Source organism: Lissotriton helveticus, chromosome 3_1, assembly GCF_964261635.1.
Source record: "Lissotriton helveticus chromosome 3_1, aLisHel1.1, whole genome shotgun sequence".
NCBI lineage: Eukaryota > Metazoa > Chordata > Amphibia > Caudata > Salamandridae > Lissotriton > Lissotriton helveticus.
Window position 1 is genome coordinate 884,430,562 of NC_136061.1, and position 72,089 is coordinate 884,502,650.

Below are 72,089 nucleotides of genomic sequence, written 5' to 3' on the forward strand. Positions count from 1 at the left end.
GAATCGTTTTTCAATTGACGGAAAGCTGTATTTGTGACAACCAGAACCCACAAATCACTCTCCCATGTGGAACACTGATAGGTGTGAACTGTTCGCACGGCAGAGGGCACTCTGAGCCTAGAAATCGTACAAGAATTTGAGCATTGATGTTTTGAAACGTTTTGTGACTTTTATCGAGTCACAGAGATAATAAGTTATGCAATTTTGTGTTCTACTGTTTGTCAATTAAATGAGGTGCTTTAAAAGGTGCAGTGTGTAAACACAGCGTGAACTTAAGCTTTAAAACCCATCTGCCTTATGCAGAATAAAAGTGATCGAAGAAGTCTGTCCATTTAAACCTGTCTTTTGTAACACTGACTGAGACCTGCCAACTCACACTGTGCCAATGTGTGTCACAAGATAAGGGCTCCCGCCACATGGTCACCCGGAGATGAGCCAGTATCACACGGTGGTAGGTAGGACAGTTGAAATACACTGCACGCAGTTGGGTTTTGTCTCATGTTTGAAGGCTCTGAGTAGCCGATGTCCTTTAAGAGGTGTGAAAACAACCCAGGACATAAGCGCCCACCAACCTCAGCAAACTATATTTTCTTTTCTTTTCTTTTTTTGGCAGGTGGGGTTGGTTGTTGGAGCCACCAGAGTGCTCTTAGGTAGTTCTTTGCATAAGGCCCTGTCCCTTTCAAGACACCGACCCTTTCCTCACATGGTTACATTTTTATATGTTGGCAAGCCTGTTGTAGAAAGGAAAATGTCAATAAAACTTGAAAACTCAATTAATGACATAGAACAACATTTTGAAATACTGAAATGTTAGTGCTGTATTTCATAAGACTTTTTTTAGGTATTTCAAACAGCAGTCCAATCTATTTTGAATCCAGATGTTTTAAAATATCAGAAATAGCTATGTATTAATGGTAATGTCACAAGAGGAGCTGCGTAATTTGTCTTTAGGTACAAAATGCGCGGATCAATTTACCTTTCATGCGACATTATTGACCACTCTGTTGTTGCACAATTTGGTCAATTCTAACACATAATTTGGGCTCCCGCTGCTGTATAATTCCAGTGGCTCTGGATACACGAGGAGAAACTCATGTACCCTTTCTGTACTTAGGAACAATGTATTCAGGTCAGGGATTTCAGCTGAATAATATAATAGCATGTGTAGAGTGCAACAGCTACCTCAAGCAGAGGTGTCTTGGCGAAACATACAGAACTTAATAGTATGGACATGAAATAAGGGGTGAACAGATGGAAATGAGATGGAATCTCTGAAACAAACACTAAAATGTGTGTTATTTGAAGGCATAGGGGTCTATCAACAAATGTACATTTGGCAATAAACTTAAGTTTACAACTGGATTTATCTCTGTTATGCTCGCCAGAAATTCACAAAGGGATTCCTGGCTGGTCTAGCCCATTTACTTGTGCAGGGATGTCCTCTATCAGTGCGGAGATGCCCATACCAGTAAATCCCAATCAACAGATGTGGTTAGTCTTAGAAGTTTGTGAAAGGCTACAAAATATTATGTTTGTTTGCATTCACAAACTTCTCATTTTCCCCTTTCCAGACTGGAAAGAGCGGGAGATCTGTTCTTGTCAAGTGCTGGCATAAATAAATTTCCAGGTTGGAAAGGGATATGGCTTATCTCTAAATTTGGTGGGTGTATCAGGGATTCTTGAAGGAGAAACAGCTTTCCAGTGGATATTTTTTTTTTTTAAACTGTGAATTTCCACAGAGGATTTCCCAGTGCAGAATACACCATGGAGAATACAAACAAAAGGGACTAGAAGCCCAAAGAGAAATTACATGGTTTTCCGTGGAATCCATATAGAATCCCGCACCAGGTGCTACTTTCCATGCAAACTCCAATCGGGATTTGTGAATTACGGGAAGTATTAAAACCACACTCAAACATAGAAATAAAAATCTGAGTGCAATTTTACTTCTCTCTTTGAGAATAGTCCTCAAAATCTTACATTTTTTCATGAATGCGGCTGCATTGCCCCTATTTAAGAGAAACTGCAAAAGCACCTATTAGGTGGACTAACCTTCCGCTCAAGAGCTCAGTCCTTAGGATCGCTTTCATTTCGGCTTCTTGTCTCTTTTGTGTCTCCTACCTCATATTAAATCACCTATAGGGTCTTAAACATAATAAACGTTCTGTCTACCTCCATAAATCAGGAGGGCCTGCATACATTTAAAATGTTCTCTTTCTGTATTTACCATGCAGAATTATCCAAGACTGCTGTTGATCTTCCACCCCTCTGTACTGACGTAATGGTGTACCCCTGTTCTGTGCATTATTCTATCTCCTGTGAAGTGTTATATGGAAATAATCTCTGTATCGCATGATGTTTGCACGTTACGTGTGATTCATAGCACACACTCAATGAATACAAGGTAAAAAATAAAAAAAAGATTGCCTCATAAGCACCGTGGTATACAGCCAAGCAGAGGTGCACCTTGTAAGTGCAATAGCTGACTGTCTCCTGCTCTCCCCGTGTTTTGGTGCATCTCACTTGCAGGTGCCCTCTTTCGCTTGCCTGATAACTCTGTAGTTAAACCCCACTAATATTCGAACAATGAGATCCCATTAATCCTACAGAATTAATGAAGGCAAAGACCCCCTGCTGAACACCTTGCATGCGGCTCAGTGACATTGAACCTGCTTCAGGGAGGGGCTCGTCAGATAATGACTCCGAAAGGTGGCTCTCGTAGTCAGTGTGATAGATGGCCACTATCGGGTTTTGTCAAAAATAGCCCCGCACGCAACACAAGAATTTATCATCATGGACACCTTGCAGGTGGCCACTGATTGTGTGACATTGTGTGAGGCGAAGCGGTAGCAGTCGTAGAAGAGTTAGGAGCTGGACAGCATGAGTTAATGCAATGAACATTACTTTTTGTACCACCTCACGCAGTGCGCAAATACAAGAGGATATACGGCCGAGCCCCTGCTTCAGTTCAGCCAGTGCTTAATGGTAAACACTGTCAATTTCAGCTTTTTGTACGAGCTTTCAGAAAGTGATCCCTGTACTGCTCTCTAGGTTGGCAGCACATTATTGTCAAAAGTATTTTGCAGATCATTTTCAAAATTAATATCTTTTCTTTAAACATTTCCTGACGTGTCTCCGTTTTGATACGTTTTCAGTTTTGCTCCATAACATCAGAATGGAGCATAGTTGAATTATGAAAAATTTAGCAATTTAGAATTCTCTATTACTGGGTTGCATTATTCGCAAATACGCCTGCTTTCAATAACGCACCTTCAATGTGAGTCCTGAGGGCATGCCGTTTATGTGTGAAGCTGCCCACCATGTCTACTGGTGTTAAAAGTCAGAAACTCTTCTATTTCTAAACAAAGACGAGTGTATTGCTGCCTCTTCTACACAACTTCCCAGGCAACCGGCAAGTTTTTAATTTTACTCCAAGTAGGGCTCCTTTAGATCTTTGCCCTTTGGAGCGCTTTAAAAGTTTGCACCAATGAGTTGGGAAATAGTAAGACCTGTTATTTTTCACCATTGTGAAACTGCAAGACCAGAATCAAGTCTCTGGCAAAAGCTGCTATATAAAATAAAAACATTGGCAAAGCTCATATGTGTGGAGGTGACTGCCAGCCTTTTGACTTTTTCAATGTGTGTTGGTTGTTTCTTAGCTTTTGTAAACATTTATTCTAGTGGGAGTTATCAGACCCTCTCCAATATAAAATAGCTAACATTAAAATATTAATTTGGGTGAAAATAGCACACATTGCTAAAGTATTCACTGGCACTAAAGGTAACTACTTTGTGAGCAGATGCGCTCCTTATGCAAGGACAGAATGCAATCACTCCAAGTGAAATTAGCCAATGGCTGAAGTGGGCTGCACCACTGCCCCACTGCCCCATGCTGTATGCTGTAGGGAGGGTAAGAAAATGTGAATGACACAACAACAGATTAATGGATGAATAGGGCTGACTGAAAGCCCCTATCAGTATTTCACAAATATAACTTTAGTAAAATTAAAAGGTCTCGCCTAATGCCTGATAAAATGTAAAATTATTAATATTGTTACAATAATCATAATAATTAATGTGATTGGTAAAAGCAGTTGCAGTTGTAGCAGTCAAATACATTACATAACCATCTAGCCTGATTATAATTAGTAACGTTTGATTGTTTGTCCCTGGTCTCAGCTCAAGCGGGGTGGAAGATTGGATTTGTCTATCTGGATAAGAGGAGATAGATGACAACAATCAGATGTTGGATAGGTAGAGGCGTTCTTGTTCATGAATCTGAATGATTTTTTCAGGAATACCAATGAATTGTACTTGAAACATTAAAACTCAATGTATGTTCTGTATTGTATAGGAACTTTAGATGAAACATTTCATTTTCATTGAAATAAAAAAAAAGACTTGCCAGTCACATAACATGCTCAGACGAAATCACATATGTAAACAGAAAATTATGTTAAAGGACCAACAGGGAAAAGGACTGCAAATGTTAATCTTGAAATTACTTTAGAGTGATTTTAGCATTAAACACGAGGTTACGAAGCACAGTTTCTGGAATATACATGAAATAAAATCAATCTTTTATACGCCCTTCGCTTTAACCTAACTGCTGTGGCTGCTATTTACAAGGATCCAAGACCCACGCCTCGCGGTACCCGCTTCGCGGGTCCCGCCTCGCTTTGACTTTTTGACTCTCTGGCTCCAGTGGTTCCTGTGGGGTGTGCGTTTGGCTGCAGGGCTGCGAGCGTGGAACCGGGACTCGCTTTCCCAGGAGTCCCGGTGTTCCAGTGGCCGAGTCACCTGGCCCCGCTCTCCCTGACCGCCCCGCCCCACCTCCACCCATTCATAAGGGCCAGGACTTCGCTGCTTCGTGGGACGCCCTTCGCTTTAACCTAACTGCTGTGGCTGCTATTTACAAGGATCCAAGACCCACGCCCCGCGGTACCCGCTTCGCGGGTCCCGCCTCGCTTTGACTTTTTGACTCTCTGGCTCCAGTGGTTCCTGTGGGGTGTGCGTTTGGCTACAGGGCTGCGAGCGTGGAACCGGGACTCGCTTTCCCAGGAGTCCCGGTGTTCCAGTGGCCGAGTCACCTGGCCCCGCTCTCCCTGACCGCCCCGCCCCACCTCCACCCATTCATAAGGGCCAGGACTTCGCTGCTTCGTGGGACGCCCTTCGCATTAACCTAACTGCTGTGGCTGCTATTTACAAGGATCCAAGACCCACGCTTCGCGGTACCCGCTTCGCGGGTCCCGCCTCGCTTTGACTTTTTGACTCTCTGGCTCCAGTGGTTCCTGTGGGGTGTGCGTTTGGCTGCAGGGCTGCGAGCGTGGAACCGGGACTCGCTTTCCCAGGAGTCCCGGTGTTCCAGTGGCCGAGTCACCTGGCCCCGCTCACCCTGACCGCCCTGCCCCACCTCCACCCATTCATAAGGGCCAGGACTTCGCTGCTTCGTGGGACGCCCTTCGCTTTAACCTAACTGCTGTGGCTGCTATTTACAAGGATCCAAGACCCACGCCTCCCGGTACCCGCTTCGCGGGTCCCGCCTCGCTTTGACTTTTTGACTCTCTGGCTCCAGTGGTTCCTGTGGGGTGTGCGTTTTGGCTGCAGGGCTGCGAGCGTGGAACCGGGACTCGCTTTCCCAGGAGTCCCGGTGTTCCAGTGGCCGAGTCACCTGGCCCGCTCTCCCTGACCGCCCCGCCCCACCTCCACCCATTCATAAGGGCCAGGACTTCGCTGCTTCGTGGGACGCCCTTCGCTTTAACCTAACTGCTGTGGCTGCTATTTACAAGGATCCAAGACCCACGCCTCGCGGTACCCGCTTCGCGGGTCCCGCCTCGCTTTGATTTTTTGACTCTCTGGCTCCAGTGGTTCCTGTGGGGTGTGCGTTTGGCTGCAGGGCTGCGAGCGTGGAACCGGGACTCGCTTTCCCAGGAGTCCCGGTGTTCCAGTGGCCGAGTCACCTGGCCCCGCTCTCCCTGACCGCCCCGCCCCACCTCCACCCATTCATAAGGGCCAGGACTTCGCTGCTTCGTGGGACGCCCTTCGCTTTAACCTAACTGCTGTGGCTGCTATTTACAAGGATCCAAGACCCACACCTCGCGGTACCCGCTTCGCGGGTCCCGCCTCGCTTTGACTTTTTGACTCTCTGGCTCCAGTGGTTCCTGTGGGGTGTGCGTTTGGCTGCAGGGCTGCGAGCGTGGAACCGGGACTCGCTTTCTCAGGAGTCCCGGTGTTCCAGTGGCCGAGTCACCTGGCCCCGCTCTCCCTGACCGCCCCGCCCCACCTCCACCCATTCATAAGGGCCAGGACTTCGCTGCTTCGTGGGACGCCCTTCGCTTTAACCTAACTGCTGTGGCTGCTATTTACAAGGATCCAAGACCCACGCCTCGTGGTACCCGCTTCGCGGGTCCCGCCTCGCTTTGACTTTTTGACTCTCTGGCTCCAGTGGTTCCTGTGGGGTGTGCGTTTGGCTGCAGGGCTGCGAGCGTGGAACCGGGACTCGCTTTCCCAGGAGTCCCGGTGTTCCAGTGGCCGAGTCACCTGGCCCCGCTCTCCCTGACCGCCCCGCCCCACCTCCACCCATTCATAAGGGCCAGGACTTCGCTGCTTCGTGGGACGCCCTTCACTTTAACCTAACTGCTGTGGCTGCTATTTGCAAGGATCCAAGACCCACGCCTCGCGGTACCCGCTTCGCGGGTCCCGCCTCGCTTTGACTTTTTGACTCTCTGGCTCCAGTGGTTCCTGTGGGGTGTGCGTTTGGCTGCAGGGCTGCGAGCGTGGAACCGGGACTCGCTTTCCCAGGAGTCCCGGTGTTCCAGTGGCCGAGTCACCTGGCCCCGCTCTCCCTGACCGCCCCGCCCCACCTCCACCCTCACGTTCTTACGGCCCTTAGCTTATAAGTTCTAGAGACCTACGCTGCGCAGGAGCGCGCGGGAGCGCCCGGGGCTAAGCCCGGGCACAGGGCGGGCCCTCTGTGGCCCTCAGAGGCCGGAGGAGCCGGGCCTGGGCCATACCCCTGCCCGACTCCCCTAAATCCACTGACTATTGGGCGAACGGACGATTGGACACCTGAAACTGTAACTGTAAGCTCATAGACTCCGGTAATCACTCATTATCATTTACAAGGGTGTATTCTGATTTGCTTCTTATCTTTGTGAGTGTTTAATTGATCAAGGGCAGGCTAACTCAATATATTGTCAACTTATTTCACTGTATATTTAGTGTGTAGTAGCAAGGTCTGTTATGAATTGCAGAGAGACTAGAAGCATGGCTGCAGGGGGGACAAAAAAGTTGACTGGAACTTTGGACGATTTTATTGTTCGTACCAATGCCTTAATTGACGAAGGGATTGTTTTAATGGATAGAAGGGTCTCACAAGAACTAGCTTGGGCCAGGAGATCTTCTTTAGGTCTCATCGCCGAGGCACGCACACCTAGCTCCGTGACTCACCTAAACAGCCCTGTCAGACCAGACAACGTTGGGGATCATGATTCACCTAGCTCTCAACAGGGCCAACAGGGCCAACAGGGTTTAGAGGCGACCCCCAACTCCATTTTGTTAACAGACGGTGGTATAGCCAGTGATGTCCCGGATAATCCACCTATGATCACCGACATAAGTCTTAGAGGGCTGAAAGAGGATGCCATCCCTAAACAAAAAATTAAACCTATCCCCCTTAAGGGCAGAAAAGCGAAAACCCCTCACAACCGTGTCACAACCAAGTCAGACACCGTGAATAAGGATATGGTAGAATGTGTTAATGATAAAGAGGGGCCTCATCCTATAAATGCTGGTTTACCATTGAACCTCCCGGAAGATACAATCCTAGACAGTAGTTTGGAGGAAATCTTGGAACTGAGTGGTGATAAAATTAATCTAGCTGAAATCATCCATGATGACAGGGGGACAAGTTCGACGGATATAAATAAGATCTTTGAAATATTAAAAGTTCTCCTGGAACCTATAGAGGCTAGACTATGCTGTTTAGAAACAGTGTTGAAAAACATCCATAAGGACATAAGTGCCCCTAGCCTCAGTTTGAATAATAAGGTTTCCCAGGGGGCAACTAAATTAAACAAGTTAACTTTGACTGAAAAAAGTATTGTACTGCCAAAAAACACTGTATCAAAGAACCCTAGCAACACTACAATTCAAGGCTGTACAACAGTCAAAAACCCTGACCCTAAACTATCACAGAACCCTGCTAAGCACATGATATCCCCCCATGTTAAACCCAACGATCCTACACCTGTGATACCAAATCGGGACCTGGCCCCAAAAGACAAGGTAGAGGTACGAAGAAATATCCATCTCCCTCCGGATGCCTGTCCCTATGTAGTGATTTTGACGGGGGTGACAGAAATTCCATCCACCGATGTAGAATCCTTCCAGACACTAAAAAATAAAGTGTGTCACTGGTTATCAAATAATCACCCCCTACCCCCAAATATTTCAAGTAACATCTTAATGGTAGAGAGAGCTCCATGGGTGGGGGGAATAGAAAAAATCTACAAGGAGATTGTGTTGTGGTAACCTTTGAGAATTCACAGGTGGTATATTGTGGTATATTTGTAGAGGAACCTCTCGCTATCAAGCGAGTAGAGTCACTGCTAGGCCTCTCTCGTATTTCTACGTGCCTGTGAATCAAGTGGACACCAGATGGAGCTGGTTAAGGGGTTCACATGAACACAAAACCAGACGGAGGTATAATCCCCCATGGGAGACACAACCCTTTGGATGGGATGAGGGTGGAGCTGACAGTTGGAACCTGGTTAAGAGAAGAAGAGGTAGACCAATTCAGGGTGGGTGTGACCCAGGGTTAGAAAATGGCTTCCCAAACCATTACCGCCAGACTGTAAATGGGTACGAAAATCATTTGAACATCCCTTTGGTTAATCGGTATGAGTGTCTGACAAACCTGGATTGGGTTGACTGACATAAACAGTGCATACCGTCAAGTTTGAGCCAAATCACTCCCACTATCCCCTCAGAAAAAGAAAATAGTACCCAGGAGGTGCTGGGGTTAAACATAGATCAAATTGCACTAAATGAGCAGGGTGATTGTGGAGGGGCCTCACTGCACGTGATACTGGATAAAGTAGTGGGAACGGGAGAAATAATTGTGATAACATGGAATATTGCTGGTCTCAAAAATAAAGTGGATGACCCTTTTTGGAGGGACGTTTTAGGCAATATGGATATAATAGCCATACAGGAAACATGGGACACACAAAACACACTTTCTGTTGATGGCTTCACCACTTTTTTTCTACCGGCAGTCAGGTCTAAGCGGGGACGTGCAAGAGGGGGTTTGGCCACTTTGATATCTGCTAAAATCCCGGGCATATATACGCAAATAGTCACGGACTGCCCCTATTGCCTCGCGGTCCAAATCACCCATAGGGGTTCTCATAATGTGCTGATTGTGAATTTTTATAATTCTTTCGATAGGGATCATCCTGTTAGTAACCTGATGATGTTAAACTCTTTTTTGTTTAAATTTAATGAGTCATCAGAGTCTGAGTGTACCATCATATTAATGGGGGATATTTAACATTCATGGTTGTCAGGACAAATGTCCCCCTAACAATTTATTTGGTCCGCCGGATGAGGAAAATATTCACTTTGAGCACACAGATCAGGGCTTCTTTTTGGAAACTTTGTTGGCAGAAAACGGGCTGATGCTACCCAAGGGTAGTGATGAGGAAATTCCCACATTTACAGGACATGGTAGTGGGTCTGTAATCAATTATATTTCCTTAAGCAGTAGTTGTGGCCGCTACATTAGTAGTTACTCAGTTGTGCGGTCCCATTTTAGCGACCACAATCCAGTTGTACTAAGGGTCAAAAATGTTATTGTTGCTATGGAAAGTAGCCCTAATTTGGTGAATAAATGTGATATACGGCTGACAGATCAAGCACGCAGAATCAAGTGGTGTAAGATAATCCCAGAGGAGTTCCTTTGCAATCTCTATCATAGTAGCCGGGAGGACCTAAGGCTCTGTTTGGATGACCAGGCGGGGGACAGTGTAGTAGTGGAGGCATATAGAAGGGTCTGTCTCGACATTGTCTCCAACTTGACCTGTAAGGGCAGAGGAAAAGTACAAGCGAAGGAAGGCTGGTTTGATAAGAATTGTTCTGTGGCTAATCATAAACTGAAAATGGCCCTGAAAACAAAACCAGTAGACAGATCATTGGTGGCTACCCTCAGGAAAGAATACAAGACAGTAGTTGAAAAAAGGCGGCGTGAGATTAGAGAGGACGCTTGGGCTGAGTTGACATCAATTGATGTGCTGAAGAGCAGCGCCAAATTTTGGGCCGTGGTGAACCAACCCTATTTTTTTGATTCTAGTAATAATGAACTGGATTGTGGAATTCAAGAAGACAAATGGCACCTGCATTTTAAGTCTGTTTATGAACAGGAGTTTCCGGGGGCTAAGAGCTTGACCACCTTTTCTGGTATGCCCTATATTTTAAGTGTAGAAGAGAGTGAGGTGGCTGAGGCCATTGGCAAAATGACTAGCAATAAGGCCTCTGGGCCGGATGGAGTACCTTCTGACCTTTTTAAAGCTAATATCTCTTTATGGTCCAAAATTTTAGCAAACGTTTTTAACAGAATTTCAAAAACAGGAATTCCAGAGACATGGTCTCAGTCGGTGATTGTCCCCATCTATAAGAAAGGGGACAGGGGTGACCCTGGCAATTACCGTCCCATATCTCTTATAGACTCAGCAGTAAAGGTTCTAGGGAGAGTGGTCCTATATAAACTTACTGTTTGGTTAGAGGAGACTAAGACCCTCTCCCCCTTACAGTACGGTTTTAGAAAAGGGCGTAGCACCATCGATCAAAGTTTGAATTTACAACTGCTTATTGGGAAGTACACAATAGCGAAGCAAGGAGCCCTGTATATTGCCTTCATGGATCTGTCCTCGGCATTTGACCGAGTGAACAGATCCAAGTTGTGGGCTCAGCTTCTTAGCATTGGAATAGACCCCAACATTGTGTACTTCTTAGCTGACCTCCACAGGGACCTTACAGCCACGGTGCGTTATGACAGAAAAGGAAATAGCACTGGCAAAATTAGCATCTCTAATGGTGTAAGGCAGGGATGCATTCTTGCTACCCTGCTGTTTACACTTTATATAAATGAGTTGGGTGGAGTTTTGGGTGCAGCCTGTAAAGATATTCCGAGGACGGGGAAATACCTATTGCCCGCATTATTATATGCGGACGATGCCGCTCTCTTAGCCAGAACCGCAGTGGGTCTCCAAAGCTTGTTGAATTCTTTTTTTGATTTTATGATAAATCTTGATTTGAGTGTCAACTATGGCAAATCCCATGTTATGGTGGTGGCCCAAAAAGGGAAGGCCATGAAAAATGTAATGTCATTGCATTGTAATGGACACAAGCTGACAAGAGTCGCCAGATTTCCCTATCTGGGGGTTGTCTTTGACGACCGCTCTACATGGCACCCTCAAATATTGGAAAAAACAAAGGTTCTGGCGCGCTCTATTTCAGCGGTGCTGGCCTTTTCACGTAAACTAGGGGTCAAACCGCTGGAGGCCGTCCTAAAGGTATATGCTGCTAAATGTATTTCCATCGTTATGTATGGCGCTGATCTGTGGGGCATTAGGCCAGTTAAAACGCTACAGGTGATAGAGGATAATTTCCTCAAAACGATTCTTTCCGTACCAAGATCCACGGCCAGCTTCATAGTCCATCAGGAATGTGGAGTGGATTATTTGGAGGATCGAATCGCTATGGCCCCCCTACTAAAATGGATATCAGTTTGGCTTAATTTGGAAATTGAAGTGAATCATGAAATATTAAAAGATTGCCTTATGCTAGATCATTGGGACAAGATCCCTTGGCTGAAATATGTACAGCAAACATGTGTAAAGCTGGGTCGGCCTGAATTGTTTAGTAAACCATCTAACTTGGTGAAAGCAGACCTGAAGTGGGTTAAAAACAATTTCTTGTTGAACCGAGGGATGGACAGAGAAGGCCGGGAGCTGTCGAAGCCTTCCGTCAGGTCCCACCAATTGATTGTTTCCTCTGGTCATGACTTGGAACTTTATTTAAAGGTTGTTAACAACTCAAACCATAGATATCTGTTAACCAAGTTCTGACTGGACAAAATCCATTTGTTAATTTCTGGCCGCCCTGGCTGGACTAAGCAACGTGATCTAGACGTATGCAAATGCGATGGCTATTCGATCATGGACACTGCTCACTTCCTGTTTTTTTGTGAACACTTTAAAGATATCAGGAAAAAGTTCATAATACCCTTGTTAAAGGGGAAAGGGTTCAGGCAAGTCAAACCAGCTCTATTGTATCTCCAACTACTAGTAGATATATGGGAAATTTACAATGTAGCAACTTTTTTAACCATAGCGGTAAGACTCAGCAAAAAGATAAATTGGTTCTAGATGAGTTACTGTATATATTGACCACCATGACTTGAATCAAGCTTTTTTAAACTTAGATTTTCTTATGTTGTTCTTTTTAAATGTAAAGACAATGTTCATTGTTGTTTTTAAATTATGGCATCATGCATTCCATATTTTATTGGGTACTCCCTCCTTTTTTATATTGTATTTTTATGTCTTTATGTTGCATGGTGACCAATGGACCGTTTTAGTGTGTTCTTGTACTTTTATGGTTTTTGCTACTGAACCGAATAAAGTATTTCTTGAACTTGAACTATATCACCTGTATGAAAATAAAAAACAGTTTTTTAATTTGAAACATACATGCCCTTGTTCTCTGTCTATCTTTCTGGCACACATATACATGCATTTACCCCCAAAAATTCAAATTAAATGGGAAGCAAGGTTGACGGGGTATTTGTAGTTGGGAAAGAGTATTTGTTGAAGCAGAAAATCACTTGGCTTCAAAAGGACATTAAGAAATGTGATAAGGAGACAGTCTACAAATAATTATGGAAGGATGATGTGGGTGGGGGAGAATCCTCATCTGATGAAAGCAACTCATCAGATAGACGGAACTTCTCATTGAGTAGTAATTCCAGTACAGGTAGCCAGGGAAGTGATGGCACTTGTCATGGTCAATAGCCAAGCCCCCTCATGGGTTATGGTATGATCCCATAACAAGGTCCCCAAATGGGCTGTCATCCCTACCAGATGTACCCCCAAGGACCCCTTCACACTATATCCCAGCCCTATTACCTTCCTTTTTTAGGCAGAGGCTGGGGTAGAGGGAGAAGAAAAAGAAGAGGCATCTAACACAAACATGTACAGTGGTAAGAACCACCAAATGAAGACTCTCGGCAGAGGAGGTGTCAAACAAGCAGCAGGCAAAATTGATAGTTAATCTATCTGATAGACCCCTGTCTGAAATAGAGACAAGTGTCCTTCAGAAAGGCCTGAGATTTGTCCAGACCACCAAAGAGGAAGAATTCCACACTACTCCTGAACTACACCTGTTCTTTCGGAAGACCTGTTTGCAAGCTTTGTTTCATGACACAGCACGGATTGAAAGCACAAACTCAGGTCTACATAATCCATATACCTTTACTCCCTCAGAAGGGATGGTCCCCCAGAGGTTCTTAGTTTTGAGCAGATGGTCCTGAGAGATGTGGAAAGGTGTCCTCAAAAATGCACCTTTAACAATATGTCAAAGTTGCAAGCTAATGCCATGCGGAGCATGGGCAACAACACCACAATCATAATTAAACCTGCCGACAAAAGAGGTGCAACAGTGATCATGAACACTGACGACTATGTGACGGAAAGCCAGCGACAACTGGCTAACCATAACTACTATACCCCCATCACACAGGACCAGAACAAAAGACTAAGGACCCAATTATGATGGTGGGTGGATTGTCCCTGCTGGGCCAGCGGTAGTCACCGCCGGCCCAGCGAGGGCGATCTGCCCGCCATCCATACAGCAAAGACCCCCGCCATATTATGATGGCTGGGGGGTCCGCGGCGGATGGAAAGACCGTCCTCCGCTTTCCTCACGGTCGACAAGTCGACCGGGCGGAAAAAGGTTCAATATGGTGGCGGTGTCTGTTAGACACTGCCAGCCATATTACAATGGGGTCTTAAACATGCCTTTCCGTGGCGACATTGCTGCCATGGAAAGGCATGCAGGGTTTTCTTGCGGGGGCCCGTTGCGGACCCCCAGGGACTCTGGGGAGTGGGGGGGGGGCACATGGGGGGTACCTGTGGTACCCCTCTGCATTTCAATGTACAACGTGGCAGGCACCGGGCGGTGCCTGTCACGTCGTGCATTGAAAGGCACAACTTGCCTTTGTGGCATTGCGGCGGGCGGTGCTTTCAGCACCACCCGCCGCAATGTTACAAATGTGCGATGCGCCTGGCAGTGTGGGGGGCGCATCCTAATTGTAGGTGCGCGACTGCCGCAAGCATTGCGGGTGGTCCCGGTTCCCTGTCCGCCCCCCATACTAATGACCCCCTAAGTATCCAGATAACTGCACTGGTTACCTGGGCAAAGGCACATGGTTGGATAAGCAAGAAGGAATCAGAGTTCTTGATCAATGAGAACCTCAGGATTACCTACTTCTACACCCTTCCCAAAATCCACAAGGGTACCCACCCTCCACTGGGCAGACAGATAGTGTCAGGCATAGGGTCCTTTCTGGAGCCTTTGTCACAATTTTGTGACAATTTCCTACAGCCCCTGGTGACTAAGAATCCTTCTTTTTTTAAAGATACCACCGATGTATTGGACTTACTAGGAGCCATCAATGGTGATACTCAACATGATCTTCTTGTGACCTTAGATGTTTGAGGCACTGTATACCAATATACCCCAAGATGCCACCTTGGAGGTTATAGAGAATTTACTCCTATCAGAGGAATGTTTTTTATTATTGAATGTGCCACCCTTGCACTAAAAGAGAGCTTCTTCCAATTCCAGGACCAACGGTACCATCAAACACAAAGGTCTTCAATGGGCAGTACTTTTGCCCAGAGTCAAGCCTGTTTCTACATGGTCAACTTTGAACAACGCCACATCCTAGGGGACAACAACCCTTTATCAACATCTATATCTGGGGTTGACTAATTGACTCTCTGAATCAAAAGGGGGAAGGAAGAGCAAGATATTTACTGAGGTCCCACAGCCTAGCTCCTCCCAGGAAACAGTTCATTTGTTATCAAATTCAGGTTAGTTCCTCCTCTACCAAGTGGTCACAGAGAGTTGAACCAGATGACAATAGTATGTGTCGCATGGAGATCTGAATATCAGATCTTGGTGCCCTCATACACCTGTTAGGGTGTCATACTTCATAATTGGGTGCTACTCGTCTGGCCGGTGCTGCAATGCCTGCGGGCTTCTTTATTGGAGATCTTTTGATCTGGAGATGCCGTGTAGATGAATGCAAGTGAGGGAATTAAATGGAAGTAGTGAGTGAGTGGTGACTAAAAAAAGGCTCTGGTAACCTAAACTCTTTTTTTATTGGGAAAGGGTACCGGGACTAAATAGAAACAGTGGAGCTATCATTTGGTCTTCAGGTACCAGGATAGCTACTAGTTAGACGCAGTCACTAGTTTGGTGTGGTCATCATGTTTCATGCCTTCAGAGCTGCATAGTCGGACAGCACTTTGCCAGGACAAAGAGAAAATTAGTTTGTGCTCCTATCTGACGTTAAAGGTCTCCTTTCTAATAAAGGATGGCCTCTTAGTGTTTACTGGTGTCCCATAGATGGGTGCCAGCCAACGATTACACCTCAAAAGAGGCAGAGTAATGTTCCTTAGGTGGAAAGGAGAGTCCCGGATACAAAGAGGAATACTTATTGTCTGATCCGGACACTGCCAGCTAACCTACCCACCTCCATCCGACCTGGAAGCAGGTCGGATGGAGGCAGGTAGGTTAGACAGCAGTGGTTATCGCTGTTTAGGTGAACAGCCCAAGTATGTATTGACGGGTATTGTAACTTGCATCCCCCTGCCGTTAAGTGATTTTTTGAGATGATACTGTTTTTAACGTTTTCACATCCCTTTTTTCCTTTTCCTAGGTCTTCCCCCAGAAGGTATACTATATATCTATGTGATTTATGTAGGGTAAGGTATTATTTACACACACTAATCTACCATCCCTTAATAAGTAGACAAGGAATATTGGTCCTGATGAAATGCCATGATCCTTTGGACAGTAATAAGCATGAAACATGTTGACCCATTGATTTTTCCATATACACTAATTTGAGCTGGAGTGACCATTATATCCACCTCTCGCCCAACTCACGTTTTTAACCATAATAAAGAAACTCAGGGAATAAATAACCTTTGGACTCCTTTAGTTATTTTTATTATGCATTCCTTCTCCAGTCTACTCTACTCACATTTAGCCACACACCACACCTCACTCTTCTCATCAGCAAAAAGAAAAGAACTCCAGCAAAGAGCCCCTCTGTGGGGCCTGGTGGGCATTGCAGCGCTGTCCCAAAGAATAGATGCCCGATGATGAAGCATTATACCTTTTGGGGTGTGTAAGGGCCCTTGCTTCTAAAAGGAGTACTCCCCAAAAGTGACCTCCTTGTGCACCTAAATTTTCACAGAGGAACTGCATACTTCTTGACTTATAAGTGCATTATAGGGGCACATATGCTGGACCTAATATATCCCCAGTCACTCAGTCTTTGTTTGTATATGTAGTTGCTACTGCACAAAACCTAGAAAGACTTTTTTCCACACATTTCCACCCTTCCTACCTCATTGTTGTCTGCCACCGGGTCTGGTACTACCATGTCAATAATCCCGACCTTATCGGAGGAAGAGTTCACTAGATTAAGCGGAAAAATTAAAACTGGTTCCCCCTCTGACCCCTTGAGGCCAACGCAATTCAAGGAATCCCTTTCCATCTTTAGGGGTCCGCTTTGTAAAATTATCAACTCCTCCTTTTCTACTGGAACAGTTCCGGCCTTATGGAAACAGGCATGGGTCTCGCCCATTCTAAAAAAAGTTACACTTGACCCAACCAAACCTGAGAATTTCAGACCCATATCCCTTCTTCCTTGGGTGGCCAAAATTGCAGAGGCACATGTTAGTAACGTACTGACTCAGTTTGTGAACTCTAATGACGTCTTGGATCCCTCACAGAATGGGTTCCGCCTAGGTCATAGTACGGAAACGGCCCTGCTGGCCATGACTGAACATCTGCGGTCTATCATGGATACCGGTCAAAGTACGGCTCTGTTTTTGCTTGATCTCAGTGCCGCCTTTGACACGGTTTCTAATGGCATCCTACTTTGAAGGCTAGAAGAAGTGGGGATAACGGGGTCTGCTCTAGAATGGTTTTGTTCTTTTTTGACTAAAAGATCTTTCCGTGTGTCTGCCCCCCTTTCCTTTCTAAAGTCCATTCTATCAATCAGGGGGTCCCCCAGGGCTTGGCACTGAGCCCTTCTCTTTTTAATCTTTATGTTCAGCCTTTGGCTGTGGTCGCTAAGCAATGGGGCCTTACTATGGTCTCCTACGCTGACGACACACAACTTGTTATCACCCTGGCTGAATGATCTTCTCCGACTGCCTCTAGATTCAGAGAAGGGATGACTGAAGTAGCTGAATGGATGGCCACCAATTGCCTGCAACTAAATGCTAGCAAAACTGAGATTCTGTTAGTTGGAAACAATGCTAGTCTCTGGAATGAGGATTGGTGGCCCACTGCCTTGGGTGATATTCCTAAGCCCAAGGAAGTGGTTAAAAACCTTGGGGTCCTGATGGACTCATCCCTCTCTTTTCAAGACCATACAAGGCAAGTTGCCGCCACCTGCTTTGGCCTTCTGCGGGGCCTTCGGCCCATTCTGAAGTTCTTTGATCCTTCTATACGACAACTGATTGTTCAGGCGACTATTTTATCTCGCTTGGACTATGCAAGCTCCCTCCTCTTGGGGGCAAATAAGGCGGAAATACTCAGGATGCAGCGTGTGCAAAATGCTGCTGCCAGAGCCCTGGTGGGTCTTCCACGCTTTTGCTCTGCCACCAGTACTATCCATAGGTTGCACTGGCTTCCTGTGGAAAAGCGGATTCAGGTTAAGACTCTGTGTCTTTCTTTTAAGATACTGAAATCTGCTAGTCCTGATCTTTTGCGCAATCTGCTCACCTGCTATGTCCCCTCCCGCCAGCTTCGCTCGGCCGGGCAACTTCCGGCGGTTGTGCCTAGAGTTAGGCTCTCCCGTGCTGGCGGACGTTCCTTCCACCACCTTGCCCCGAGGCTATTTAATTCTTTGCCTGAGCAAATCAGTGGCATTGACTGCTTGTCTGCTTTTAGGAAAGCTATCAAAACGTTTCTTTTTCCTCTAGTGTAGCTTCTTATAGGTTCTACGGCCACTTTTTAGTCTGTTATGTAGTCTGTGCCCTCACACGGCCAGCGCCGGGACGCCCCTTCGCTGGGGCAGCTGCGCGCTTTATAAAACTCATTAATATAACATAACATAACATAACTTGACTACAGGCTTTGTTAAACTAGAGCACTTAAGACTGAGCTGCTACTTGGCACAAATACAGCAAACCTACTTCCATTCTGTGGTGAAAACTGGGATTAAATAACTCCTTTCCAGTTGAACCAGTATTGTATGTCTATGCTTTGTTGAAGGGTTACAAATCATGGGGGTGATGTGTTTTATTGTACCAAAAACTGGATCCTATATGTCTTACTTCTTCATGACCTTTGTGAGTACTGTTTAATAAATAGGGTGTTTGTGTTCTGCTGTACTCTGCACTGGATTTTGTGTTTCTTTCAGTACCATGACACCTTTACCGATTTGTGTCTGTTAAACTGTAGCCGACACTTGGAATTATGTGTTCTAATGTACTTTGAACTTGGTCTTGTGTTTTTACAGTGTACCTGTGCTGAGTCTTACCTGTTCTGCCATACTCTTCACTTAGTCCTATATGTTCTACTGTACCCTACATTTGGTCCTATGTGTTCTACCATACACAACACTAAGTATTATGTATTGTACCATACACCAGTCTATGTATTGTTCTCTTGTACTAGGTATTGTGTGTTCTATCATACCCTTCACTGGTTCCAATATTTTCTCTGTGTTAGATCTATTAGCCTTAGGTTGGTTTTCCCCTAAACATTTCGCCTTACTCCTCTATTTTTGCTGATCTGATTTTTGTTGGCCTTAGGACTCGGCACACTTTACCACTTCTAACCAGTGCTAAAGTGCATCTGCTCACTCCATAAAACATGGTAAAATTGGCGTGCATCTAATTGGCACATGTAATTTACTTGTAAATCCCTAGTAAAGGGTTACTAAATGTACACAGGGCCTGTAAACTAAGGGCTAGATGTAGGTGGGCTAATACCGGTCGGCAACAACCGAAAATCGGTAAATTTCCCATTACCGACCAGTATTTAGCCCTTTGCGATGTAGGAGGCTGTATTTAAGGATTCGGTAATTTACCGATTTGTTATTTTAGGAATCGGTAAAATACCGATTCCTTAATTTAAGGAATCGGTAAATTACCCATTGCTCTGCATTAGCTCAAAATAAGTCAAGCGGTAAACCATCTTGGCCCGGGGCCTTCGCTGGAACGATCTTATTTATTGCAGCCACCACCTCATTTTTCCCTATGGGGTCAAAAGGGACCAGGGGGATCGGAGTAGATATCACAAAGCAGCTTGAGGACCCGCATCTCTGTGCCCTCATCTCCCGCATAGAGTCTCTTAAAATGATCAAACCACTCCCCATCGGTAATATGATTAGGAATTTGGTCCGGGTCAATCCCATTGGATCTTCTTACCAGACCCCAAAAAAGCTCACCATTCTTAGAATGACTCGCGATCTTTAGGTCAGTCCAATGTGATTCCTCCCATGCCATTTTAGCCTCTATGATAACTCGCCTATACTCTAGTCTGGCCAAACGTACCTCAACAGTATTATGGGTTTTAATGGCAAGTATCAATGAGGTCTTTTTCCTCCTGCATTCCTTGTTAAACCACTTCTCTACTCGCTTACAGATAGTAGAGCGCTTATTAAGAGATGGCGCCTCCAGAAAGAGAGAGCCCATCTGATCAATTGTGTCAACATAAATTGACTCCTCCACCGGGGACCCAACCTCGTTCATACAGACTACAGAAAGCTTAATAGTCTGATCACTTAAAATCTCCCCTAGAGCTCTTGTTTTCTGTTCATATGAATTTTGGCCATTTAAGAAACCTTTTGCAGTTAGATGGTATAATTGCCTTTGTTAACCACTTGGATGCTAAGGGGTGTGCGAGTAGGTCCATTGAGTTTCCATTGAAATCAATGGAAACTCCATGACGAGTTACCCTTGTCATTAGCACTGAAGGGGTTAACATCCTAGGTCCAGTGCTGGAATAATGCTCCTTTTTTGCCACAATTCCATCATGGAAAGGGATAGAGGGTTATGATCACTATCAATAGATGGTATAATAATCATATCACTTACATATTTCCATAACCTCTTGTCAACCAATATATAATCAATTCAAGTGGGACACGAGACCCTATTATATGTGTTTGCACCCAAGACATCCGAGGGCGTACGCCCATTAACGGCTCTAAGCCCAAATTCAAGTGTTAGGGCATTTAGTTGGATGGCCACCGGCGACCATTTCTTAATTGGCGATATCGACAAGGATGGTATGCCCCATCTAGCATCCTCATCATGTGTTCCCAAGATATCATCAGTAGCCAAAGGTTTGAATGTACAATTTAGGTCACCAGCGATCAAAATAAAAGAGTCAGTAGGGCAGGAAAGAAGCACATCAGACAGAATGGAAATAGTTGAAGATTTTACCCCCCCCTTGTGTGCCTCTGGCATAAATGTTAAAAAGTTCTAAGGTATTGTCACCCTTTGTGCCCTTAAGAGTTAATCTCATCAGGTCTGGTGTTGGACAAGAGTGGTGAGTAATTTTACAATTGAGGGCGATCTTAACCCAAACCGTAAGCCCTCCAGATGGACGTCCATGTCCAGAAGAAATAGCTGGTATATGGAAGCTAGAATAGCCAGACTTATATAGTGGCTCTAAGCTCCATGTTTCCTGGAATATACATAAATCATAATCGTCAATAAAAGTATTCCAGTCCGGTAGAGATAGCTTATTACGTAAACCCGCTATATTCCATGAAACGATTTTAAGATTCCCAATGGGACCACTACAAGAGGTCAAGCCAACTGGGGATATGGCGGGACCCCGTCCTTTCTATTTGTTACCCCCCAGGGTTGCCGGGACAGCATTTGGCAGTTCGGGACATACACACTGGGCTACTCCACAAGGGCTAGTAATACTGCTGCTTGGTGGGGCAAAGGTGTCTGTGGATACTCCCCCATGAGCCTGTAGTCAGTCAACGGCCTCCAGTCCGCTGAACCGATTTTGGATAGGAATTTGACTCAGGACGGGTATGGACTCAAGCCAACCCCCATGGGTCATTCCCCTCCCACTTCGCTGTACTTGTGTCCACCCATCTGCTACAGTTGGAAAATAGTGGGGCGGATAGAAGTAGGACAATGGGAGAGATCGTATGGAAACTCCTGGACTGTGGTGTTTCCAGTTACAGATATAATCCACAGTCCTGGGGTCCCTAAAGTTAACAAGTACACAGTCCCCCCTAATATCCTTAGCCAAGTGTCCCACCCAAGACACCCTCCGTACCATGAGTATTTTACTGGAAATGTGCATGGGTAATGATCTATATTTATTTAACCAGTCAGCAACTTTGTTCCATAAGGCCATAAATGATTCTTGGCCGGGCTTACTCAATACAGGAACCCCTGTTAGAACTACCAGGTATGGACTTACTTCCGGGGGCAGATCGATGATAATTTCCCCCCCCCGGGGACCTGAGCTATAGGATCCCCGTCTCCCTCTTTCGGCTGAACTGGTTTGCACTGACTTGGTTTCTTAGCTGCTGCTACTATTGGTATCTTAGTTGGAGGAGCAGCTGGGACCGGTGAAACTATAGTCGCAGCTAACAAGGCTATATGATCTAATAAGAATAATAATAATAAAGGGGTCTTATCGTGCGCAGACTTAGCCCAGTGGGCATCAAGGCGCCTAATTACAGTATCAGCTCATAACAAAGACCTTACGGTTCAGCCAGAGTAGGCCCTTGAAAAGCACCACGTTTTTAATGCCTTTTTGAACAACACTAAAGAGGGTAGAGTCTTAATCTCCATAGGCAAGATGTTCCAGAGCTGGGGGGCGGCGACAGAAAAGGCCCTGGCTCCCCATCTGGTGAGCTTGAAACGAGGGACAATAAGCTGGAATAGTCCCGAAGAGCGAAGACACCTTGTAGGATGGTAACGAGTAAGCAGGGAGCTAATAGCGCCTTTAGGTCCATCCTCGAGAGCTCTATAGGTCAGACACAGAATTTTAAAATAAATTCTGTGCTGAATAGGCAGCCAATGAAGGTCTCTCCTCGAAGTAGTAGCAGAAGAAGGTCTAGAAAGGTCTAGGACAAAACGTGCAGCAGCATTCTGCACGATTTGCAGCCGATGTATAAGGCCCTTGTTGGACTCCATGTAGAGAGAGTTGCAATAATCCAACCTGGAACCAACAAGGGCGACTGCAATCTGCTTACGTGCTTGGAGAGACAAATAGCTGCGAATTCTATTGAGCGTCCTGATCACACCCCAACAGGTTGCAACAGTCCGATTCACCTGAAGAGACATCGAGAGTGAAGTATCAAACACCACACCCAGATTTCTGGCAGATTGAGAGGGAGTGGGGCAGGTGCCAAGAGAGGAAGGCCACCACTCATTCGACCAGACATCTTGGTCCTTCCCAAAGACCAAGACCTCAGTCTTGTCGCCATTTAGTTTCAGGGAGTTGATAACCATCCAGTCTGCAACATGTTGCATACAGGACCTGAAGCTAGAGGCAGATGTTATGATCTGTAGCAACGTTCCCTCCCCGGGGACCATTTGATGGTACAGTAACCCTAGGTATAGCTTCCTTTTTTAGGGAGTCAACAATTTCCAGTGATGCAAGCTCAATCTTGTTGAGCTGCTGTTCGATCTTGGTTAATCTATCTTCTACTGGGCGAAGAAGGAGTCTAATTAAATCACCCATTTTAACCAAAAGGGGGTCCTTCATCATCACCTTTCCCTCTGCACTGTTACCCTCAACCTGGGGTACCGCTCTCATGAGTGTTGGATCTTCTACAGGTACGACTAGGATTTCCGGAGTATTCGCGACAACCTGCTCCCTTGCAGTGGTTGTTACTCCAGTATTTTTGGACGACTTCCCTTTCTTACCACCATTATCATTAGCCCGCCCTTGTTTATACTTAGGAATCGCCCCTTAATTGCCTAGTAATGGGCTCCTTAACGGGACTAACCACTGAGGGTAACTTGTGGGGTGTCAACACTAATGAATCAGAGACCATAGACTGCTCCCCTATGGTAAAATGGTCCAGGTCACGGGCTGCCAAATGGGTATTCGGGGACTCAGGGATCACGGAGGCACCATTGCCGCTAATTTGTCCATGTTGTTCGGGTGTCCGTGCATTAGCGATATACCCCATAGATGACCTTCTGGCAATTGCTAAGTCTTGTGAGACCCGCCTCTCCATCAACGTGATCCCCTTATCTATTACAGAGTTAGCTCTGATGATGAAATTGTCCAGAGTTCCGGTAAGGTTTCCATTGACCGCCTTACTCCTGCCCTCCTTCAAGGCCATAATAGTACAGGTAAAGCAATAAAGCAGTAAAAGTACTTACAAATTGAATCCCAAATATGGAGATGAAAGGGGGAGGCCGGGTCCGGTCTCCCCCGGGCTACAACGGGCTTAAACGGGCCCGCCCTTGGCCCGGGCTTCACCCGGCTCGTCCCGCGCGCGTCCCGCGAAGCGGTACTCTGCGCCGATTTTATGTGCCTCCTGGCGCTGGCGCGTCTTCACTGGTGCCGGGAATTGTGGTCCCGGCGCGGATTGTGGCGTGGCCTGACTCTGGCCGGTGGCGGCATTTGATTCCTGGCGGCGGCGTTCCCAGGTAAGGTTTTGGCTATTTGTATATAGCTGCATCCAAAATTAGGTGGTAGAGTGAGTGAAAAATGATGGCTTGGGATGCGGCCCAAGCGATTGAAAGTGGCTGAGATTAATTCAAGCATTCCAATTTTCACCTTGTTGTTTTTGCTTTTGATGCCCTAAGGGTGCCGGGTAAGCCCAGACATGGGTCCTTAGTCCCCAGTGCCACTGGAACAAAGCTATACTTGGCTGAAGAGTCGATAACAATAGCAAAACAGGTTCTGGGTTACTTGTGTTCCTGTTCAGGGAGGACCTCGCCTGGCAATTCGGGTTGGACTGTTCCCATGAGGAGCAGGGTCAAAACTGATTTGGATTGGGATGCGGCCCGAGCGATTGCCAGTGGCTGAGATTAATTCAAGCATTCCATCAAGCACCTTGTTGTTTTTGTAATTGATGCCCTAAGTGCCCTGGGTATGCCCAGACACTGGCTCACTGTGCCACCGGATCCAAGCTATTCCCGGTTGAAGAGCCCATAAGGGGGGGGGAAACACATCCTGGGTTACTTGTGTTCCGGTTTAGGGAGGACCTGGCATGGTAGTTTGGCTGGACTGTTCCCGAGAGAAACAGCGTCAAGACTGACATGCATATGACTGGGACAAAACTGAAGTAGCATGGTGGGTGAAAAACGATGGATTGACTGAGCAATTGCCAGTGGCTAAGATTAATTCAAGCATTCCATCGAGCACCTGTTGTTTTTTTATTTGATTCCCTAAGTGCATCGGGTATGCCCAGACTTGGGTCCCAGGTTCACTGTGCCACCGGAACCAAGTTATACCCAGTTCAAGAGCCCATGAGAAGGGCGAAACACATCCTGGGTTGCTTGTGCTTCTGTTGAGGGAGGACCTAGCCTGGCTGTTTGGCTGGACTGTTCCCACGAGGAACATGGTCAAGATGATATGCATATGACTGGTTCCTAACTGAGGTAGCATGGTGGAGGAAAAATGATGGATTGGGATGCAAACCTGAGCTATTGTCAGTGGCTGAGATTAATTTCAGCATTCCATCCATCACCTTTTTGTTTTGCATTAGTGGCCCTGCAGCGCTGATTGTGCCAAGCACTTAAGTATCCCTTTAAACATATCTCGGGCCAGAAATTGCCTGAAATGTATATTACCATTTCACCATCTTTTGCCAGGTCTTATCCATCCTTTTTTAATACATATGTCACCCGTAGGCTAGGCCCTAAACAGCCCATAGGGCAGGGTACAGGGTGCAGTGTATTTAAAAGGCTCGACATGTATGTTTAACCTTTGCATGTGCTGGTAGTGAAAAACTCTTAAATTCATTTTTCACTAATGCAAGGCCTACTTCTCTCATAGGATAACATTGGGTTACCTTATTGCATTTAATAAGTGCTAACTTCCAATTGGAAGCAAATAGGAATGTCACATTTGGTGTCTACAGAATTGTAATTTAAAGCCCAATATAATGGTAAAGTTAGATTTTAAGTGACAATTCTGAAATTTCTTTTAGAAAGTTGCCATTTTCTTGTTAGCAGGATGGGCTATCTCTGATTTTAGATCATAATTCTGAAAATGCCACTTTTAGAAAGTTGTATTCACAAACCGAGCTCTATTCTTGCGCTCTTTTGGGGCGATCCACAATTACTGTTCGCACGCACTTTCTATTTAAGTCTGCAAGCATGGTTTCACATTAAGGGAAGGAGTGCATTCTCATCATGCCTTTTATACTCAGACTTTTAGAAAGTTGCTATTTTCTTGTTAGCAGGATTGCTATATCTGACTTGAGGTGGAGGAGCTGTCACCTACCACACTTGCACATAATATGTGATTTGAGACAAGTCTTTTGTGATTTCAGACAAGCTTGGGCAAGCCTCAGGGACAGAAAAGGCTCCGCCCACCTTGAACCCAATGCCTGAACTCTGCTGTGAGTCTTGCCCCCCAAGTGGTACAACCCCAGTCCTGGACCCTTTGAAGTTTGCCTGAAAGTTCTCTGCCAGACCAGCTGTTGTCCTGTGGGCAAAAATGGTGCAGTGCGACGAATCTCTTTGCAGCTCTGCTTCGGAACCTCTGCTGTGCAACCCATCCCAGACGCAGGACCTTACATTGCAGCCCCACAGCTTCTTTTATACTGCCAATGCTCAACGATTCTTTAACGCAGGACTTTGCATCACAAGCCCCCTGTCGAAGGCATCATCGACGATAACACAGGACTCCACATTGCAGTCCTGCAGCTTCTTCTAAATCGCTGATGCGCGATGCATCTTCAACGCAGGAGTTTGCATCACAAGTTTCGACAACGGCATCCTCGATTACGCAGGACTCTGCATCGCAGCTCCGCAGCTCCTTGGAACCGCTGTGTACCGTACCCTTGGAGGTATGTATTCATCCGTACCTAACACTGGATCTTATGTATTCTTCCGTACCTAGCACTGAGTCTTGTATGTGCTTACTTTCCCTACGCTAAGTGTTATGTGTTCCCGCAAACCGTACACTGGGTATTATTGTTCTCACGCCCCAGCTCCAACTTTCATGATTTACACCCAAGGGAGACTGGAATTATGCAACAGGGGATGACTGAATAGTGCCGAACAGTTTGCTAAATTATATGGTAAGAAAAGGAAAATCATACGATTTAATGAGTTACCTTTGTGGCAATATTAGGTCACTATTTTGTCATTTTTCCTCATGTTAACATTGTCGGAGCAATGATTTAACTTCATTAGAATTAGTTTAACATCTCAATACAGCATTCAGTAATTTGAAAGATGGCCAGTTAACCTTTGCAAAGGGCCTGCCACTGTGTGGCTGCATATTTAATACATTTTAATTCGTCTGCACTATAAATAAAACAGTTTTGTTAAAATCCGCAAAATTATACAGTTGATGTTTGATTATGTGCCAAATACAGCAAGCAAAAAACGCCGCAGCCGCATGTCCACATAATCCCAGTGGCCCTGGTTATACCATTCTGCCCCAGGTCTTTGGCGTTCTGTTGTACCTTACGCCGAGACTATTTCATCGCCTTACGTTACGTGCCCTCATATTGAAATCTTTACACGTAAAGAGAAAAACCTGCATCGCAGAGTTCTTGGGCTTTTCGTAGGTACACGTACCTGATATTCACTTGCAAGGAACAGCGTGCTTCCCAGACGGCCGAAGCGATTAGTCATGTAGAAAATTCAAGATTAGAACATCAGTAGCCTGAACAGACTTCATATCGCAAGTTTAGATGCTGCTGCTTGGTTGTGTCCGGGAGTCCCTGCCCCAGGCCAGGCATGGCTGCTACCTGTGACATTATCGGACACGTGCAGCTTGCGTTCCAGTCTTTGAGGCTGTTTTACGTCGAGATTTAGATACCGACAAGACTGTTCGAGAAAAATGTGACAATAGAAGATACGCAGCGTGCTCCGCTCTGCATCTTTCAGTTGTGAAAGTGTTTGTAATTGAAGGCAGTGTCGCCCTTTGGTCTCTCTAATCCTATTTTGGGGGGCTTGCTACGGAGAGGAAAATGCACATCACGACAACAGAGTAAATCCTGGCACAGCACACAGCGGTGCATCAAAGTGTAATGCATCCTGTTCACTTCAATGGAACCAGAAGTATGTGGTAAATGCTATTCTGATTTCAGCGTCGACTCAATAGGGAGGCGCAGCTCCAGGTAAAAAGGTATTCTGAGGTATACAAAAAAGCGATGGATGAAATGGTTGATTTAATCTCAGCCACTGGTAATTACACGGGCTGCTTCCCAATCCATCGGAAAACGTATGCTGAGTCCAGCGTGTAATCTGTAAAAAACTGAAAATAATTAAAATAACTGCAACTGTCTGAAGTTTTTCTTAGTTGCTTGTGGTTGGTGCTAATGCATGCTGGAGGGATATGGGAGAGTGGCTAGAAAATGAGGATTACTGCTTCTTAATTGGCAGAGGACTTAGAGGACCAAGGAGGGGTTAAGGCAGGGGTTTAGGAAGGGATATGCAGCCACCCTCAAAGGAGTAAACCCATTGCTATTCACAAACTACACTTCTAAAGTTACTACAGCTAAAAATAACCCAAAACAGTAGTAAATGTACTCCAGGTCAGACATGGAGTAAGTCGTACACAACACATGGGCAACCACTGGTACTACAACATCATCCTATAGAAAATAATGGAGGTAGGGACTTTAGAAGTCATCCTATAAGAAATAGTGACTTCTTAACACTATATATAAATATTTTTAAATGTCAAAAAGTAATACATATATATATATATATATATATATATTCCAGCCAAACAAAAGTCGCTTGGGATCCCTGCCGCTTCCAGTGGCGGGCCTCGGATGGGATAGCGAGTCCCAATATCTCCAACCAAAAACTCTCCTCAGTAAGAAAAGAAATCCGGGCCACTTCAAAGTTGCAAAGCGTGTTTTTATTTCAAAGGCTTTTCTTGACGCGTTTCGCAGGTAAACCTGCTTTCTCACAAGAACGAGTGAACTGCATTACGTGCATAATATACATTATCACATGGTATTCACGTCATACCAATAGGAATAAACAACAGACTTTGCTGATGAGTTCGTGGGCTGAGTTCATAATTGGCAATATAAATCATTATTAAAGAACGCAAATATAATCGGTACATTAGTCAGTACATTTCATTTCAAAAGCTAGGCAATGTAGCGTGAAGTAGACATAAAGACACTTTAGAGGAGAGATACTCAATGTTCTCCGTGCCTCCCGAGTGTGTGTCAGGGAAGGAAAACAATAAAGCATTCAAAGTAGAAAAAAGGGGGGGAGAGAGAGAGAGTGCAAGCTGACCCGTGTGAGACGCTCGGCTCATTCTAACATATGTTTTGCTGTCAGCCGAACATCCCAAAATTGAGGAGACAAACAAATGTAAAAGCACATTACATCTATCATGCCCATGTGGGCCCAATAGCAATGTTGCTAGTAATTTCAAAATTGTTCGTACCCAACGGGTATAATATTGTCTGTATAGCCCCAGTGGGCAAATGACAAGACGCACTACAGCTCGCTAAAACGCCACCCATAGCGGTAGACGGCATATTCCAATGCCAAAACCTAAATGTTCTAGGATGGTTGAAAGCTGTCATACTTCATATTAAGCGTGCCTTTTATACTCAAACAGTTCTTTCAAATATGCAATCTTTCAATCAGTGCCGAACAGATTCCCACAGTGTGTCATCCCAAGTTTCTGTAAACATAAAAGAAAAGAAAAATATAGTGACTGAGATTACAGTTGTGATAAAACATTTGTACAACAGTTTCTTAAAACAGAGTTGAAAAGACAGCATGACTGCGGCAAAACAGTGTCAAGACACACAAAAATTCTACTAGCCTAGGTGTACGGCTAACTCTTCATGTAAATTATGACCACTTGGTTGTGTGGTTCTGTACTTTATTATGAGTCTTGATTCTAATCTCCTCATTTCTTTGGTTCTGTCACCTCCTCTCTCCCTGATGGGAACAGTCTCCAAAACACAAAAGGAAAGCAGATGGGCATTGGTCTTATGGTGTGTACCAAAGTGCCTTGCTATTGGGTATTGTTTATCACCATTGGTGATTGCCCGCATGTGTTCCAGAACTCTCTTTTTGGCCGGATGTTTGGTGCTTCCAATGTAAAAGTGCTGGCATGGACATTTCAGTGCATATATCGCGTAGTCTGGCAGACACGTGACATGTTTGAGGATCTTAAATTTGTCAGTATTTTTTGATAATTGGACTTCTTTCTAATTTTTACTATTGCGGCAGGCTTTGCATCTCCTGCAAACATAGAACCCTTGAATCGGATTCCTTTGAATGATACTGTTGTATTTCTATCTAGGACCCTAATTCGATATTCTCGATTTATGCCCTTATGTGGTTATAATAAATAATATCCCTATAAAGGCATAAGAATCATATCCATATTTAGTCATAGCCCATGCAGTCCAAATTAAGCAAGGGTACTTCCCCAGACTCCTAGAGAGTACAACGTGTTCTTTAAACAAAGCAAACCTCCAGCAACCTGGGAAATCCCCATGCTTCTGTTTTGATTTGTCCTAGAACTCCTGCGAGCACTGAAAGAACGGCCAGTTCTTAGTGACATCTTTATTGACGTCTTATGTCCAACCTTACGTCAAACCCGGCACCTTTCAGGTATAAATATACCAACGTTGCCTTAAGCAAACACACGGTGGTTTGGAGCAGAGCGGCTATCTACTTGCCCGAGAGCCCAGCTGATGCGAGAGCCCACGGACGCCGCCCCTCCCTTTTGACGCACTGAGAAAGACGCTGTCTTTTTCTCCAGTCGAGAAAATCCAGCTCCGGTGTTTCCAGCCGCCCTTGCGGGTTGCTGGGATATCGAGTCCTGAGAAAGAGATACCAGACCTCCTGCTTTCTATTACCCAGGTACGGAGCTGACTAAACCCTTAAAGAGAATTATTGATTCAGATTATTGGCAAAAACCAACTTAACTTAAACTACTACTTACTTACTCCTTCCCACGTATTAGGCTTAGGTCAGGTACACCGGGGTAGGCGTATTTAGAAGCACCAGTTGAGTACGTTAGTCAATGTATTTATGCATGTATATATTTTATCCATTTTAGAGTATCATATGGCTAAGAAACCATATCAATGCTTTTACAGTATTATTTCATAATACTCCTTTTACTGTATGCACTTTACTTTATGATAAGTATTGCAATTATGGCAATTCATTTCTCTTGCATGAGAAAGAAGACTGCTCAATAACTAACACCTTTTATTGAAAACTCCCGTCTCTCTATTTCTCTGCACTCTGGTGAAACTAAGTATGCACGATTGACTGAGTGAAATAGCTGTCTATTGTTTTCGCATGACTCTAGAGATACACTCTTATTCTGAGGGAGCAAAGTTGACATGTTTTATGGTTGTCAGAAGCTAATCCATTCTTGTCTATCCAGGGAAGTTAAACTCCTCCTTGTTTACTCGAGAAAGTTTCTAGTGACCTCTGAGCTACTAGCTGGCAAAACTAATTAAGTCTAATATAGTCAGTAGAGACCTAGATGACCTCAGTCCTACGTCTACACTGCTGTTTATATTACTCCAATGCGCAGAGCCTATTGGGAATATAGGAACTACACTACAATACTCTCTGGTATAAGTGTAGTACAGAGTAAATCCTTAAGGGATTTTCGTCTCCTAAAGGTAATTTGGGGATGCTCAGCGAGCCCTGGCGCCAGATCTCTATCCAATTTTAGCACATTCCAGAATTTCCCCAGTGCTTTTCTAACATCTTTGGATTGAGAGTGAAAATCTGTAATGAATCTACTAGTCATACTGGATCCTGACTCGCAATTTTTCTCTTTACTTTTGAGCAGGCTATTTCTTTCCCTGTTGTTGACTATATGTAAAGCTTTGGAGATGCACTTATCGGTATAGCCTTTCTGTCTGAAGCGTTCCGACATGGTAAGTACTTCCTTGCAGTAATCATCATCTTTTGAACAATTCCATTTGGCCCTGAGAAATTCGCCAATCGGAATAAAATTGATAAGGTTAAAAGGATGACAACAGTGGGCATGTGGCAGGCTATTGCCTGCCGTATTCTTCCTTTACAAAATGGTAATAGCTGTCTTCATTCCTGACTTTCAGATCCAGAAAATCAATCTCAATTTTGCTGTCATGGCTAGTAAAGGAGAGATTGAAGTCATTATTGTTAAGAATCTGAACAAACTCAGATGCTTCCTCTTGGCTCCCATTCCATATAACAAAAATATCGTCTATGTAGCGAAGCCATTTCACTACTTTACTCTGAAATATTGGGGACTGGTAGACCACCTGTTCCTCCCACCAGCCTAGGTAAAGACCAGCAAAGCTGGGGGCAAAACAAGTGCCCATCGCAGTCCCGAGAAGTTGATGGTAGGTGTTACCGTTAAAGAGAAAGTAGTTTTTAGTTAAACACAAAAATGCCATATCAAGTAGCATTTCGGTGTGAAGTAAATAAGAGATGGAACGTGCATTTAAAAAATGCCTACAGGCCTCAATCCCTTGTTGGTGGGGGATGCACATGTACAAACTATTCACGTCAAGATCATAAGGAGCCATTCAGGATTCCAGGTTACATCACTGATTTTATGTAGAAAATCACCTGAATCTCTTAGATAAGAGGGCAGTTCCTGCACCAAGTGCTGCAAGAAGAAATCCACGTATCTGGATGTATTCTCCCAGCAACTGCCCCTCGAGGAGACAATAGGTCTCCCTGGGGGTTCTGTCATACTCTTGTGTACCTTGGGCAGTAGGTAGAAGGCAGGTATCTTGGGATATCTGTTGTTAAGAAAATTAAATTCCTCCCTGCTGATAAGACCCCTTTCCTTCCAGTCATTGAGTTGTTCAAAATATAGCCTAGTACTGGTGTTGTAACTTACTCTATTACTTTTTTCATATTTGGTGCTGTCACCCTATTGTGAAAGTCCTTCGTTGATATACATATTGCGGGGTAACACAACCATGTTCCCCCCTTTATCAGCTTTTTTTATGACTATACTTCTGTCACTGTTGAGACTCTTAATGGCCTTAAATTGTACATTCGTAAGATTACATTTAACATATTCCTTCTTTTTGGATAATTTGTCAAACTCTTTAATCATAGCCCTCTCGAAAATATCAATAGGTTCATTGACAATCTGTGGCAAAAAGACAGATTTTGGCCTAAAGCCACTGCAATAGTTAAGCTCAACTCTCAAATCATCGTTGATTAGATTAAGGATGGGGTTGTCAATAATATTAGGGTTTCCCCCCAGCTCATGAAGAAGAAGTAGGGTTTCCACATCTTGCCCAGTTATATTCTAAGGTTCCAGCGCAGGTTCATGAGTCTCAGTGTTAAGTTTGGTAGCGAACCACTTTTTTAAGCGCAATTTTCAGGTAAAATAAAAAAGATCCATTCGACTCTATTACCTACTGACAGTTGCCAGTAGGTAGTTATAGTTAGGACTTAGTTTCCATAGGAAATCCACAACATTTCTATTTGGTAGAACTTTGGCGCCGGTGGACGAATCTTCGTGAATTTCTCCAAGAAAATAGCCTGCTCGGTTCCGCTCCTTCCCTAAAAGTTTGGGGGTGATTCGTCAAGTGGGGGCAGAGAAAAAAGTGGGGTCCCAAAATGTGTTTTCCCCGTGCAATTTTCCATAGGGACCTTTAGCCAGGGCTACAGCCCGAACGGCTGAATGGAATTACACGAAATTTGGCAGAGAGGTAGAGTTCTGTTCGCAGATTGTGCTTTTTGTTAAATGGTGTAAATCTGTTCAGTAGTTTCTGAGAAAATTACAAGTAAAATCATAGCGATATCTAGAGACGGAGTTCAGCACGCATACGGAAATCTGTTCATATACGAGCGCGAGCTGCATGCTGATTGGCTCTGAACTGTCTGTCAACCTTCAAAACCAGGAAGTGTTGGCGCCATCTTGTGCCTTGCTAGAACCGAGTCAGAAGAAAACAGTAAAGCAAAGTTGAGAAATAAGGGAAGGGGTAGGCTACAAACATTCTGACCCTCTAGGCTTGCTCAGGGGGTCGTACATGGATGTTTAGGCTCTATTTTTTATTTTTATTTTTTTAAAGGAAAATCTCGGCGTACGCGTATGGAAATACGTACAATTACGAGCAAGAGCTGCATGCTGATTGGTTGTCAATACTCCAAAATAGGAAATGTTGGCAGCCATCTTGTTTGTCGCGAGAGCAGAGTCACAAGAAAACAGTAAAACAAAGTTGAGAAATAAGGAAAGGGGGCAGGGTAGAAACATTCTGACCCTATAGTCTTGGTCAGGGGGATGGTACATGGATCTTTAGGCTCAATTTGTATTTTAAATAAAATAAAAAATGGCGGGGTACTCGTGCAGTACTTGTACGCGGTGGAAAAGGTGAAAAAAAACTAGAAGTCCATTTCGTTTATTAGGTCCCGGGGGGGCACATTACAGGGGCAATTTTTAGAGCTATATTTCTATGACAGTATGTAAAACTTTCCGGTTTTTTTTCCTGCATCAGTTGTACTCTCTACGCATGCGCAGCCTTGTTTGCAAGTGCACTTTTTTTCTTTTTCTTCAAGTTCGCCAAGCAAACCTCTCCTGATTTTAGGTATTACATTTGCCGCTTTCTTTTCCTGGGTCATGTGTGTCATCCGGTGCTACACTTTTGTAATATATTAATAAACATATTGTATGTATATTTATTTGAAATGTAGTGTCGAGGCGCCAAACGTTGATTACATACTCCATCCTACCGCCATTTTAGTAGTTTTTCTCCGTTATTTTTATTATACCTGTTACTTTCATTTTACCCTGTGCATATTTTCTATGTGATCGATGAGATTTCGTGCCACAGATACTACGGTGTTTGTCCTTGGTCTCCGATCTTATCAGACTTGGTCACACGTATAGCTAGAAACTAATTTGAAGGATGTAAGGCACAGACATTACAACACGTGTTGGTCAACAAAAAACATTATTAAGATTATGCATTTATCATGTGTGGTAAATGCATACTAGTTGTAAAAGCATGTGTGGAAAAGCGATATCCATGCTAATGGTTTTGTGATGATGATCACGCGTGCTTATGAACCGGGTCTGGCCGTGGTGGAGTCTAGGGTACCAGGCGGAGGGGCACGCAGCTGCACTCATACAATATAGAAGTAATATAGGATTTTTAAAACTTAAAAAAAAAATATTCCATAATTATCTTAGATTAAGTCTTCTATTAGTATGTTCATTAAATACATGAATATATGTTTTTAAACAATTAAAAACATTTGTGTCTTTTTTGTACGGGGCGCCATACATGACATCACACGGAAGCTTTGATGCGACGAGTAACGTCAAAGGGTATTCGTAGCGTATGCTGAGAATGATTAGCAGTGCAAACTATGGTGTGATCACTCTCTCACTGTCAAATCAGATCACAGGGCATGCTATAAGAATGGTTAGAAGTGGTCACTCTTTGGAGATCCAATTCAGGTGTGTGGCTTATCCACAGTATCATAACGTTATTTTTTAACCTGGTTAAGTTTGAGGTTTGCATGAAATACTATGCTATAGGCAGATATGGATGTTTATGGAGCGCTTATCTGCATGAAGCTTGGTTATTACCATTTACATACATGTGTCTGAGGGAGGCAAAAGAAGTCTATGTGAATGGCGAGGATTGCACAATAGTACCAGATCACTCTTTAATTTGTAGACACATACAATTGCATGGCTCTTGTATACAAGATGTGCCTAATTTGGACTGAGTTTTGAAAGGTAGTCCGACACCTGCTATCATAACAACGTTCACTTTACTGGAAACGGGAGTTATTTACTTTGAAATAATGGAGATTGTTGTGCAATGTTAGCAGGAATCGCTTACATGATTACGGTAACTGAGCGTGTGATTTGATTAAAAAAAGTTGTGTTAACTCCTCTGCATGGGAAGCTGGATGTTTCCATCTGGCTGTCAATTTCGACCTTGAAAGCAGAGTCAACCAAATGAGTGGTATAAGAGCGCTATTGTCTCAAAAAGAGGTCGCTCTTATATCTGGTACAGAAACATTTGTCCTTCATGTAGCAAACACCCGCACAGAAGTGCATGATTTATTAAATACAGACGTGCTCTTGAATTTTGGGGAGTTAATTTAGAGTATCTTTAATGTGTCCTTGACTATGGGGTCACCTTACTATTTTAAAGTTAGAAGCAGTGGCCTTGTGACTTCTGTAGAAAGTATATTTGGTGTCTTTTCGGGATTTTTTCATTTGATTTTTTCCAGCATCTTTGGTGGTTTGCGCTTAACACTCGCATTAGTTGCCGGTGTGCTTTTATTAATTTGTTTACATAAATATGGATGCACATCCTGCAGCAGACGATAATATGTCCCGGCTGTTGCTGCTTCGCAACCGAATGATTAGTTACTATGGAGCGCTGCCTCTTGCAACGTTGAGTGCAGCTTATGGATTATCTTTTTCACATGCGTTCAATCTGTCTTCCATTGCCTGAGCTGTGATTTCGACTGGGCCCTGGATTTGTGTCTCTGCAGTACGGTGTCTCCCAACGCGGATTATGACAAGCTGATGAGCCCCTTACTGGTACATGATGTGCTCTGTTCTGGTGGCGGGATTATGGCCTTAGCAGCGACACATGGAATAATGGGACGTTGGAATGATTTTGCAGCGGCGCTTGAGTTCCTGGCACACAGTTACATTGAAGATGACCCGAGTTTTCCTCCGATGGTGATAGAGGCTCCGGTCGTTGAGGAACATGTATTTTCATTCCCACTATTGAATTGGATGGCTGAAATGTTTTCAGATGAGTACAATGACTTCCTGTTGGAGGCTGTTGCTACATACTGTGCTTACACGCTGTTGGATTAAGACTCTTTGATTTTTCCACGTATTCTTTATTATTTATTTACTTATTTCTATCAAAAAGCGAACAACTTTTTTTTGGGAATGTGAAATTGACTCTGCTTTTTAGGCTTGGACTCTGCGTTTCTAATTCGCCCACGTTTATATCACATGCTTTGATCAAGAAAGGGTGCAGTGGGGCTGAGCGTTGCACTCACACCCTGTTAAGTTAGGATGAGTTTATTAGTAGCTTATACGCTATTTTTGCTTTCCTGCTCTGCATTGCACACGACACGCACTTGTGATATTGTTTAGAGAAGGCTGAGTATTTTGCTTTATATGACAATAATTTGGTATGCTAGATTTGTAAACTGCCTCGCTAGTTTTGTATGTATAGTGAGAGCATGGGACATCAAGGTTATCTTGAATACTGTGTCTGTTATTCAGAATGATCCTCGCACGTTCGAGCCATAATACATATGGAGCTGTGGCCACCTCTGATTCTTGCGCGTTTCATAATCCATTGTGGAGGCAAAGTTACACACAGTTGGAGAACATTCGTATCTTGACAGTTTGTGGAGCACTGAATGTGCTCCATTACTGCTGAGTACCAGAGGTATGGGTCTGCCCATGTAATCCTATGATACTTTCTGTAGTTATAAACGAATCTGCTAGGTAGGGAGGGAGAAATGTAGGTATATTTTAAATTTGTTTACCTTTAGCATTATAGGATGCTTTTTCCGTTTGTATTTCATAGAATAGTAACAATGCTGACAACCTTGTTTCTGATAATATGTTTGGTTGTATTTTCTAAGGTACTGTGCATGAGATTATGGCGTTAGAAATAAACATTTCAAAGTTGCACGTGTCTTTATTTACATCTTGTTTTGGACTGGTGTAAGACTATATTGAAAGAGTGTTTTTGTTATCCACTTTACTTCATGTAATCTAAGTCGCATGTTCTGGGTTGACTAGTCATTGGTGTTTAGGCTCTAGGGCGAAGAACCAATGAGTCACTGATTGCTGGTTTGGTAGGGGGTTTGGGTAGTAAGGTGGGTTTTGGAACACCGTAATCCACTGAGGTCCTAAGTCTTCATGCACAGTTCTGTGTATGAGCAGAATTCCTGAAACAGTAGTTACAACAAAAAGGCTCGATAAAGGGCTTGCACTTTGAATATGAATATAAAATAGAAGAATAGTTGATAATCACAGCTAAGGAATGCAGCAATTAGATGTGTGTATGTGTGGATGATGTGTAGATTGAGTGGAAGATGAAAAACGTGAAAAATAAGAAAGGTTGGAGAGACGCAAACTACTCACTGCATTGTCAGTGAAGTGGATCTTTGGATTTCCAGGTCATTACACAGATAAGGTGTTGGATTCCACAGTGGGAGCAAGAGAAACTAGTACAACAACTAAGGAAGAAAACTAGTGCATAAAGTACACACAGTTGGGCAGATTTACAAGGTTGTGGGATAAATGATGCAAAAGTGGCGCAAGGGGCTTGTAAACCTGTTGCAGTGTGTGGTAGAAAAGACCCAAGAAAGGACAGAAGTGTGCAAATTACCCACTGCTATTCACGGGTAGTAGTTACCAAGAAGGCTGAATAAAGGGCCTGCACTTTGAATTTGAATTAAAGAAGAATAATTGATAAGCTTAGGCAAGAATGGTAGCAAGTAGGTGTGTGTATTTGTGGTTGTTGTGTTCATTGAGTGGAAGATGACTAAGGTGAAAAATTAGAGAGGTTGCAGAGATGCAAACTTTCCATTTCTTTGTAAAGGAAGTGGGTGTTTAGTTTTCCAGTGCATATATATATTCACTAAAAAAAAACATAGGTTTCAGGCACGTTATAGTTAAGAATTAGCATTTACAAAACCTTAGAAATTCACTGAAAAAACCCATAGGTTTCACCCATGTTATAGTTAGCTGGACATTTCTCTCATACAAAACCATTGAAATTCCCTCGTTATAGTTAGTTCAGCTAACTATAACTCGCGTGCCCGCAATGCACTGCTGATGACGTCACATATTACATCACTCATCACATGGTCAGTCACTGATGACATCGCTGATGAAATCATCCATGTGAAAGAGTGGCAGACCTCCTCTCACCCTAATATAACCTATAATACACACATTCAAAAATAGATACTAAAATGTTCAAAAAATGGAGATACCAATACCAGTTACAACAACCTATTCAGTAATTCCAACATCTACATACACATCCACTCATCAACTAACAGTTCTATATAGTCACTTAAACATGTACTCACTCATCATATGTACTCATACACCTATACATCCTGTTACACACCAATACTCATCCATACAGTTACTCACACACATAATCACACATGCAAATAAACTATCAAACATCCATTTGTTTGCATATACAGGTATACACACACCAGTACACTTACTTTTACAGAAACGTACACATTCTTACTCTCTTAAACAACAGTTATAGAAACACATACTTATTTATACAGGAACTTTTTCAATCTGTCACTGTCATATATCCTTACTTATATACATCAATACTCACATACACTAATTTAAAACATATGTACTTACTCATAAAGACACTATTGAGGCAGTCAATCACTCACTAGCAAACCCATACACACATTCATCCACCCGTACAGTCCTGCACACATGCTGTCTTCAAAATACATAGAAACAGTGAGTCAGTCATTCATGCATCTGTGCCCTAAGTAATACCCGCCACCAAACCATACAGACTCTCATTCTGATACTCAAAAAACCAACTAATAAGCCATATAGACACTCGTGTAGCTACTCACCAACCCATGCAGCCACTTATACACAAAGTGAGACACTGATACAGATATTTACTTATTTAAACATTACTCGCTAATACATGTATTCACTGAGATACACTTAATAAGTCAGTTATACAATGAAATTTACAAAAAAAACATCCATTTATACATTTATTTACCTATTTATTCTTCCATCGACCTTTAGATATACATATATATATAAAAATATTTATTTTTCAGAAAGACACATTCAGTGGATGATGTCATCAGTGATGTCATCAGTGATGTCACTGACCATGTGATGAGCAATGTAATATGTGACGTTATCAGCAGTGCATTGCGGGCACGCGAGCTGTAGTTAGCTGAACTAACTATAACGGGGGAATTTCAATGGTTTTGTATGAAAGAAATGACCAGCTAACTATAACATGGGTGAAACCTATGGTTTTTTTCAGTGAATATATATATATATATATATATATATATATATATGATGACTATATTTTAAAATATTCTAATAACTTTTCAAATTAAAAAATGTCCTTTTAAGTATGTTAAAACTGAATAAAACTCATTTAAATTAATTATACTAATGTTTTAAAATATTTTTATACATAACAATAAATGTCAACATTTTACTTTAGGTGGGTTTTTAATAAATCTTTAAAGAATAATTTTATATTCAATACATTTTAGTGAATTACATATTTAATTCAAAATTAAACTGATAGTGATGTAGCATTTTTATCTACATTTAAATTAACTGTATTATATGAATTCACACTAATATTTATCTTAAAATATGTTAATAATTTCTTTTTGGGAGGCTCCTCAACCCCACCACCTTCTGCCTGAATCCTTGAAGTGTAGGGCTCCCACATGGCCTACTATCACCCACTACAATGGCTAAGGGCCCAGGGAGCAGATTTTATTGAGGCTCCATCCACAGAGGTAGCACTCTGCTTCTGGGAGCTCCAAAGGTGCGATAGGCCTCTAGCTCAGTGCTTCCATGCCCAGCGTCAAGGAGACTGCAGTAGCCTATCTAGGCTAAGGGCGGGCAGTCGGAGGATGAGGCACACTGGTTGCCAGCTGGGCAGAGAAGACATTGGCGGGACCCTAGAGTTAGGGCTCTGTGGCCCAGCCTGCACCTCCGGCCTGTTTTGGGACTGGAGAGGCTACAGAAGCCCTTTTCCTGCAGGTGGGACCAAAGGCTTCTGGGACACTTGGTTTGGGCCAGATGGCTTGACTGCCTAGAGGTTGGAGATATCCCCCGTCCTGGATGATATGGATAAGACTGGTTGACAGGGAACTATCGTGAGCCGTACATGGTGGACCCAGGTGTGAAACAGCAGGCACCACATTGCTGTTACGATTTGGACTACTCATGTACCCAAACAAATATGCTCTGTATTTATGTAAACGAGGCGGTTCCTTGAACCCTGGACTGCATGAATACCCCCACTGAGATACTCCTTAGCAGCTAGTTTTCGAGCTTTGCATGAGCAAATGAGGTAGAGGGCATAATCCACGGAGAACCTGTTGCTAGACACCCAACAACAAGTATTTTGCTCTTGCTTGTACCTTGGTTAATAGCAGAGAGCAACCATGATGGCTATTACGGCCTCCCCTGGGAAGACAGCCCCCTGCCCGGGGGGGGAGGGGTCTTCTCCATCTTATAAGTTGGACAAAATACTGGTGGCCATTGCTGACTCTTTTGAGGCCAAATCGACTCATTCACTAACGACATGGCAATGCTCATAAAAAATCAGCACATCTCTCAGAGACAATACATGTGAATACCCAAGCCATAGCTAAATTGCGACCTTTCACCCCATGTACAGCGGAACAAAAGTAGTAAATTCTAGAACTGCTACACATTGTAGAGAGCAAACTAGATGATGTAGAAGGCTGCTCTCATCGCAGTAATGTGTGGATCCTAGGCATGCCAGAGGGGGCGGAGGGAAGCGACCCAGTCGCATTCCATGAACACTGGATTAAACATGACATTGCGCCCTCCGCGATTTACCTGTATTTTGTGCTGAACGTACACCTCGCCCAGACCTATTGTTGAAAGACTATCGAACTACTGGGATGCAATCCTTTTGGCACCCATTAGAAGGGTATCGTCTGTGTTGGCAATGCAAAAGTGATGTTCTTTCCACAATACAAAAAGTGTGAGAACTGGGTCTTAAATATGCCTTAATGTTCCCGGCCAAATTATGCATCTCAAATTATCAGCATACCCTTTTTTTCACAAAGCCAGAAGTGGCGTGGGACTGGGTGGAGGATTTTAATAAACATATGCCTGATCTCACCAATCTCCCTCTCCCTCTGCTCCCAAAATGGATCAAATAACAACTCCGGTCCAGAAACTACGTGGCTGCAGATCGGGGCGCAGAACTCCGACACTTGCACAGAGCCAGAGGGAACAGCGGAGTGCAGTTGCAACGGCTGCCTTCTTACAGAGTCTTTCAGCATCACCACCTTTACTTTCTTCGGAGTCCACTATCTCAGGAGAGAAACAATCATTGGAGGAACTTTGTTCTGACACTTCTTCATTGCCACTATTCACTGCGCAGTCCAAAGCTGATTTAGGCTGACTCTTGTTTACTATAACGAACCTACATCACAGGCTTTGTAACTACCCCCATGACACACCTTTTGCCTTCAGATATGATAGTATTTGTGACCTCTTGCATGCCTGGGGGACCGTGCCAGTGAATCGGCCATTTCGCCATGCTTTGGTCCTGTTTACAAGAGTGGGCCTACTAGCACCATTCATTCATTCTGCACTATTGGCGGGGTTGGACAGCCCACTCTGCAACTGCCACTACACCCTGCTTGCTCCCTTGGCCCATATGTCTGGAGAACGGTTATTGTCTTGTTTTGTCCTTCATTCCCCTTTTCCTGTACCTCGTTGACATGTTTGTGCTAAGTTACATGTTATGTTTTGACAGTGGGTATTTGCTCTGGCTGGGGACTGCTTTTTGCACCCTGTTAGTTGTTCGTTTCTGTCTGAGCAACTATAGTGATGAGCACCCTCTCAGACACTTCCAGCTATATCCAGTGCACATTTGTTCCCTCATCGCTATACTGGTTTGGTCCCAACGCCTACCAAAGCTCCTCTACTTTACTAATTCACTGACTCATATAACCTAATTACATTGGATGTCAAGGGGATACCCCCCCAAAAAAACATTATAGGGTACATGCAGCCCTTCTATGTAGGCATACACACATTGCTCTGTTACAAGAAACCCACTTGAGCATTGGAGAAGTGTCCCGGCTGCAGGCTAGATGGAGGGGCCAGGTCATAAGCACAGGCCTCTCTGTCTAAGCTAGAGGAGTCACAATATTGATCAGAGCGGGGTCCTTTTCAGGCTGGACAAAGTATGTGTCAATGCTTTGTATTCCTTCAAAGCTCCCTCAATGGTCATCCACTGAATATAGGTGTTGTGTATGCTCCTCACTCTGATCAGTGTCCTGTTGGTCTCAGCTAACGACCTTACTTGCAGACTGGCTGACTAGCTGATATGATCCAGCAGTGGTTAGCCTCCGGGCCCTAGATGATACATGGCGCCTGAGATATCCAACACTCTCCAGTCCATAAATGACATTCCCGAAGTGACCATTTTGTTTGTTCTATGCCACTCCATAACACAGTGACTTCCATCCACTATCACCCCTGAGTGTTATCAGATCAAACCCCTCTTGGCATGACGATGACGATGGGGTGCTTCTTGTACTAGCAGAAATTGATACAAATTCCATAATCTGTCCTTTCAGTCCGGGGTAAAACTGGGGAGTGCATCTTGGCTGCGAGAGGGTATGCAGTTCCTTAAGTGAGAGGGGGATGGGGAAGACAGGTCTTTCTTCATGATGCCCTCACACACCCCGAGAGGTGTCATGCTTCATCATTGGGCTTTGCTCCTCGTCGAGCCGGCGCTGCAATGCCTGACGGGCTCACCGTAAATGGGGCTCTTTGGCGGAGATCTTTTCGAAGAAGCCGTGGGGTGCATGCAGGTAAGAGAGCATAGAAAGTGTGGTGCACGTGAGGTGAAATTTAAAATTAGTCTGGATCAGTTCTATTTATAAACAATTTTAATGGTGTAGGTAGATCCTGCCTAGTTAAAAAGGAAGGACACCCTATGAGGCTGTCACTGTGTTTAGGGTCAACATGTTTCATGCCTAGTTACCCTCTCGCAACACAGTTCTCTAGGAGCCCTGTGTGCAGGACCTGTTTAAATAACGGCTCCTGGTCCCACCCCCCCTTTTCTCGAGTGCATCTTGGCACCATGACCTGTGGTTAGAGGTACTCATCAAGGCGACCTTGGGCCTTATTTATGAAGGCCTTGCGCCGCCGGTGCGTCACTTTTAACATGGGAAAAAGTGACGCACCGGCGGCGCAAGGTCTTCATAAATAAGGCCCCTTGTTGCCACTCCTTGGGGCCACCTGGGGGATACCAGCATAGGGTACCACTCACATAGTGTCTCTCTATGCTGCCAATCTCCTTTTATATATCTGAGACATGGACATTGATTTAATCACCATCACACAGGTTTTTTTCAGAGTTTGCTTCTTTATCAGGCCTGAAGGTGAACTGGGCTAAATCCTGTATCTTTCCTTTACACGACATGGACAGATCCTTCCACCTCCCCTAGTTGGACCCCACGCTAGAATTAGCTACAACTACATTCCAATACTTAGGCATCAACATATATCACATGCCTGGGGACCTATGTGATGGCAACCTGGGTGCTGCGATGCTAACACTCAAAACACAAATAACGTTTTGGTCATCCCTACCCTTGTCGGTGTTTGGTCGAGTTGCAATGAACAGGATGGTCATGCTCCCCGTTTCTTTTATTATTTTGCTAACCGTACCCTCCTCCCACACACTTTTTTTGACAACTGTACTCTTCCTTAGTTTCTTTGATTTGGGGTTTGGGACGACGTATGGTACCACTTGCCCTATTGAAACTCCCAGTGGATGCTGGGGGCAGCTGGCCCTCCCTGATTTTGAGTGGTCCTACTTGGCTGCTCAGCTACAGTGGACAGCTTGCTTGCTCTCAGGTTGTTCCCTTTATGAAATGGGACTTTTACTGACAAATCATAGGGATGGTGTTCTGAATTATCTTTTATTTCTTTCTAATCATCTCCGTCCCTGAGCCACACGCCTCTTCCACCTGGCAAGGGCCTGTTTGGCTTAGACCAATAAGTTAACGGGAACGTGCAAACCCTTTGCTCCTGCCATTCCCTTACTGGGTTTGCCCGTACCTATGGGGCGCTTGTACCTGGGATTCTTACGACTGTGGCATTCTGCTCATTGGTCACCTCCTCCATAATGATGAGATAATTGATTTTCCTACTTTAGTGGCAGATTGCGATCTGCCACCTGGTCAATTTCTTACTTATGAATGTATTCTACACTCCCTTCATACTCTCGTTAACACTCAACGTCCAATACCTCTCACACACGAGGTTTACCAAACAGTATACACAACAGGAACATGGAGAAAGCACATACGATGGCTTTATAGAGCTTTTCAACTGCAGGTCACCAGATCTGGGTTACTACTTAGGACCACCTAGGAAACTGATCTTGCCAGATCCTTTAATGATACTGAATGGGCTAAGATTCTGGAGTAACCCTATATTGCATCTAGAGGGGCTAGATTCAAGCGTAATCAAGTATATTCAGTTTAATGCTTTTAATAAAGCCTACATCACCCTGACCTGGATTAGTAGGATCTTTCCTGGCTCCAGTGCATCCTGTCCCCGATGTTCTCTTCCAGACGTGGACCATCTCTATATCTGCATATGTTGTGCTCCTGCCCCTAGTTACAAGCCTACTGGTTTCGATTGCTACAACAACTGGGCACCACCACCGGCATCCTTGTGCCTCATTTTCTGTACTGCGTGCTAATAGGACTATACCCATGTCTCAAACTGGAGAGACCTGACATTTCTGGACCCTAACTTAGTGAAACGGACCATCACTATGCATTGTGAACTTACAATGGCTCCCCCTTTGCTGTCCTGTACTAGTTCTATGGCCTCTTGTTTTCGAGCGGAAAGTACCTTGCTTCACAGGGAAGAATGAACAGGCCTCAGACATTATAGTTGCCCAGACCTGGGAATTCAGCGCCATCACCAAAGATGACACTCAACCACCCTGACTTCTCCCTGACACACAGGGATGTGAATCAGAGGCAACGTGGAAGGTTTGGAATGTAATGCAGGGATGATAGTGTATAGATATGCTTAAGGGACTGAAGGATTGAGTTTGTGTGGTTGCTCCCAGAGTGCCGATAAATCACAATTTACATGTATGACTCAGACAACGATGGGTGGGCGTAAAAGAGGGGTGGGTGAAGTGTGATTTTAATGTTTTGATTCATATCTATTAGAAGGTTCAGTCTCAAAGAACAAACTGAAGTCTGTGCCCATGATATTTACAGTGTGAAGAAAACGAGCGACACAATATGCCCAAATGAACATGAGTAATAGATAAAAGGAGCGATGGTTACCTGACACTCATTCAGTGTACCTATTAAAAGATAAAGGGGCAGATTTATGAGGCTCTTGCGCCTCTGTGCGCCGCAATTGCGTCGCTTAATTTGACGCAACGGCGGCGCAAACAATGCGCCCTATTTACAACGTGACACATCTAGGAGATGCGTCACGTTGGAAAACCCTGCGCCATAAGGAGGCGTTCCTGCGCAGGGGGGGGCGTTCCTGCACAGGAACGCCTCCTAAAAGTGGCTGAGTGAAATCTATGAGATTTCACTCAGTCACTTTCTACGTCAATTCCTTACGCCTGCTTGAAGCAGGTGTAAGGGTGACGCACCATGCATTGTAGGGGTGGCCCCTGTGCATTGCAGGAGTCATGTCGCACTTGCGACATGACTCCAGCAATGCGCCGCCCGTACGCCGAAAGATGGTTCACGCATCTTCCCTGCCTTGCACCATGGTGCGCCGCATTGCAAATGCGGCGCACCATGGGTGGCGGAGCTGTGGCACACTGTGGCGCACATTAACTGTCGCATCCCTGAGGATGTGCCAGTTAACATAAATCTGCCCCAAAGTTGTTTTCAGCAAATACAACGTATGGACCTAATATTCCCAGAAATATTATACAGCACTAGCCTCTGAAGTCACACCTATAAATATAATACTTTTCGTAAAGAAAAATCTAAAAAAAACTTCAAAAAAATCACAGTGCCCCCAGTGATAACATTCAACTGAAAATACAAAGATTGATAAAGCTGAGTTGACAAAGCCAAACGACTAACAAAGACACAGGACGAAAAAGAGGGCTGTGTATCAGAACTAATCTAATTTACAGAGTCTCAAGTAGTTTTTAACAGTGTAATAGCCTGTTTGAGGTGCTGTAGAGGCTGTTTCGACCTCTCAGTGATTCATTTAAGCCATCATTGGGACATGAATGATTTTGGGACACCTAAAGTAAAATAAAGACAAGTTAGTTTATCTAGGAGAGCGATGGGTTAGCGTGCAATTGCAGAAAAGGGTATCACTCATGTTGAAGTGAAGAGTTAAGAATGTGCTTTGTGAATAAACGTTGGGCCTGATGCACAAATGACCTCCGTACTTGGGGCAGAGGCCCTGGAGTTGTGGGGGAGTTTCCGCATTTGGGGAACAATTTCCATAATGAGAATTCTCATTTCAGATGTTGGACCTGGCCCTTTCTGCAGGGTTATCCCAAACCCCTTGCCTTCTTCCTCCTCTTTTTCTGACCTTGTTTTTGTAAGCTTTAGAATTCTGGGCACTTTACCACTGCTGGCGCACTCCAGGAAGATAAGACGAGAGAACAAATATTTCTATCCTTTGCCTTGATTGTTTAAATAAATGTACCAGATTAATATTAACTCTAATGGCTACATACGTACAACTTGTGCTGTACGAAAGAAGCTGATTGTTACTTATAGGTCCTCACAGAACCAAGACACAGCTTATGTTTCTGAGTTTTCTGTTTTTAGTGGGTAGTGAATGAGGTATGGATGAGAGTATGTGAGTTGGCATGGGCAGGGATTCATCTTTGGGTCTCATTGTATACATTTTGATTTTGTAACGTATGAGAATGTGAGTTTTGAGTATTTTCTTTAAATAATAGTTTTTTTCTACACTTACAATATAAATAAAAAGAATATAAATAAGAATTAAATAAAAATCAATGTTTGTATATTAGTCCAGATACTATAGTTGTACCTTGGATGTTCTTGTTTTTTTCTGTAGCTCCTTTAGGACTCAAAGTGAGCCTTTGTGATAAGATGCGAGTTTCCGCTAACTAATAATGTGCATAGGGAGGAACCTTAGTTTTGTTTCATCACTACACCACTGTTCACCAGTGCTAAAGTGCATATGCTCTGTACTCTAAACATGGTAACATTGGCTTATCCACAATTGGCATATTAATTTTACTTGTAAGTCCTCATTAAAGTGCACTGTGTGCCAAGGGTCTGTAAATTAAATGCTACTAGTAGGCCGTAGCACAGATTGGGTCACAAACTCAGTAGCACTTTAAACATGGCTCAAGCCTGACTTTGCACAGCTGTGTGTGCAGTATTTAACTGCCATTTCGACCTGGCAAGTTAACCTACTTACCAGGCCCAAACCTTCCCTTTTTTGTATGTAAATCACAGGGCAGGATACAATATATTTAAAAGGTAGGACATATACTTTTGAGTTTTACATGTCCTGGCAGTGAAAAACTGCTAAATGTCTTTTTCACTACTACAAGGCCTATCTCTCCCGTAGGTTAACATGAGGATTTACCTCAAAACATCTTTAAAGTGTAACTTCTCTTTGGGAACAGATAGAACATTGAAATTTGGGGCCATATGTATCAACATTTCGTTTTGCGATTCCTAAATAGCGATTTTTAAGGAATCGCTATTTAGAAATCGCAAAATGGTATGTATGTAGAAATGCGCTTCTTTTTAGCGATTTCTTAAAATTCCACATGGCACTTAGAAAAATTAAACAATATGCATTTTGAAAGGAATTCGCAACTTACCACCAACTAGAAGTTGGTGGTAATTTGCGATTCCTTAAGGCCAATTTGCTAATTTTTTTTAGCTTCTTACATTGCATTTAAGGAATCGCAAAATTTCGGCATTTGCGAACTCAATTTGGCTTGATACATATGGCCCTTGGTGTTTCTGGACACAATCTAAAAACACATATTTTAGTAAAGTTGGTTTTAAATTGCAGGTCTGAAAATATCACTTTTACAAAGATGTCATTTTCTAAATTTAACCATTCTGTGCCTCTGTCTGTCTCTGAATACATGTTGGGTTAGGGTGACAGCTCAGCTTTGTGCATTCCTTCTAGAGAGTCAAACAAAGGGGGCTGGGGAGTGAAGTTTGCATCCTGATGGCCCATCACCCGGCTGATGGGCCTTACTGCAGTAGATTAGGATGGAGGGACTGACACCTGCATCTGAATGGGGCTGAGCTGTCCCCACTCAAAGAGCTGCATGCTCCCTTGTAGTGCTCCGGGAGCTAGAGAAGGAAGGGCAGGGACCTTGTGAGGATCAAGTGCCTTTTATGTGTCTTCCCCACTTGAAAAATACACTTTGGCCTAAGTACTGGACCTCTGACAGCCCCAAACTAGTTTATTTTGGGTTCCTGAAAACACTCTGCAACTAAGAGGAGCTGTGCTACCAGGAGGTACTTCCACTTTGCCACTTGCTTTGCTGTGCTGGCCTGCTGCATGCTGATTGCTGTGCTGACAGGAGGGACTGCCACTTTGCACTGTGCTCCGCTAAGTGGGCCAGCTGCCTGCTACCTCTGCAGTGAGGGAGGACTGAGCCTGCCCTCTACAACCTCGTAATACCAGGATTTCCCAGGGTATGTTGGCTGCTCCCTGTTACGGAATTTCAGGTCTGGAAAACACTCCCTTCCCTTTCTAACTGAAAATGGGTCTACCAACTTCAAACCAAATGCAGGATTGCTACGCCGAAGTGCTAATCAAAATCGCCATTTTTTAATGTTCCTCAGATGCCGCTGCACCTATAGAAGCCAGGGGAAGAGACCGCCTTGTTGCCAGGGTAACTCTGTGCCTCCTGATGCTGTGGCTGCCCACATCACATCATTCTGTCTTGGGCTGCCACTGTAGGCATCACCAAAGTGCACCCTCACACCAGGACAGGCTGGATGAAAGAACCGCCATACATAAAGACCGCTGGGTGCTGCCACAGCCACTGACCCCCAGCTCATGGAGCCCCTGTACTGCTGGACACACACTCAGACCATAACAATGCCCAGGATCAGGTACGTGAGCTTGTGGGGCCTGAGCTGCCATCTGGGTCCCTTCCCCGTGCCTCCCTGGCGGATCACTGACATATTATCGACTACAAAAATATAGGCATTTAAAATATCGACTCCAAAATATAGACTACAAAAATATCGAAGTCCTATCTACAAACAGGTAAGTACAAAAATATAAAATCAAAAATATCGTTATGTACTTTGTAAAAATATCGAATTTATTAAAATTAATGTAAAATTAAAAAAATATTAAAAATAAATAACTAAAATATACTTAAAAATACTTAAATAACCTTAAAATTATTAAATAATTAATTTAAGTTAATAAAAAAATACAATTTTATTTGTTAAAACATATATGTATATTACCAGATTATTATTAAAAAATATACAATATTATTACCGTAGCATAGCAAGAGTGTTAAAATTACTATTCCCACTCCAATGATTGCAACAGTAGGGAAAGCATTGGATAGCGTAGCAGTAAAAATTACTATTCCGACTCCAAAGAGTTCAACAGTAGGGAAAGCGTTGGATAGCGTAGAGGTAAAAATTACTATTCCCACTCCAAAGAGTGCAACAGTAGAGAAAGCGTTGGATAGCGTAGGGGTAAAAATTACTATTCCCACTCCAGTGAGTGGAACAGTAGGGAAAGCGTTGGATAGCGTAGGGGTTAAAATTACTGTTCCCACTCCAAAGAGTGCAACAGTAGGGAAAACGTTGGATAGCGTAGGGGTAAAAATGACTATTCCCACTCCAGTGGGTGCAACAGTAGGGAAAGCGTTGGATAGCGTAGGGGTAAAAATGACTATTCCCACTCCAGTGAGTGCAACAGTAGGAAAAGCGTTGGATAGCGTAGGGGTAAAAATTACTATTCCCCCTTCAGTGAGTGCAACAGTAGGGAAAGCGTTGGATAGCCTGGGGGTAAAAATTACTATTCCCACTCCAGTGAGTGCAACAGTAGGGAAAGCGTTGGATAGCGTAGGGGTAAAAATTACTATTCCCACTCCAAAGAGTGCAACAGTAGGGAAAGCGTTGGATAGCGTAGGGGTTAAAATTACTATTCTCACTCCAAAGAGTGCAACAGTAGGGAAAGCATTGGATAGCGTAGGGGTTAAAATTACTATTCCCACTCCAAAGAGTACAACAGTAGGGAAAGCGTTGGATAGCGTAGGGGTAAAAATTACTATTGCCACTCCAGAGAGTGCAACAGTAGGGAAAGTAAATACTTCATATATTATTTAAAAAAATATAAATTAATATCTATAAAAAATTAATTAAAAGTAATTACCAATTTAATATATTAGAATAATTAATCAATTAAAATTGCAAATTAATTATTACAATTAGTTACCTATTAATACAAATTAATTACTAATTAACAATTAATTAATTAACAATTAAAAATTAATTAACAATTAATTCAAATTAAATACAATTAAATAAATTGAATTATTTAATTAATTATAAATAAATTACTTCCCACCCTATTCCCCTATAAACCCACAACCCACTACAGAAAGAAATTTGTTAAATTAACATAATTAGCAATTAATCAATTAAATAAAATTAATTGCCAATTAAAATGTAATTAATTACCCATAAAAAAATTAATCAACAATTAATTCTAAAAAAATACCAATAAATAATGTTACATATTTAATTAATTATAAATAAATTACTTCCCACCCAATTCCCCTATAAACCCACAACCCGCTACAGAAAATAAATTAGTAAAATTAACATAATTAGCAATTAATCAATTAATTAAAATTAATTGCCAATTAAAATTTAATTAATTACCAAATATAAATTAATTAACAATTAATTAAAAATGAATACCAATAAATAAATTTACATATTTAATTCATTATAATTAAATTACTTCCCACCCTATTCCCCTAGAAACCCACAACCCGCTACAGAATTAAATTACGCAAAAATAAAAAAAAACTAAATTTATTTATTTATTTATTTATTTCAATTTATATAGCGCATTATCACCCCAGGGTCTCTAAGCGCTTGTACAAAGAGAAACCAACACTACCGAAAACAGATGTCTAACTTATAACACTCCCCATGCTTCCCGGAAAAGTATTGTTTTTAACAATCGGCGGAATCGCAATAGGTTAGGCTCCTTACGGAGATTGGTTGGTAGTTTGTTCCATGCTGCAGGGAGCAAAGTGGAAAAAGCACGCCCACCCAAGGTGGACAGGCGGAATCGTGAATTAACCAAAAGAGTGGCTTCAGAGGACCGCAGCACCCTACCAGGAGTATAGCCTGCAAGTCTGGTTTTGATGTAATTGGGCGCATTGCCGTAAAGTGCCTTGTGTGAAATACACAGTCTTTTGAACAATGCCCTCTGTCTGACAGGGAGCCAATGTAACTGATGCAGGAGAGGCGAAGCACGAGTTTTCCTTGGCTTCTTAAAAATCAGTATCGCTGCATCGTTCATTACCGTCTGCAGCCTCGTGAGTTGTCGCTGGGGTAGCCCTATATACAGCGCATTGCCGTAGTCCAGACGTCCCAAAATCATAGCTGACACAACGCTTCTTAAGGTGGAAAATGACAGCAATTGAGAGATCTTACGAAGCTGTCTCAGAAGACCAACACATGTGCCTACCTGTTTGTTCATGGACAAATTACTGTCAATGTGGATTCCCAGGCTTTTCACCACGGTTGCTGGTTCCGGCGACCTGCCCAACTCCTTGTGCCAGAAACCGTCATTCCAGGGGCTGCCCGGGATGGCTATGGGCAGCACCTCGGTTTTGTCCGGATTAATCTTCAAGGAGTTGGCGGACATCCAATTTACTGTATACCTTAAGATGTTGTGCAACCTGGTTTGTGCACCTGGAGAATCCTCTATTTGGATAATGATCTGCGTGTCGTCAGCATAGTTAAAAATCTGACATTCCATCTGATTAAGAGCTGAAATTAGTGGCTGCAGGTAGATGTTAAAGAGGAGTGGTGAGAGAGCCGAGCCTTGCGGCACTCCACAGGTGATAGCTGCTGATGTTGATACTAGGTCGGCCAACTGCACCTTCTGCGATCTATCTAAGAAAGAGGTGAGCCATCCTAGTGCGGGCCCCCCGATGCCCAGGTCTCTCACACGCGACAGCAGTTGACTATGACACACCGTGTCAAAAGCCGCGGAGAGATCGAGTAGCACCAGCGCCCCAGGGATCCTCTTGTCAGCTCTACACCTCAGTTCATCTAAAATAGACACCATCACCAACTCCGTGCTGTGATGTACCCGGAAGCCGGCCTGATTTTGCTCTAGCAGATCACTAGTCTCCAGGTGCTTTGAAAGATATGACAGCACATGTTGTTCCAAGACCTTTGCTAAAAAAGTAATTGGGAGATGGGCCTGACATTTTTAAAGATTTTTTAAGATTCATTAATTAAAATAAATTAGAACATAAATACACACTTTTCACACATATAATAACATAAAAAACACTATAAAAAATTCGATATTATTAAAAATTCGATAATTTTAATAACCTATATTATATACTTCGATATTTTAACTTTCTATATTTTTAACATTCGATATTACATTACTTACCTTAAAAACGACATTTTTGATGTCTATATTCTGTCCATTTGATATTTTGTCCATTCTATATTTTGGACTCGATATTATGTCCATTCGATATTTTCTAGTCGATATTTTGACTGTTTACCCTCCCTGGCCCATGTGTGCCACCCTCTTTCCCAGCAACTCACCTACCCTCTTGCTTTAGGGCATTCATATTCCTTGGGTTGACAGGTCCCCACAAACGCTTTCCTGCAGGGATCCTACCAGTGAAAACCGAACCCCAGGGGAATACCATTGATGTATAGGTGCACCAGTTTGAAACACCCTGGACGTTAGGCACCCTATTTCTACCATTTCCCTGGATTACTATTTTCATTGCCGACAAAGTATTACCCTATAAAGCATTACCCTATAAAGCATTCTAATTCTTCCCACTTTACTTGTGAAGCATGGGCAAGTTCTGCTGGCACTGGGCCCATTGCACAGGTTATCTTATGTGTATATCTGACTTACCCTGACTAGAGTGGTGGGTTCTGCCAGGCTTAGGTGTATTCCCTAGCCAACCAGAAACCCCTTTTCTTACGTCGGAGATTCCGCCCGAGTGCAGAGACTCCCCTATGACTGCGGGACCTCCACCACGAGTCTGGAGGCCCTTTGTTAATCAGGCCCCTTGTCTGTTGACATGCTCTAAAATTGTTAATACTTTTGTACATCCACAGAATGTAAGGAAAAGAACAAGGATGATGGCAGTGAATATAATGTTTTTGTTATTTCTGGTAATCCCCTTTACGCTGAGTCTAGACATCCTTGTTGTATTTCTTTCTACCCTCCATTGCTATCCAGAGTTGTTCTATGCCCTTTTTGGCATGACAAGATGTGCATTTCCTCTGTATATCAGATATAGATGGAGGCAAGAGAGTCCACCATGGAGGAAGAGAGAGACTAGGGAAAAATAAGAAAAGACTAAAGAATAGCTCACCTCAAAATATAGAGAATGGAGTGAGGATGCTTAGCCTAGGCTTAATGATGAATACCACAAATAATTTACGCATACACCAACATGAACAGATCTGACAGTGTGAACACTTTAGCTGTTGGCATGAAATAGGTGTAGGGAGAACACTCCACCCTAAGATTAATGACAGTAATTCTGTTTTAGAATTTTTTTTTGATGAAAATGGAATACAGTTTTTTGCTTATATTTCTTTAATTTACAGTAGGTCTTTATCCACATAGATTTCCCTTGAGGAAGGTTAAGGGTGATGTAACTCAGAGCAAAGTAAGTGTTGGGAGCAGGTGCCAGATGTACAGAAGAATAGCGACTCCAAAAACTGTCGCAAAGTGGTTTGCGTATGGAAAAATGGCCGTTCTTCATGTATGAAAGTGAAATAAAAATACCAATGTGACCGGTTTGTTAGTTTGTACCTGGGTGCAAACTATAAAAGCAGGCCCAGAATGAATCACGCCTGTCCACAATGGTGTCCTGTATGTGATAGCAAGGAGGATGTGCATACTGGCTGCCCAGCAGAGGAGGAGGAGGAGACGAGAGGATATTCAGAGTCAGGCTGACCATTTTTGACCAAACAGAGGATGAGATATATGACAAATACAGGCTAAGTAGCACTGTTATTTTGGAGTAAATTGCGCTTTAAAGCCACAACTAGAAAGCAGTACTCTGTGCAGCAATTCCATCCCATCCATCTCCCGGTGTTGTGCTCATTACACCTATTAGCCACAGGCAGGTACCAGGATGTGGTAGCTGTTGCAGGTGGGATGTTTCAAAGTGCTCTTTCGTGTTTCTTTCGCTCATTCCTCGATGACATGCTTCTCAACATAAACTGCCATCTATACATGCCCAGGAATAATTAGGAAATGCGTTTTACCAAATTGCAATTTTATTACAAGACCAAAGGCTCCTATTATGCTGCCTTTTCTTGCTCTTTATTAAGTGGCAGCCAAGTAAAAACTAAACTACATTACCCAGAAAACCTGGATAAAGAAACTACAAGCAACAACATCACAATAGAAGCACCAATTCCACGTCGAATAACCCAATAATTATCTTCACTGAGTGCAACCATTCCTCTGCTTTGTTTTCATGTTTTCTCACATCAGATTAGTAGTGTTTCATGACTAATTACTTTTAATGTGGTTATTTTGGTACAGTATTTCAATTATTATTGGTGCTTCTCACAGCTTGTGTCACACGCTCTCTAGTTGACAATGCACTGTTTTCCTCTAGCTTGTGTTTGCCATTCTTGCTTCTGCACTTAGTGCATCAACTTGCGTTCCTGAGACATGTGTCACCTTGCTGGCCTCCCGCAGCGCTCTCAAGCTCCAGCCACGGCCGGCACAGGTAAGCGCGATGTGGCAGTGGGGCAGGCTGGGGCGGGCTGGGAGCAGGGGGGGAATTTGACAGATAATGAAATAGGTATAATTATATATTTAAATAACACCTATTCTGTCGTCTTCCCCCTTGCCGCGCCCCACCACGCTTACCTGTGGCGACTGCCACTGTCAAGCTCATTAAGAGACTTTTCCTTCACCACTAAGAGGTAACATCCTCTATGGCTGTTCTCTTCTCTTGGTCACTTATCTTTGCCCAGGCAACTCCCATTAACATGCCCCTTTTTCTTGAGCCGCTCCCCCTACGCTCTGTTCCTCAGTTAACCCTTTCCTTTCAATTTGGGGAAATTTAAACAGCTTTTTTAATTTCATTAGCTTTTTCTGCATCACCTGATCCGACCTGATCACCTTCCCCAGTTTTAGGAACTGCACACCCCTGCATTTAAATATTACAGAAAGGGAGTATGTGTGCTGGACCTCATCCAAAGCTTCTGGTTCCTCTCGTTTATATTGCCTTCCTCTTCAGACATAGTGAGAAAATTATTATCAAGATTGAGAAAAAATGTACTACATGAAGAACCAGCCAGGCAGTATTGTAAGATAATTTAATTAAGCAACAGGGAGGGATTTTGAAAAGGACAATATTTATAGGGGTCCAGTGTACGTGTCCTATCTTAATCAGTAACCAAAAGATGTACAAAGTTCTCCAAGGGGTTAGTATGGCTGAATGGTCTCTCTCTCTCTCTGAGTGAAGGTGTATATAAGCGTCAGGGAAAAAAATGTCCCATGACCGCTGTCATTTTGCCAGAAGGTTGTCTTGTCTCATCATCGGCTTCCTGCTCCGGCGCTGCAATGCCTGACGGGTAGCACTGAGTGCTACGCTTTTGTGGAGTTCTTTTGTTCCTGGCCGTTGATCGAGTGTGTGTGAGGGGCCTAAGTGGTGGAGTAGTGAGCGTGAGGGGGTGTGTGTTTAAAAAAGGTTAGTATAGTCTACTAAGACACCTTTATTCATGTAGCTAACTACCTTGTTAAAATAAGTGAAGGGAGGGGTACCGGGACTCAAAAACTATTGAGGTTGGTCTCGTTCAACCCTCGCCTATGATCAGGTCAACATGTTTCATGCCCTATCGGCAATTCTTCAGGACCTTAGTTGTGCTCATAAACTCATATTAAGCCCGCAAAGGGCTAGGGAGTGCGTAATATACAACCTGAGGGGTCACAGACCGAAGCAGGTAGGTGTCCTGCGTAGGAATCCACCCTAAAATGAAGGAAAAATAAATAAATAAATATCCTCCATAGACACATACATGCTGAAGGTCAATGTTGTATATATAGAGAGCGAAACACAAGGCCCCTTAAGTGAGGCGTTAATTTTCGCCCAATGGGGTCATGTGAATCGGCTGTGAGAGAGAGTAAAGAGATTATACACACCTTTAGTATTTAAAGGCGGTCAGCTATGTCCACATTGGGCGTCTAACAAATATTTTGTAACAGGCAGAGGGGTCAAAAAAGGTATTCGTTGTCAGAGACTGAGGGTAAGATCGACAACGAATACCTTTTTTGTCCCCTCTGCCTGTACTTTTTTGCGCCCCCCCTGCCTATTCTTTGAGCTCATATGGCACCACATTCCTCATAATACTAACATATATTATCTGACATACGCATGAGTTACGTAATATTTGTTAGACGCCCAATGTGGACATAGCTGACCGCCTTTAAATACTAAAGGTGTGTATAATCTCTTTACTCTCTCTCACCGCCGATTCACATGACCCCATTGGGCGAAAATTAACGCCTCACTTAAGGGGCCTTGTGTTTCGCTCTCTATATAGACAACATTGACCTTCAGCATGTATGTGTCTATGGAGGATATTTATTTATTTATTTTTCCTTCATTTTAGGGTGGATTCCTACGCAGGACACTTACCTGCTTCGGTCTGTGACCCCTCAGGTTGTATATTACGCACTCCCTAGCCCTTCGCGGGCTTAATATGAGTTCATGAGCACAACTAAGGTCCTGAAGAATTGCCGATAGGGCATGAAACATGTTGACCTGATCATAGGCGAGGGTTGAACGAGACCAACCTCAATAGTTTTTGAGTCCCGGTACCCCCCCCCCCTTCACTTATTTTAACAAGGTAGTTAGCTACATGAATAAAGGTGTCTTAGTAGACTATACTAACCTTTTTTAAACACACACCCCCTCACGCTCACTACTCCACCACTTAGGCCCCTCACACACACTCGATCAACGGCCAGGAACAAAAGAACTCCACAAAAGCGTAGCACTCAGTGCTACCCGTCAGGCATTGCAGAGCCGGCCTGACGCCGGAGCAGGAAGCCGATGATGAGACGAGACAACCTTCTGGCAAAATGACAGCGGTCATGAAGCTAGTAAGTTGTGTGAGGCATCCCTAGTTCCGACAAGGGACATTTTTTTCCCTGACGCTTATATACACCTTCACTCAGAGAGAGAGAGAGACCATTCAGCCATACTAACCCCTTGGGGAACTTTGTACATCTTTTGGTTACTGAGTATTGTAAGATACAAAAAAAACTTTTTCTATCTCAGTCTTCATTAATTGCCATTAGACCCCTTAGGGGCTGGACAAGGCAAGATACATGTTGACCAAGTATTTTCACATCACGAATGTTCTATAGGACCATTACATCCCACTTGAGTTACACTGATTTTATTTAGGTTAGTGAGCCCCACCAACAAAGTTTAGTATAACCAAGATTCACTAAACCTTTTTTATCACTTACATCACTCCACTACACTACTTATCACAGCCCACATACCCTCACTCACCCAACAGCTTAAATAAGAAAAGAACTCTGCCAAAGAGCCCCTTAGTGGGTGCCCGTGGGTCATTGCCGTGCCGGCCCGACGAGGAGCACGCCCAGTTAATGAAGCATGACACCTCTCTGGGTGTGTGAGGGCACTTACTCCAACTGAAGGCTATCCCACTGACCTGATCCCCTTCCCCAGTATTTGGGACTGCACATCCCTGCATTTAACTATTACTGAAGAGGAAGGCACTCAGGTGTTTAGAGACAATTCAAAATCCTTTATTAAGGATTCCGTTCAGCAGGCTGTCGCAGTGTCTATGCTGGATATGTCAAATAATCTACAGACGTTCCTTTAAAAAATGCTCTCTTACCCCTCTGAAGGTCCCTCTAAGAAGGGCAAAATATGTGCAGCCACCTCTGGTGCCACTAATAAAAGTGTTTCTCTGATAACTGATCCACCCAAGTCCAAAGTTTCTTTTTTGTGGCTCTCTTCCTTTCCCCTTCAAGTTACCCATCTTAAAGACACTGATGATGTGTATGACTAACGATTTTGATGTATTTCCAGATCCTACAAATTATGGGCCTAGGGAGAAAAGGCAAAACATTTCTCCTAATGATGGTGGTGTCTCTCACCCAGTGTCTAATGAGTTGGTGGACCATTGTTAGAAATGGGGGTCTCTAGTTGGCAGCGGCTGGCGCAGAGGTCCAAATAGGGATCCTTCTTCCTAAGTCAGAGTAAGGGGGCTACACCCTTTCATAACCCCTGCTCAACCCTGTGGTAACATAGCACGAGCAGACATGCCTATATCAGAGGCAGTGTGTGAAGCATTTATGACCATTCACAATAACGCAGGGAAGACGCTACAAACAGACACCACAAGCAGTTATAGAAAAATTGTTATCTTTATATAGACTGAACACGAGGCGTATAAGCACTCAATGAGCCACAATGCACATAATTACAGATTCACTTCAAAAGCAAAAAAGGCACTCAGTAAGAGTGTGGAACGAACTTTGTTCGAGGCCGGGGTCCACGCGACCCGGTGGTGCACAATGTACCTGAGATTTAAAGGGGCACAGCCGGCAGCCTCACAAGGAAGCTGCAGTGATGACAGGCGGACTCGCAGCGGCCACCGTGGCGTGCACTCATTATAATCCTGGGACAGGGCTTAAAGGAGGGCACCCAGCGGCACACGCAGGTGGTAACAAGATCCTCGAAGTGGGGACTAATGCGGGCACTCAGCGGCACAGCTCCTCAGCTGCAGGGGCCCACAATAGCGATTGCGATGATTCTCATAGGACGGCAAATGCGGGCACTCAGCGGCACAGCTCCTCAGCTGCAGCGACCCACAATAGCGATAGTGATGATTCTCGCAGGACGGCATATGCGGGCACTCAGTGGCACAGCTCCTCAGCTGCAGCGGCCCACAATAGAGATAGCGATAATTTTGGCAACCCAGGCAAATGCGGGCTCTCAGAGGCAACAGCTCTTCAAGCTAAGGCGGCCCACAATGGTGATCACAATGACTTTGGTAACACAGGCAAATGCGGGCTCTCAGCGGCAACAGTTCCTCAGCTGTGGTGGCCCACGATAGCGATGTAATGACTTTGGTAACACAGGAAAAGCTGCTGCGGCCCACAATAGAGATAGCGATCATTTTGGTAACCCAGGCAAATGCGGGTTCTCAGCGACAACAGCTCCTCAGATGCGGCGGCCCACAATAGCAATGCGATGACTTTCAGCACGCGTTCCCCGCAGTAGAACCAGAGGCTCAGGAATTCCCTACAGAGGCCTCAAATGCGAGTAGAATACCCCTCAAATAGGAATTTGGACGGCTGATGGGTGAAGTCTATTGTCCCTGAGACTTTGGCAGGAGGCAAGCTCAAATCAGGCCCTTTGGTAGTTGCTTTAGCAAGAAGGATGAAAGTTTCAGAGTCCTTTCCCTCTAGTTACATGGACAGAGGTTTGTCTTGACATCCAGAAGTAACACACTGTGTAGGGGTTTTAGCACAGATCTTTATACCCCAAAAGTCTTTGTTCTCAAAAAGTCACAAATCACTGAACCCAGCCAGAGCCAGTTTGGTGTCGCCCTGGAGCACTTTGTTTACAAGGCTGCATCCTGCCTTTCAGTAAGAGGGGATATGCCATCAGACGCACAGTGGACAATGGAGCCATCATTCACCTTGCCAGGCACAGCCCTGCTCTGATCAAAGGGTCACCCCTCCCCATACTCCTCTGCAGATCTCTCTATTCAATCCAGGTCGGACTCAGCCTGCCCTGACCCTCCAAAACCAGAGAGCCAATACACATAACAGCAGAGCACACTGGAGGGTTTAGGCAAGAAAAAACCTATTTCCTAAAAGTGGTATTTACAATCACAGAATATAAAAATAATCGTCACTAAAAGATGCACTTTAATATTCGGAGCTCAGGCATACTAAATTCGACTTTCCTATCATGTTCCTTGGGTCAATTAGGATTATACCAATTCATACAGTCAATTTAAATTAGGGGGCATTCGCTCTGTGGCACGGAATGGCAGTTGCACAGCACCAAGAGCATCTAACACCAGCAAACACAGAGGAGACAAAAGTGAAAAATGGAAGGGAGACCCACGCCAATGGTGCCAGGTCTAACACGCATCCCCTCCAGCTGCAATGTGGGGAGAACTACCTACTGTGAGAAGTTGGCCTGGCATATGATGTCCACTATTCTAGTGGGCACGTTGCACCAGTCCAAACAACCTTTATTGATGGTAGGTTAAAGACAACGTTATATAAAGCTATCCTAGTGGTAGCTTTGGAGAGCAGCCTTCAGGCTAAGTCTTGAAGGAATGTAAAGCAGCATGTTTTACCAGTCTATAATCTCTTAAATGATCAAATGAAAGTACACCACACAAGATAAATATATAAAATATATGTATTTATTCTAAAGCACACCCCTCTAGTCTCTTTATGAGGCTAGAGGCCAAAGTACAATACAAGAACTTAAATAGCACACAGTAAATGGCAGAGTATACGTTTTGCCCTAGGGGCCTCACAAACCATATACTAAGAAAGTGGTATAGGAACCACATGAGGGATAGAAGTGAGGCCTAGGGCCTGTAGAACCGCGGGGGCATCCAGAAACCACCCAAGGTAGAGACACAGTAGACCCAATTCAAGTTACAGTTTTAAAGTTTTAGTACACTTAGGAGTGGATTGCGGTGAAACCCCTTTAGAACTAGACACTTTGAGAGTCAAGACTCACAGGAGCACCAAAGTACTTGTGTTACCTCACCCAGGGAAGCCGGGTGCATAGGTTTCTTTTCGTGTCGGGTTTCGTAGTCGATTCCAATGGAGAGCTGGGAAGAAGTGCTGTAGGCGACCAGAGGAAAAGTGTCTGGATGGATCCAAGGGTGGGTCGGAGATCAGAGGAACCTGAAAGCAGAGGGGACAGAGTCTGGTTCACTAGCCAGTGACCAGGATGGTGACAAGAAGATGCAAGCCGCTGTTGGGTGCTTTAAGGTGAAGTAGGTGAAGCTTGACTCTTCAGCCACGAGGTCCAGGAGGCGTGGACGACAACCAGGAGCTGGATTCGAGCTGTCTCACATCGGATGTCGAGTGCTGCAGCATCATTATCCGGATTGGACCCAACAAGCCTTGGCAACAGCAACCCACGCAAGATGTGAAGATTAGCTTCGGTGGAGATCAGCAAGGTCTGAGGGACTCACCCCTTGGAGGGGAGTCAGGGCACATCTGGGGAAACCAGGAAAGCCCAAATAACAAAGGATTGTGCTTCGTGGGGACCCACTAGCCAACGGACTAGAGATCGCGAAGGAGCCTCAAGCTGTGGTGAAGAAAGCGGGCCCACAGAACACTAGTGGAGTGTAGGTCTCTCCGCTTTTGTGCAAAAGGTGCTCGGGCGAGGGCAACAATTAGCCCAATGCACAACTTCGGTAAACTTCGGGAAGTAGGTGCACTTGCAAAATTGCAGGATGTCCAGGAGTTCTGGTCCCACGTCTCTCGTGATAGCTACAGGTCTCAGCTTCGCTGGGGACTCATGTCAGCCTCGGAGATGTCTGGAAGTCTGTGTTCTGTGTCGCAGATTCTTGGGATCCGCCGGGAGCCTTGAAAATGCAGACCGTCAAGATGCTTCTTTGGTGCCTGTTTGGACAGGGAAGTCACTCCTTGACCCCGAGGGAGCTTTATTCCGTCTTCCAGTCAATATGGAAGGTCGAAGGTCCAAGATTTTGTCTTCAGAGTTTCGTCCACGGTAATCTAAAGTCCAAGTGACTGGGTTCCTATACTTATACTAAGTTTAGGCATTGGACTAACTCTAAGGTCCCACCTATGGGAGGACCTGGGGAGGGGGTGGTTACACCCCTTTCCCTTTTGTCCAGTTTCATGCCAGAGCTGGAGCTGAGTGCCCCAGCAACCGGTTTGAAGTGGGAAATGCATGGAGCACCTTGTGTGCCCCAGGCAGTGTCTGAAAAGCATTCACTGAATGCAACTCACCCTGCCTCAATACACTAAAGCCTGTCTGGGGAGGTGCTAGCACCTCCCGGAACAGGAAACCTATTGTCCAGGCCTCCCCTGCCAGAGTTTCGTCCAGCAGCAGGAGGTCAGACTCGTGTCTGTTGCAGCAGCATCCATTTTGTGATGCTGAGGCTCTTTGAAAAATTTACTGGGTAAGTAAGTGTGTACATGACTTCTCCCTCTAGAAAGGTGGAATGCTATCTCGCCGCCAGAACTGGCGGGGGGGGGGGGTAGTATTCCAAATGGTTTGACACCAAACACAACATGTTTTGATAAAGCCAAACCAAAGTTAGCATTAATCCGCGAGGATTATAATGCACTTAAGAGTATATGGTATGGCCATATCACAGAACAGCTATAAGGAAGGGATTCCGAAAGCTGCAGAGTGGCTCAGCTCATGCTAGGGCACCAACTCACACAAAACCAAGCATTCTGCCTTCAGGATTGTCAAGGTCTGCCATAGGAGTGAATTATAGGTTAATATGTGTCTGTTTTAAATGGTGGATATAGGTATACTAAATCCCAGTAAGAGGTGCTTACACCACCTTACCCAGACTGCAAGTGCAGACCTGTGGTGTCATTTTGGAAGGCTTCCCAGGGGTGGCATAATACAAGCTTCAGCCCCTGGTAGGCCTCTGGGGTACCTATGCCCTTGGTACCTAAGGTACCATATACTAGGGACTCATAAGGGTGACCCAGTAACCAATCAGGTATGTACCTAAAGTACATGCAATCAATTTAGAGAGAGAACAGCTAGCTTGTGGCCCTGATTAGCAGGGCCACAGCCAGACTAAAGTCGAAAAACCAGTAAAACACAGCAAAAAGTGGTGGTAACCATAGGGAGCAGATCATACTCTCCTCCACACACCCCCCCAACGCAGGGGACAATAAACTAACCTTGACCAGTTGAGTCTTCGTATTCTAAGTGGAAATATGTGGAGAGTCCATCTGATTTGGCATGGTTACTCCCAGCGGTATGTTCCACTGTATAGTCCATCCCCTGTAGGGAAATTGACCACTTGAGCAGTTTGGGATTTTCACCCTTCATCTGTTTTAGCCATAAGAGGGGCTTATGGTCTGTCTGAACTGTGAAGTGAGCGCCAAACAAGTATGGCCTCAGTTTCTTTAGAGCCCAAACCACAGCAAAAGCCTCCCTGGCAATAGCTGACCAACGTTTTTCTCTAGGGGTCAGCCTTCTGCTAATAAAAGCTACTGGCTGGTCCTGACCTTCATCATTCAATTGTGAGAGTACAGCCCCTACCCCCAACTCAGATGCATCTGTTTGGACAAGGCATTCTTTGGAGTAGTTAGGACTTTGCAGAATTGGTGCAGTGCACATGGCCTTCTTCAGGTCATCCGGGATTCCGAAAGCTGCAGAGGGGCTCAGCTCATGCTAGGGCACCAACTCACACAAAACCAAGCACTCTGCCTTCAGGATTTTCAAGGTTTGCCATAGGAGTGACTTATAGGTTAATATGTGTCTGTTTTAAATGGTGGATATAGGTATACTAAATCCCAGTAAGAGGTGCTTACACCACCTTACCCAGACTGCAAGTGCAGACCTGTGGTGTAATTTTGGAAGGCTTCCCAGGGGTGGCATAATACAAGTTTCAGCCCCTGGTAGGCCTCTGGGGTACCTATGCCCTTGGTACCTAAGGTACCATACAAGGGACTCATAAGGGTGACCCAGTAACCAATCTGGTATGTACCTAAAGTACATGCAATCAATTTAGAGAGACAACAGTCAGGCTGTGGTCCTGATTAGCAGGGCCTCAGCCAGACTAAAGTCGAAAAACCAGTGAAACACAGCAAAAAGTGGTGGTAACCATAGGAAGCAGATCCTACTCTCTTACACCCACCCACTTGGGAGTTCTCATCACTAAGGCGGAAAAATCTGGACAGACCATCAGCATTGGCGTGTTCTGGACCAGGGCGGTGTTCTATCCGTAAAGTCCATACCCTGTAGGGAAATAGACCACCTCAACAACTTTGGATTATCTCCCCTCATCTGCATCAAACATCGGAGGGGCCTGTGGTCTGTCTGAACCTGGAAGTGAGTCCCAAACAGGTATGGTCTCAGCTTTTTCAGTGCCCAGACCACAGCAAATGCCTACGCTCAATTGCACTCCACCTCTGTTCCCGTGGAAGTAACCTCCTACTAATGAAGGCTACAGGTTGGTCTAGGCCCTTCTCATTGATCTGTGACAGAATGGCCCCCACACCATGCTTGGAAGCATCTATCTGGACAACAAATTCTTTTGAAAAGTTGGGCGCCTGAAATACCGGTGCTGTGCACATGGCAGTCTTCAGGATGTCAAAAGCTTTCTGACACGTGTCAGTCCAGTTCACAATCTTTGGCTGCTTCTTAGAAGTCAGCTCAGTCAAGGGTGTAACAATGTTGCCATACCCCTTGACAAACCTCCTGTAATAACCCGTGAGTCTTAAAAAGGCTCTCACCTGTGTCTGGGTCTTTGGGGGCTCCCAAGCCAGGATGGTTTCGATCTTGGGCTGTAGGGGCACCACCTGGCCGCTCCCCACCTGGTGTCCCAAGTACACCACAGAACCCTGCCCAATTTGGCACTTACTTGCCTTGATTGTGAGGCCTGCCTTTTGCAGTGCCATCAAAACTTCCCAGAGGTGGCAAAGGTGGTCCTCCCATGAGGAACTAAACACTGCAATGTCATCCATGTAGGCAGCACTGAAATCTTCCAGACCAACCAACACCCTGTTGACCAACCTCTGAAAGGTGGCAGGGGCAGTCTTCATCCCAAAGGACATTAATCAGTACTAGTAGTGCCCATCTAGTGTGGAGAATGCTGACCACTCCTTTGCCCCATCAGCCAAGGCGATCTGCCAATACCCAGACATCAAATCAAACATGCTGAGGGACCGTGCAGCCCCTAGCCGATCTATGAGCTCATCAGCTCTGGGGATGGGTTGCGCGTCAGTCTTCGTGACTGAATTGAGACCTCGGTAGTCCACACAGAACAGACGTTCTGGGGTGGCACTAGGAGCTGCACCTTTTTGTACCAGGACCACAGGGCTGGACCAAAGGCTGCTAGAGGACTCAATCATCCCTAAAGCAAACATTTTGGAGACCTCCTCCTTAAGGTATGCCCTGACCTGGTCAGTCATTCGGTAAGCCTTGTGCTTGACAGGAGGACTGTCCCCAGTGTCTAGGTTATAGACGCACCAATCAGTGACACTTGGCACCAGGGAGAACAGATCTCTGAATTGCCCCAACAGTTGGTGACAATCGCTCTGCTGCTCAGGGGTCAGTGTGGTAGAGAGGACCACACCCTCCACTGACCCATCTTGTTCCTTTGCACACAGGAGGTCAACAATAGGCTCACTCTCCTCTTCCATTCCAGCATCTGTGGCCAGAAGTCTGCCCACTTAAGACCTCTCAAAGTGGGGCTTTAGGCGGTTAACATGCAGGACCCGCAAGGGGTTCCTGGGAGACTGCAAATCCACCATGTAGGTAACAGGATTCTTGCACTCCACCACCTCAGAGGAGCCGGTCCACTTATCTTGGAGCGCACAGGGCTCTACTGGGGCCATGACCCAAACCTTTTGACCAGGTGGAAACTCAATCAGAGTGGCATTCTGATCGTGCCAGAGTTTCATCTATTCCTGGCTGGCTTCCAGATTTGCCTCAGCAAGTTTTCTGAAACACCGAGTCTGGTTCCTGAAGGCCAGCATATAACTAAACACATCCTGGGGAGGTTTCCTGAGAGATTGCTCCCAGCCTTCCTTGACCAGACTCAGAGGTCCTCTTACCGGGTGACCATAGTGCAGTTCAAAGGGACTGAACTCTAAGGACTTCTGTGGCACCTCACAGTAAGCAAACAGCAGGCATGGCAGGAGGACGTCCCATGACCTCCTCTAGGCCCATAATCATGCCCTTAAGGGTCCGGTTGAATCTCTCAACTAGCCCATTACCTTGGGGATGGTAAAGAGTAAAAAACTTGTAAGTTACCCCACACTCCTCCCACAGGGACTTCATATATTTGGAAATGAAGTTAGTACCCCTATCAGACAACACCTCTCTGGGGAACCCCACTCGGGAGAAAATCCCCATCAGTGCACGTCTCACCACAGGGGCTGTCACTGTCCTGAGTGGGATGGCTTCTGGGTACCAAGTGGCATGGTCCACCAAGACCAGGATAGAACTGGGGTGACACTAGCACACAGGCTGACCCAGGCTCAGCAACCTTTGGTTCGCTGTAAAGGAGGTCATTCTCCCAATAGATCAGATGTGACCCTGACTGATCACTTGCTCCCTGGGCTGCAGCCTGTTGCCGCAGCCCCTCAAGAGAAGGGCATGTTCGCTGCTGTTCACAAAATTCATCCCTGGTGGGCCCCCTTCCTGCTGCCAATGGGTCAGCTCAGGTAGGTGCCCCAGTTCGGCGACTTGCTCCCTTGTAGGCTCCAGGGCACCCCCCTCAAGGTCTGCTCCCTCCTGGACCGTGGGAACTATGGGGGCGGTATCCTGTGCTCCCTACCCCTTCTCTTTAAGGCAGCGGCCTGGGCCATACTTTCAGGCTCCAGGTCCTTCTGAACATCCTGACTGGATGCCATGGATCGAGTGGTCGCGCTTGCCCACTCAGGCAGACTCAACATTTCCAAGTGAGATTACCTTTCCACCGTAGACCAAGGGGAGTTCTCTAAATCATTGCCCAACAGACAGTCTACCAGCATGGCTGGCCTCAGAGCTACTTGAAGAGTTCCTGAGACCACCCCCCGCACCCTACTCAAAGGGAACTTGAACCGCCTCACACTGGCTCTCAGAGTTGTCTGCTGACACTACTGGGCAGAATGCATGGGGGACAACCTGCCCTTTGGATACCAACCAGGAGCTGAGAGCAGCCACACTAGCTCCCTTGTCCCTCAGACCATCCCCCCTATGGCCATTGATGGTCACCCACTGCCTGTACTTCTTAGTGTTATCAGACAGCATGGGGTTAGGGACCTTCTCAAAGTCTCCTAGCGAGACAAGGGTCAATTCTACGGGATCCCACCAACCTTGGGCACCCATCTCCTCCCCTCCCAGTGCTACACTGGCAATCTGGCGGGGGGCGCACGGGGTGGTGCACTGGAGTCCCTCTGGGGACACTGTGGATCCTAATACCGGTGGCCCCCTTAACCACACTTAAAACAAGTAAGAGGCCCCCTCTGAACAGGCCTACATGTCGGGGCACTGGTGTCTTCTCAGGGGGAGGCTGGGACACTTCTCCTTGAGTCTCTTGGGAATTACTTTGGGGCCCTCTCTGGAACTCCCTCAGTTTACCCCTGTCCCCCCCACTTCTCTGCTGGGGACCCTGCCCACCTTTGGTGAAGTCTCCCACTGGACCCTAGCAAACCCGGGTGCTCACCCAGCGGTCGACCTCCTCAGCAAGCTTCCTAGAGTGAGTTAGCTTGCTATCAATAAGATGCTGGCTTAGCTCTGGAAAACAGTTCCTTGATAAATGCTCCCATGCAAACAAATGAAACAACTCCTCAAAAGTGTCCACCTTGCTACCCTTTACCCAGCGATCCATTGCTCTGCAAAAATAAGACACATATTCAACCCAAGTGGTACCCTTTAACTTCTTACAGGTTCTAAATCTCTGCTTGTACATTTCTGGGGTCAAACAATATCGTGTCATCAAGGCCTCTTTCATATGGGCCACACCTGCTCTCTTCATGCAGATCCAACAGGGTATCCCTCCCATCACCCACAAAGTGTCCCCACAACCCCGCTCCCCAATCCTTCTCAGGGACCTGGTGGGACATCACGGCTATCTCATATGCGGCAAACCATTGCCCAATATCCTTACTCTTATGGAAATCCTTGATGACATCCTTGGGTATGTAAACTCTACTCTCGGTAGGTTCTAAAGGTATGCTGCCATCAGAGGGGGAGATCTCTAGACTCTTAGCCTTGATCTCCAACTCCCTCAATACTCTCTGATGGTCAAGTTTCATTTTCTTAAGTTCAAATGCCAACCTGTTATTCTCAATATCCAACTTTTTACTCTCTGGGTCCTTCTGACATTCCAATTTGGCCATCTCCAAACTATGCCTCCTATCTCTCTCCCTGTCCTCCATCTCTTCTAGAGACAGACCCTTTGAGGACACACTAGTACCTGGATGGGAAAGTGCTTTACCTCCCACTAAATCCACTTTGTCATCCTGCTGCCCTCCAGCATTCTCTCCCTCATTTCTAGTGGACTCTCTCACTTCTAACCATGCCTTAAGGGCCTTCTGATACCCCTCCTTCCTAGAGAGACCCTCAACAGGAACTGTGAATCTCTTGCAAAAAGACTTTAGCTGTTTGGCAGTGTAGTTTTCTAACCTGTCTTCCTCAAATATGATATCCTCCGAAGCATTGGACATTGGCCTACCCATTGTAGACATAACTAGCAATTACAATCAACAATAGAACAAAATCAAACTGTATGTGGTTGTGCCTAGGCCTACACTCACTAGTAGTGTACACCAGTTATTGTATGTGGCTCATAAATGCAAGTCCTGATCCCACCGCTGCCATCAATGTTAGAAATGGGGATCTCTAGTTGGCAGGGGCTGGCACTGAGGTCCAAATAGGGACCCTTCTTCCTAAGTCAGAGTAAGGGGGCTAAATGCTTTGATAACCCCTGCTCAACCCTGTGGTAACGTTGAACAAGCAGATAGGCCTATCTCAGAGGCAGTGTGTGAAGCATTTATGACTATACACAATAGCGCTGGGAAGACGCTACAAATGGACACCACAAGCAGTTATAGAAAAATAGTTACCTTTATATAGTCTGAACACCAGGCTTAAAAGCGCTCAAGGAACCACAATGCACATCATTATGGACTCACTTCAAAAGCAATAAAGGCACTCAAAAAGCTTGTGGAACGAACTTAGTTTGAGGCCGGGGTCCACGCGACCTGGTGGTGCACAATGTACCTGAGATTTAAAGGGGCACGGCCCGCAGCCTCCCAAGGAAGCCGCGGTGATGACAGTTGGACTCGCAGCGGCCACAGCTCCCAGCTGTAGCTGTCCGCGGCGTGCACTCACGATAATCCTGGGACGGGGCTTAAAGGCAGGCACCCAGCGGCACACACAGGTGGTAACAAGATCCTCAAAGTGGTGACTAGTGCGGGCACTCAGCGGCACAGCTCCTCAGCTGCAGCGGCTCAAAATAGCGATGATTCTCGAAGCATGGCAAATGCGGGCTCTCAGCGGCAACAGCTTCTCAGCAGCGGTGGCCCACAAAAGTGATCACAGTGACTTTGGTAACACAGGCAAATGTGGGCTCTCACCGGCAACAGCTCCTCAGCTGCATTGGCCCACAATAGCGATGCGATGACTTTGGTAACACAGGCAAATGCGGGCTCTCAGCGGCAACAGCCCCTCATGTGGTGCGGCCCACAATAGCGATCATGATGAACATTCACAAAATGGGGTCGCACACTGTTAATACACCAGCGGGATCGCCCCTAAGGACTTAGTAGTACCGTTTTCTGCGATGCATCTTCTTTCGAATTTTCACGTATCTTCAAATCTTCGCCATCCCTGTACACGTGTTTCGGGGTATTTACCCCTCGTCAGCAGGGATTAGGTTATCTTCTGGGGTTGCTGCGTGCTGCCAAATATTACCAGGTATAGTACCACACAAAGGCACGCAGGTGCGGGATCTCGAGCTCGTCAGCACACAGCTCCAAGGAGCATAAACATTCACAAAATGGGCTCGCACACTGCTAATACACCAGCGGGATCGCCCCTAAGGACCATGGTAATTGTAGTACCGTTTTCTGCGATGCATCTTCTTTCGAATTTTCACGTATCTTCAAATCTTCGCCATCCCTGTACACGTGTTTCGATGTATTTACCCCTCGTCAGCAGGGATTAGGCTATCTTCTGGGGTTGCTGCGTGCTGCCAAATATTACCAGGTATAGTACCACACAAAGGCACGCAGGTGCGGGATCCCGAGCTCGTCAGCACACAGCTCCAAGGAGCATAAACATTCACAAAATGGGGTCGCACACTGCTAATACACCAGCGGGATCGCCCCTAAGGACCATGGTAATTGTAGTACTGTTTTCTGCGATGCATCTTCTTTCGAATTTTCACGTATCTTCAAATCTTCGCCATCCCTGTACACGTGTTTCGGGGTATTTACCCCTCGTCAGCAGGGATTAGGCTACCTTCTGGGGTTGCTGCGTGCTGCCAAATATTACCAGGTATAGTACCACACAAAGGCACGCAGGTGCAGGATCCCGAGCTCGTCAGCACACAGCTCCAAGGAGCATAAACATTCACAAAATGGGGTCGCACACTGCTAATACAGCAGCGGGATCGCCCCTAAGGACCATGGTAATTGTAGTACCGTTTTCTGCGATGCATCTTCTTTCGAATTTTCACGTATCTTCAAATCTTCGCCATCCCTGTACACGTGTTTCGGGGTATTTACCCCTCGTCAGCAGCCACCGGCAACCCCAGAACACGGCCTATCCCTGCTGACGAGGGGTGATACCCCGAAACACGTGTCCAGGGATGGCGAAGATAGCAGAGAATCGATAGAAGATGCATCGCGGAACACGTAACTGCATTTACCATAGTCCTTAGGGGCGATACCGCTGGTGTGTGAGTAGTGTGCGACCCCACCCCCAATTGTAATGTTAAAGATCCCTCGAGCAGTTGGCTGACGAGCCTGGGACCCCGCACCTACGCGCCTGAGTGGTACTAAACCTGGCAGATATTTGGCAGCCACCAGCAACTCCAGAACACGGCCTATCCCTGCTGACGAGGGGTGATACCCCGAAACACGTGTCCAGGGATGGCGAAGACAGTGAAGATAGCAGAGAATCGAAAGAAGATGCATCACGGAACACGTAACTACATTTACCATAGTCCTTAGGGGCGATACCGCTGGTGTGTGAGTAATGTGCTACCCCACCCCCAATTGTAATGTTAAAGCTCCCTCGAGCAGTTGGCTGACGAGCCTGGGACCCCGCACCTACGCGCCTGAGTGGTACTAAACCTGGCAGATATTTGGCAGCCACCGCAACCCCAGAACACGGCCTATCCCTGCTGACGAGGGGTGATACCCCGAAACACGTGTCCAGGGATGGCGAAGACAGCGAAGATAGCAGAGAATCGAAAGAAGATGCATCGCGGAACACGTAACTACATTTACCATAGTCCTTAGGGGCGATACCGCTGGTGTGTGAGTAGTGTGCGACTCCACCCCCAATTGTAGCGATCATGATGACTTTGGTAACTCAGGCGAATGCGGGCTCTCAGCAGCAACAGCTCCTCAGCTGTGGAGGCCCACAATAGCGATGCGATTACTTTCAGCCGCGCTCCCTGCAGTAGAACCAGGAGGCTCTGGAATTCTCAACAGAGGCCTCACCTGCGAGTAGAATCCACCTCAAATAGGAATCCAGATGGCTGATGGGTGAAGTCTAATGTCCCTAAGACTGCGGCAGGAGGCAAGCTCAAATCAGGCCCTTGGGTAGTTGCTTCAGCAAGAAGGATGAAAGTTTCAGAGTCCATTCCCTC